Below are 70,275 nucleotides of genomic sequence, written 5' to 3' on the forward strand. Positions count from 1 at the left end.
ATCGGCGATATTTCGCCGATAATATCGATATTTAAATCTATGACTGTGATTAATCATTTTATTGGCATGAAACGGTGGAAACACCCGAGATTGGCTGAGAAGGGTCTGAATTTGCGGCTGAGAAGGAGAAATTTTTCATTCTGAAGGGAACACAAGTGGTACATCATGTATTTTAATAGAAGTAGTGGAAAATTTTATTTTTTTAAGTTATTAAATTTTTAACACACATATCTCACTATTTTTACTGTGACACGTAGTATACCATCCCGTGTACCGTTACACTGAAAAATCTCCCATTGAAAAGGACCTAGTTTGAGTGAATGGGGGCCCCCTGGTAACTTTTATGTAATATTTCCCCAATAGTGCATTTTAAGGAAAACTAATGAAAAGAGTTTGAAATTTTTTAGTTTTAATCAAAATTCAAAGGGACAAAAAAATATTGTAAGTGAATAGTACTATAAGTGATTTTTTAGAGTAAAAATATTCTTAACGTTAAAAGTGAACAATACCAATAATGTTACATTAAGACTACCTACATTTTACTGGACCGTTTATGTTGCTTGTATGACACTTCTCAATTCTCACATCATCATAAAATATTCTGTCTTTTAATCTCACTTTTAACTTATCATGGATTCATGGTGATGGTTCCATAATGTGTAGGGTACCCTAATTATATGGCTTTACCGAAATTTCTCTGCAAATTCTAACTATGAACGCTTGTCGTTTTACTTTGACCTCATCCTATGCAAGTGGAAGGCAAAAAGGTCAAAAGGTTAAAGGTATGCCTTTGATTTGGGTCAAATATGGAATGGAGATGTGCGACCAACCCATTGTCTTGAACCCCTAACTTTAGGTCAGTGTAAATCTTGTTTAATTAAATCTCGAAACATCTAATATTAATCTAAGCTTGGCTTAATTATTACAAAGACTCCAAAAGAGGAATATTATGTGGTAATAATTTCCATGGACACTTGCAATGTTTGTTGCCACCATTCCAATTGGGTATAATTTAAGTGAGTTTACTACACCAACGCTAAATATGCATGTTTGTTTGGTATTGCGCTAAAAAACAATAAACATAGCGAATTATAAGCTTTATATTAAATAAAGCATACGTGAAAATTAAGAAAGAGTTATAGCATATGACAATTAGTAACGAGACTAAAAGAGGTTTTGCGTGTAATATCGGTCTGAAGTATGATTTTAATCTCATGATTAGCGCTAGTATTTTTAGTGATAATTTTGTAATTTTCGAGTAGTTCATTAATATTTTTTTTTCTAGTATATTTTTAATAGGCTAAATTGGATTGTTCATCCCTATGGTCATAGGACACTTGCATGATGATCCCCGTGGTGAAAAAAGTAGGAATTAAACCCCTGTGGTCTAGAATGTTAGCAAATTTAGTCCAAAAGTAAGATTTCTGTTAAATGACTATTAAAAGTTGGGGTAAAACTGTATTTTCAGTTCCAATTGACATTGAATTAGCGCTTTTTTTTATTTAAAAAATTAAGCATAATTTTTTTTTGTTAATTGTTATAAAAAAATTATTTATTTTAAATGTCAATTGGAACTGAAAATACAGTTTTACCTATACTTTTAACAGTCATTTAACAGAAATCTTACTTTTGGACTAAATTTGCTAACATTCTTGACCACAGAGGTTTAATTCCTAGTTTTTTCACCACGGGGGTCATCATGCAAGTTTCTTATGACCAAAGGGATGAATAATCCAATTTGGCCTTTTTAATAAGTGCATTTTCGGGATGTAAATTTGAGATCTCATTTATTTTTTGTCTCTTTACGACCAACGGAGTCCACCTCCGAAATAGTAGAAATGTATATATACATTTCTATTTACATGTTCTACGATGATGTTTCTCTTGTTCTTCTTGACTCTACATGGTCCATCGTCTTTCTCATGATGGTAATCTATCGAAATAATATCAGTTCGATGAAATTTGATTAGGGTATTTTTGAAAAGAAAAGGGAGGAGTAAGAGAGGGTAATTAGTAATTCAAGGGTATTTTTGAAACTTCAAAGAGACATTTGGTTAGATATGCAAGAATTGTAAAAGGTAGACTAAATTTCTTGTGGTAAAAAAGTGGCAGTTATCAATATTTCTCATTGAAATTTCTGTTGTTCTTTCATCAGCCAATAACAGATTACATAAGAGAAAATTAAGATTAGGTACGAGAAAATTAAGTTTTGAGTCTCTGAGAACGGCATTTCAAATGTTGTTTGATGCTATAAAATCACTCTCTACAGGCACTCATCAAAGATATCGAAAAATATAACTCGAAAGAGGGACTGGAATATTTTGCAATACAAATGGAGGAGGGAGCAAATCTTGTTCGATAGTGCAGCGAAGTTGGCGTTTGGAGAAAATACAAATACGCCAAGAAGCTTCATCAACTGGACCTTAAAAAAACAAAGAACACGACATTAGTTTTTTTCAGTTTTAACAAATACAAATTAAAAGTTGAGACAATTAATTACGCACTTATACCCTGCACTTTGAGCCTCGCATCCCTTATGCCCTGCACTTTGAGCGCATCAAAAACTCTTCGAAGTGATTTGAAGCTCCAGTTGACGAAGCTTGTTGGTGTATTTGTATTTTCTCCACACGCCAACTTTGCTGCACTATTGAACAAGATTTGCTCCCTCCTCTATTTGTATTGCAAAATATTCCAGTCCCTCTTTCGAGTTATATTTTTCGATGTCTTTGATGGGTGGCTGTAGAGAGTCCAGTGCAGATTTAATGTCTCCGAGGAGGTGCTTGAACATTGTAGTCTCCTCCTGCACTGATTTTACAGCATCAAATAGCATTTCAAATGCCGTTTCCAATGAATTTAGGGAGAGAATGTAAAATAACAGTTTGATGAAAAACTGAGAATGTTATGCTTGTAACTCTGAGTTTCAGCACACGCATATATAGCTGAAGTTAGGAAGAGACACGGAATTTTCAGGCCACTTGCTTGTGGGGGTGGGGTGGGTTTGGTGAGGGGCTTAAAGCTAGCAGGAGGGGGTGTGTATTAGGGCGTACAATATGCCCCCACTTCTCCAATCCAATTAAAAAGTCATTATAAGCAAAGTAATTATTTGCAAAATTAGCTCCCATATCTTAACGCGAATAGTAGTTAGCGTGATAGAGCTTGGCACGATGAATGTGCATGGGCATAGTGTGAGTTGTACAAACGTCTGGTTCATTTATTATAGCGTGACATCATTGTGAATATTTCTCAATTATGCACATTTGCACGTATTTAAGTTTGACTAATGGCTTGTATGACGATCAGACCTTGGGATGAGGGGTGGGTTCAAAAAACCGAAAATCGAAAAAAACCGAAAACCAAACCGAACCGAAACCGAAAAAACCGAACCGAACGAAAAAACCGAACCGAATTGAAAAAACCGAACCGAACCAAACCGAACCGAACCGAAATAATTAAATTAATATTTTTTTAATTTTATTTATTTAATTATTTGATTTTATTATATTAGAATATGATACTTCGGACTGCTGCTTTGGTAACACTTGTTTGCTTTCCAATTCAAATTGTCTTCTTAGCTTCTCCATCTAAAACAAAAATTAGAACTTATACCATTACATGCAATATTTCTAGTTTATATCATTAAGTGCAACACATATATAAGAACACATATCTTAACTGCACTGCAGTTGATTAGGGAAAGCAAACAGCGTATAAAAGTCTCATAGGTTTATTAAACACTACGAGATCAAAAACAAAATTCAAACTTTCTCACCTATGGCCAAGTATAGTAGCTTCCTTGGCTTAACAATTTTGAAAAGTATATCAATATATTCAAAAATATTGATGAACACCTCTTCAAAATTTGCTGGTGGTAGAAGCTGAACACAGAATGTAGAAATTATATTATGTAACCACATATATGGATAAAAAAAATTCGGACCATAAAGATAAAGAAAATATAAAAAATTGTTACCTAGACAATAACCAAAATAAATAGTATATTATAGAATGTTTATCTTATTGCTAGTGAAGAATACATGTATATAGAGAGAGAGAGAGATTGAGAGAAAGAGAGAAATGAATAAGGTCGTACTCCATCATCATCGTCTAAAAAGAAATCTATTTACAGTTAAACTTTAAACCCAAAATATTTAAAAAAATCTTTATGTTTTAATTCTAGTTGAACTTTAAATGTTTATTTTCATTATCTTTAAGTCTAGTCGGAATATTTATGTTATGATTGTGTTGGATATGTTAAAATTTAAGATTTCAAAAATTTTCATTTTTTGAAAAAAAACCGAAACAGAACCGAAAAAAACCGAGAAAAATATTGATTGAACCGAACTCACCCCTATGACCTTTTATTCTAAAAAATTTAGACTTCAACAAAAAACACTTCCAAACGAACCAGTAATTATCATACTAAAATTTGAGTTGACTTCGCAAGATTCAAGTACGCGGATGGTAGAAACCACGTGCCAGTTAAGCGCGCGGGTGAACACGCGATGCGTGCTTGCAAAGAAAGAAAGTCGACGTAGACCGAAATAGTTAACGGGAGGGGACACAGCAATTCCTGCGTTTCCGATTTCCTCCTTTGGTAACACGCACCGACGCGGCAGACTGCAGTGAGCTTTCCGCCTTCCCTCTTTTCGCCGTCGCTGTTTCCTCGTTTTCGTCAAAACCCCAGGAAACCTAGGAATTTCTTGGTACGAGATTGCTTGTTTATCTACTCTGGTCTCTCGAAGTTTTCCGTTCGGCTGCGAGATTTCGAATCGTGGTTTTCGGGTTAGCGTTTTTGCTCTTTCAAATTTTCGATTTTTTTTTAATTTGCATTGTTTCTGAATGCTGTTTTTCCTGTAAAGGTACACTCTTTACTGTGATTTAATCACTTTATTGGCATGAAAATCTTCAATTTTTACTGCTTTGTTTTTGGGTGAAACAGTAAATTGAAATTATAACTGGGTTTAGGTTTGTATTTTTGTTCTTCTTTTGAAAACTAATTGTAATTAATTTTCAAAATTTTGTAGTTTATTATTGTTAGGTGAAGAATGATTAAGTAAAATTTCACCTTGCTGTTATTTTATAGGTTAATTAATTTTTGAGATTCAGATGCTTAAAAACAATGTCGGTTCATCCGTGTCGTGTCGTGTTACGAGTTTAATTGATTGTGGCTGGGGAGAGACTTGTTCTGGCAACAATTGGTTTTGATCTTGAAATATTCTCCCCGACCTTGCTCAGGTGGCATTGAATTTTGTTAATGACTGGTGAGCATTGTTTAATTTCTCATAGGGGCTTTGTATACGTAATTTAGCGCTGAAGCGTAATTAGATGTTACGTTTGTCGTTTACATAACTGCGCTTGCAGTACAAGCCCCATTTTACTGCAGCTGGTTCAGTGGCTCTTGCTGCCAAAATTCAAAAAGTGAAACTACTGTTAGACGAAGTCAACACTTAGCTAATCTCTGGGGAACTTGAGGAGTTTGGATGTACTTCAAACTCTTATCCCGTTGGTTTTTTCATGTTTGTAGGATCTGTTTTTCAAATGTATTTTATTTGTAATTTGTTTGTAATCTTTTCATCTTTCTGTTTGTATTTTTCAAATTCAAAGTTCCTTGTAATTTGGGTTTTCAAACCCACGATGTAATCTTCAAAGTATTATATAAATACATGCAATCCACAGTTATTTGGGTATGCAACTAAAGTGAAACACCTGAGTTCCTAAGTTTTACAACTACCTACACAACAGGGAAAAGTACGGTGGCTGGAGAGTTCGATGTTTCGCCAAAGCAGTTGAATGGTGCGTTGCAAGTCCTTTGATGTTTGTACTAAAGTCATTTGCTGATATCTTCACATAGTATGCTTTGCGTATGGTTCGTATTTTGATTAATGAGTTTATTGTATTTCCTCAACAAATATACATGGTTGTTGGATATAGTGTTAGTTTCCCTCTCAGTGCCTCCATTCGATTTATACATCGTTACTTGAAATCTTATATGGTTTCCTTTTTGGGGAAATGTCTGTAACTTATATTCAATTTCTCAGAGGTCATTCTGCGGATGATGGGGCCAGACAAAAAAATCTACCGCCAGAGAATGGAAGAGTCATTGCAGCTGAAACACTGCCTAGAAAGCCAAGCAGTATTGACGAGGGAGGTGGGAACGACATTGTTCTGCGCAAACTAACGGAAGTAAGATTGATATTGACCGGATTAGAGATGCTATGAAGAGGAGAAGGCGCGATAAAGATGTAAATAAGAATGTGCATGCCATAGATGATGAGAAAGATCCTGAAGCCTGGATAGAAAATGAGCTTGAAAATGGAGTGGAGCTAAAAGGTACGTCCGCAAGGAAGAAACAAAGGTGGTGAGTTTTTTTCATGCAATTACAGGCATCTTCCTTTGTGCATGGTGCTAATATTTGAGAGTGTACTTCTTTGGTTAGAAATTCGATTTTTCTTATTTTGTAAGTAATTTTTTGTCAAAATTTTGTATCTACATTTACCGTAGTGGCGGAAAGCAATGGTGCATATGCACCTTTTACTCCACTGACTCTCGTACTCCCTCACAACTAACTATTTAACCCGTTAATGCTGTCGTTTGTAAAAAAAGATAATTATTCTAGTACTTAATTTTAAATTCGATAATTATTATCTTCTATCTGATGCTATAATCGTACAGCGGGATCGGATCCTCTCTCTCTTGTAATTAACAAAAATAAGTAAATAACACGGTTTTATCGAGAAATTAGGCTTCGAAGATGTGGTAATTATTGGGCCTTCCGAGAGAGGAAATAAAAGCCCGATATCTCCTTTTGAAGTTCGGCCCGTTTTAGTTTTGGAACAATGACTGCTCATTTCTCTTCGAATTATACTTTTTCTTGTTTTTTCATTTTCGAATTAGACTTTCTACTTCTTTTTTCAGCTACTTTAAAGGCAAATGCCCAAAGTAAGTACGTGGCAATCAAATGGGACCAATGAGGTTATTCTGTGGTCACAAATAATTGAAAGACATATCCTTTTACTTGATGGATAAGATTTTTGCACATGTATTTTTTTTATGTACACTTCTGTTTATTTATATTTTCGTAGATAAGTACAGGTGTGATCACTGATCACTTCATGGTCACAGTCTCTTTTGCAGATGTTGAGGTTCATTCATATACACGTGCAACTTTGGAAAAAGCATGGGCACTGATCAACTTGGTATGTTCTTATGTGGCAATTGAATCTAGTAATTGAAAGAACATGTTAAGTACCAAATTAAGTTAAAACCATTTCGAACGTGGTTGATTAGGTATAGTGGATGCAAAAGGGGCCAAAGTCAAAGGACATTTGTGAGGAATAGTTTGGCTGTATGGAGTTTAAGTTAAGTGAGTGAGAGATTCATTATCACTTTCTATTGACGTTAAACCAAGTACGTTCTAACCTTTCAGATTGATAGAGAAAACCGTCTAATCGTCGGTAGCAAAAATAACCTTTAGTGACAGATAGAGATTTGTGGCAAAAAACAAAACCCTTATTAATGATTTATTAATTGATGAGGAAATATTATTTAGGGTTCAGTGGGGATAGAAAGCAAATGACAGAGAAATTAAAATAAAAGTGATGGCCCCTGAGTGTTGGATTTAAGTTTGACAAGCATATATTCTTCTGTTCCAGTTATTTGTCATCTTTCAAGACACGCCTTTAAAATCCTGCAACTTTAGACCCACTTTTAGGGTTTTTGCCATATATTTGACTTGAAAAGTTCATTTTATAATCGAGTGGAAATAGCATCACCAAATAATGATCATGTTAAAGAATTGGAGCAAATTAAAGAGAGCGAAAATTATCTTAATTATTACGACTTGTTAATTAATCCCTAGTTTGCTGTAAAGTGTGTCTAAACATGCAAGTGTTGTATATTATATATGTGGCAAAATATCAACACGTAAGACTCGTCAATTGTTACAATTTCCTCATAGCGAGATACAATGAGTTTTCCGGGCATGTAATATTCATGGTGTTATACTGGCGGTTAATGTTTTGGGTTAATTTAGAGCGTGGATATTGTGAATTGTATATCAGCTTGGTTTTGAGTTATGATTAAATTTGTTAATACCCTTCATGTCTCGTAGCAGGATACAGTGAGTTTTATGCATGTAACTTTGATTCGTGATGACAGACTGGCAGTTATATATATATGTTTAAGGTTAATTTATGGTTTGGATATTGTGGATTGTATAAGCTTAATTTTGAGTTATGCTTAAATTTGTTAGTATCCTTCATGTCTCGTAGACGTCTCTAATGTACGATTAAAATTTATCTAATGCATCGTTTCCTACATATAAAAATAAAAAGAAAGTTTCATCATGTATCTTCTTCTTTTGTGAAGGGCAAAGAGAAAAAATATACTTGTTCTTCAACTTTATTCACACGTATATATATTTGATGTTTACCTTCACGTCAAGAGAGACTTTATTTCCCAATCAAATGTGTTCTTGTTTGGAACTTTGGAGCTACGAAGAGTTCTTTTACCATCTTCACAGCCAGTAAACCAGACCAAGAAAATTCTTCAAAAGATTGCAGATCGAACCCTTTATGGTTTGGCAGTAATTTCAACAATTATATATAGGTCTAATTTAATGAAATGTAAAGCTGAAGACTTCGATATTAATTAGTGATTAGGATTGAATTAAGAAGGTTCTAATATTCGTCCCATAAAACATTAAACAATACAGTGAAACTAATTGAACACAATTAAAAATAGTGTTATGTGTACGTTCCAATTATACTAAAGTAATTAGACAAAAATTATTGATATTTGGAAAAGCTTACGATAACTTAGCTAGGGTTGTAATATATAAGGCAACTGGATAAGGTCTGTGGTGTGTGACTCCGTTGACTGGCAAGGACTCCAAAAAGACCTGTTATTTCTGCTTAATTAGTTTAATTAATGATGGTGATGGTCCTGATAGACCCTAACCCTAAAGTTATTAATTATATAACAACTTGTTTTTTAGCGGGCTATGGACATTTTTTTTGTTTATATGATAATTTGGTTTAAATATCAGTACTGCGTAGAGAGAGCATCCAGTTATTGGTATAGTTACTTAGAATTATATTTGCGGATAAAATAACAAGAAAGTTCGAACTCAGTATTTCAATTACAAGGGATAATACTCTTAATCAACTAATATACAAACCTTTTACGCTGCGAATTATATCTGTGGATGGAACACAATGGATTTTGGATGAGTGTAACAAGGAGATACTTGTTATCATTTTTAAATTGTAGTCCACATCCTTACCCACTGAGGAAGTCTATTTCCTTCAATTCTTCTTTTTCAGATGAGGTTATAATTTCCTTCAGTTCTTTTTCAGATGTGGTTATAATTAACTTCACTCCTTTGCACATGCATTAAAGAAAGTAGAGAAGAGACCTTTCAACCGAAGCTAACTTCAATAGTTTGGTTAATTTATTTTACTAGCTCTTGGCGGTGGCTTTTCTTCTCCCACATGTGCATTATCTTCCTCAAGCTGGAGAATGATTACTAGGGTTGATGAGAAAATGATTACTAAGATTATTGAATTTCTAAATATTTGTAAAACAATATGTATGGGTATTCATTCTAGAGAGAAACTTTCATGAAAGGACACGATTATAGTAGTATTTTAAACCAATCATATACTGTTATGTGTTTTAACTTTTACAAATAAATCATAATTAGTTTGAGATACTACTATATCAACACACTGACATTTCCATGCATGGAAATCCTCTATGTTATATATATATATATATTCATACCAAATTGCATTACATGTTATATATCCTCTTTCCCAAAAAATTAAATAAATTGTTGTTTAGTTGGATTCTTATTTGAATGCATGGTTGAAAGATTAACAAGTACTATTCCTAATAAGAGCAGAACAAGTTTGAATCACCTTTTTAGGAATTGTGTTTATTATAGTTCTTTGAATGAAAATCCTAATCATAATTAAGATGCACGAATCTTTGAAGAATCAAGAAAGTGAAAATAATAATTGAAATTTATATTTTAAACCAGATGCAGACGCAGCTTTAGCGAAATGAATCTTGGAAGATAGTGAGAGTAGGAAATTGGGGAAGAAAAAAAAGGTGACAAGCAAGTGAAAGAAAGAGGGAAAGAAAAAGCTCTTGATAAAGAAGAAAAGCTTTAAAGAACAAAAAAATAGTTTGAACTTTGGAGAAATAAATAAATTGAATTAATGTAGTTTGTAAGATGGGTGGGCATGCTTGCTGGAAGGCTAAAAGAAAAGTTAAGCTTGCCCATGCTCTCTGATCTCACATTCGCCTTTTTCGTCTGATGTGAACTTTTGTTGGGCTGATCAAAATTGTTAATATTTATAACTCTTTTTTCAAATACCACTTAAATTATTAATTAATATATAGCCACTTCTTTGATGGAGGAGAATGACAGCTTAATCATACTTTAATTGTTCTTTAATTCTTCAGATATATGTCTCTGTCAGCTGCTCAAACAAATATTGAATATTGTTGGAGAATATAATCCATGTTCACATATATATAGTTAACATTTCCCACCTTTTTCTGGGTTAATTAGTGAGGCTAATCTAGTGCCAACCTAGCTCCCATTGCAGTACTTGAATAATTAGCTCGGCCCAGATACAAGAAGTAGCAGCTAGCTTTCTTTCTTCCCATTGCACATACATGCACTTGCGGATAGTACACACACACACACATCTAATATTGCATCTGTTCACACTTACATGTACAGAGATATAACCTCAAATTTATTGTTATTTTGAAAAGTAGCAGACAATTAGTCATGTACATCAAATATTTATATTTTGTCTGGCAAGAGTTTTTGGGTTAGAGAAATTGTTTGCCACTAGCAGCTAGGAGATATGATTGAACAATTAATTAGATTACACTTTTTTTATATGCTGATCTAGATCAACCATCATAAACAAGTATTTTGAATATATAACATACACATGTATATATTTTGAAGTTTGATAATGTTCTGCTCTTGAATAATGAATGAATTGCCTGCCCCTGCCTACCTCACATTTGCTTCGTCTACCTAAGATTTGGGCCGGAGAATGGCGAAAATAATATTTATTCAATTTAGCATCTACCAGTTAAATGTGGCATTTAACCTGTATCCAATTTTGGCTCATTACATTGACAAGCTTCTGTCGTTCTATGTATATACACACTGAAGTTATATACATATAAATATCCTAATTAATATCAATCTGTAGAGAACTGCACAAATCTTTGAATTGTAACTGATGTGATCGATCGTCAATGTTCGTCTAACCTACTCAGCTTCCAATACATATGCAACACAAAGTTGCTTTAAAAAATCTAAGAACAAAAGCTAAAAAGTAGAGACCAATCGTATTGACCACAACTTAGAAGCAACTGTACTGTCGTTGAACTTGCACATAAATGAAATTCTCTTTTTGGGACAAGCATCAGTACACATTTCACTAACCATAAACTATATACGGTATATGCTACTGATATATTATTATTCTTATTTTTCCATGCTACACGATAATTTAAACTGCTATTTTCTATTTGACCTTTTATTAAACATCACTTTTGCAAAAAATTAATCAGAATTTTTTTTACCATTTTGTCAAAATTTTAAAGTTTAACTGAATAACATGGTTCGTTTATTATTGCATAACCGCTAGATGATTAGAGAATTTCACATTTGATTTAATTAGCAGAGTTGATCTTTACAGATTGGCCTTGAAACTATATGGTTCATATCATTGTGCAACATTATAGAATTATAAGAAGATCCGAGAAGGTAGAACAAGAATGTTGAACTGAGAAAGTAACTAAATTCGCATAGTTATTCTGAAGAAGGGATTCTCGGGGGCAGAACTCCCTCTTTACTTGATCTAACGCTAATTCCAAGGGGATAATCTAAGGATTATAATTGTAATTAATTTGATTCGTATAAACACAAAAGGGCCACATGCAACGTGCGTTTCTATCAGTGTTGTCAAGATAAAAAGAAATCTTAGCTATTTCATTCAAAAGTGTGGAAAGCCATCACTAGCTATGTCTTTGGCTTTGCTAGGACTACTTGTGATAGAAATCTGCGTTCAACGTAGCTAAAGGCTAGCTAGTTGATCACACAATGTTTCTAATCAAATTACTAGATTTGTGTCTGCGTGTGCGTCTCAAACACCAAAAAGAAAGAGGGAAGGTTGCAATCATCGACCTCTCTTGTCCCTCTTGAAGATTACCATCCGCCAAGATATGCACGTTAATTAATGGAAGTGATGTTTACCACCAAAATTTCAAGGGTAATGTTAGGGAGACTAAATTAGTTGATAAAATTTTAGAAACTAAAGGACATGGGAAGTTGATGATTGATTTAGTACTTAAGAGTTAATAAACGCGTTCATTCCTATTGGTGACATATCATTTAGTTTGCAAATTGTGTTTACAAATTTAATCTCCCTAGCATTACTCAAAACCCAAAAGACATAGTTTTACCAAAGGGCAAAATTATTATTAAGCAACATTGATTGCCTCGACAATCATGAGCTATTTTAATTGTTCCTATAACATACAAACTCATAATCCATATGAACATTCAGTAATTGGTACCTTCTTCTTACTATTGTTGGTTCATGAAATTCCCAATTAATTATATTTGATTCTTGCATCTTCACTTCTTTGTTCACAACATGAACACACAAAATATGAGAATGACTCTAAATAATTAATCCTCAATCCGCCATCACCATATGCATAAAATTTCTAGAGGAATTATCTTAAGAAAGTTGAGGTTCCATCATAAAACTAATTGACAATACATGGAGTAGCCCAACCTCTTATAATCCTTTGCAAGGTTTCTCATTTCACCAATGTGGGACTCTTATACCTTCACATCCTCACATGCCCCCTCATGTGTGGCAAATTTCAAGTCAAACACGTGGATAACACAAACAGGGTGATGTGGAGCACGTGTGACCATTAGGCTTTACATGTGGGTCATCCTGCTCTAATACCATAAAGGTTGAGGTCCCACTATAAAACCAATTGAAAATACGCGGAGACTAGTCCTCTTATAAGCCCTTACAAGGTTTCTCTTTTCACCAACATGTGACTTTCTTTTGCCTTCACAGCCTCACATTACATTATAATCGCTTTCCGATTTTACATCTTGTGATGATTTTCGCAATGTATAAGTTACATACAATTAATAATTTTCATATGTTTAAGCAATTGATATCGCAAGATACACAATAATATGCTAATATTGACTTACATTGCTTAGACACATACTCATAATTGAAGATGTATGGACTATATGTTGTCAAACTGTGATAAGAGTAGCTTTCTATTGTCAAATTCAATATTTTTTTTTATAGAATTGATACATATGGTCCTTAAACTTATTTTTTTTTATAACTAATGATGGGAAATTTGAGCCTAAATAGCATTCATTGGACATTGAAGAGTGGTTCACTGCAGAGAACTCCTATTTGCTGATTATGCCGACCGTGCCAAATGGGGTATATGTGAGTGTATGTGTGTGTGTGTGTGTATAAATATCCATCATCCATGGACATGTGGGGTTGAGAGAGAGAAAGAGAGCGTGGTTAATATGATTTCTCTTCTCAGAACTGGTTGACAGCCTTGGGATCGAAGGCAGAGATTTTCATCATGGCATAGAAGAAGTATACAAATATACAATCATCCGCCTGTAATTGCAGAGAGAGTGCAAAATAACATATAGCCTAGCTACACAGAGAGAGAGAGAGAGAGAGAGAGAGAGAGAGAGAGAGAGAGAGAGAGAGGATTGAATTTAAAAAAATAAAAAAATAAAAAAAAAAGTGAGAGAGAGAGGTAAGGAGATGATATAACTACACGCTCTTTCTTTCTTTTCAAGGCTACTTTAATCAACACATGAGGATGTAAACTTGAAAGAGTAAAGAGGAAAACTCAGAAAAGTGGCTTGGCTTAGCTAAAAGCAAACCGAGCAAGGTATGTGGGTGTCACACCTGAATAACTGGGTTTTCTTTCTTCGAATTGAGTGATAGATTCTTGGAGCTAATTAGCTATAATTAGGTTTAATTTATTACTGCTTATCTTGGGATTTTCAAGCTTTTTCAAAAAAAAAACAAAAAAACAATTATATCATTAACTATGGAGTCTGCAAATTTCCATCACCAACAACATCATCAGCTCCAAGAGAATCTTGTTAGGTCTTCTTCTTTAGCAGCTACTACCCCATCTTGCTATGCAGTTGGAACCAAGCCTGCTTGGACCCCTACTACCACTTTGTAAGTCTCTCTTTCCTCTCTCTCTCTCTCTCTCTCTCTCAGAAATTTAAATATTTAGTTAGTGAACATCTGTTTGTTCATATATACCTCATACATAGTACCATATTAGTAAAGGAAATTTTTTGAGAAGCTGGAATCTTTCTTTTCATCCTTTTCCTTTTTTGGTATTTGATGTTCATATCAGTGAGGAAGTACATGGTTAGAACTCGAATTTGCTTGCTTAGTTTATAGGTTCTTTATGAAGCTTTTTCTATCATGGAATATTTGATTTTAATTCTCAAAAAACCTATTTACTATAGATGAAATGTACACATTAATTGATCTCATCGCTCTTGCACCAATATATTTTATGGAAAACTTTATGTTCGGCCTCTATAATTATAAATTCATCGTACTACATCAGTTAACAAATGCAGAAGAAACTTAATTTCGGGATTTTTCCTTTTCGTTTTACTTAAGTTTCTCATGATAACGTTAATTAAATGTTGCAGGAGCAGTAGTGGTAACTCATTACCAAATTCAAGCTTGGACACCCTCAACAGTTCCCTGGTTCCGGACTTGGGTTTTCACTGGCTTACTAATATTACTAGTGATCATCAATCTGCCCATGACCTTGTTAAAATTAAGGAAGAGCTCTCATCATCATCCTCATTAGATCATCACAGTTCCTTCCCAAAATTAACAGAAATGCTAACCGCGGCCACGTCGAGCAGTAGCATTGATCATGACCAATATTTCCAATTCATGAAAAATGAGCAAAAAGATCAAATGATCATGAATGATCTCAGTGAGAAGCTCTTGCTCAAGACATTGTCTTCTAGATGCCAAATGAATAGTACTATTAATTCTCATCATCATCAAATTCCACCATCAGCTAGAGATCACCATCAATTTTACTCAAATGATCATCATCATCTACTCCACAACTCTAATCTAATGGGAGGTGTGCCGTTGGCGATGCCTAGCAGATCAGCCGGGCACTTCAGCCAAATCTATCCGAGCATCAACGTTTCCAACTTGAACCGGTCGTTATCTTCGTCTACACTCTCGAGCTCTAGCTTGGACATGAAATTGCAGGCCATGGATCTCTTAGGTGCTTCTGCAGGATTTAGTACTGGGGATGGTAGTAGTTTTAGTACTACGCCTACTAATTCACATGATACTCTTGGCTTATACAATGGAAGGCATAACTCGTTTGGTACTCTTGAACAGATGCACCAAGGAAAGGTATTCTTCTTCTAATTCTTTTTAGCAGCGACTAACTATTACCCTACTTAAACCTTCCCAGCTAATTCGATAATTAAAGATATTTTTTATTGTTAATCTACAGTACTATTAAAAACAAAGGTACTAATAGTACCCTTTAATCAAATGTTGTTTTTGTAATGTAATAACGTTCACACATAACATTCTATCTTGTCTTTTCTTATATTATTAAAATAGTTGTTATTATGCTAGTGAGACATTAACTGTTACCCTAAGTTAAAACCTTAAAACTGATATGTTAGTCTTATGGGATTGTTATACATGTAGTGAAGCAACCTTGTAATAATTTGCTAAACAAATAAAGCAGAATCCAAAAGTTAAAACACTTTTTTTCTAAACATCTTTATTTTCTTATGGCACCAAAAGAACATTTAAGCACCTCTCCTTTTTGTAACATTGGGGGGTAGCTTCAACTTTATACAATGTGTGCATCTTCTTTATCAGAAGGCTTTTCTTTCTTTCTTTCAGAGACTGGTTTTGGTGATCAACTAACATCTGATTATAACAGTCTTTACTCTTAATTAATTTAAAATTTTCAAATTAGGTATCGTCTTTCGACAATGAAATGACAGAAGTGAAGAGACCCGGCAGTTTGATTGAGACAAAAGCAACTCAAGCAGCTGCACCAAAGAAATCGCGATTAGAGTCGCGCAATTCATGCCCACCCTTTAAGGTAATATTATTCATCGTTATGGTAGCCAACTTCTAAAGCTGAGATTTTTTTTTTTTGCGAAAAACAAACAAAACCTGGAAATTATTTGCTTTATAATACAGGTTAGGAAGGAAAAATTAGGAGATAGAATCGCAGCTCTTCAGCAATTGGTAGCACCTTTCGGCAAGGTAATTTATTCTGTAAATACAATGAAAAAGAAAAACCTTTGTTTTCTCTGTTTATATAAGTACAGGACTTAATTAGCAAATCTATACCATTTTACTGCAGACAGACACAGCATCTGTACTAATGGAGGCTATCGGATACATCAAATTCCTTCAAAACCAGGTCGAGGTACGTACTTGTGTGTTTTATTTAATCTTAATTAAGGTTTGATTAATATGCTTTAATTATCCCAACTGTACTAAGTATATACGTTTAAGTTCTTCGTACGTATGGTACATGCATATATAACCCTAGCCGCTAGGGTTTCTTAATTTTTGGCATTCTTTTAAAAGTTGAAGCTTTATGATCTCTCTTCTTTAAGTGAACTTTTCCGAGACGTATCTTATATAATACTAGATGGAGCTCATATATATATTATGTGTGTGTAACATAAAAATTTTAAAAAGAAAAAAAAACTATAATATTTACCACTATACTACAATGACATGTTTTATTGACATGTGAGTGTGGAAAGAGAAAAAACATCAAAAAAAAATTGGGCGAAATTACTTTAATACCTAAGATTTTTCTTTTTTAATGTTTTCATTCAATTATGCATGAAAAGTATAATAACATTTTCCTTGATTTTTGAGTGACATAGTGTTCTATTAATAGGTAGTATATATAGATCGATACATATAAACATATCAAGAAGAATATACATAGGTAGTATATGTAAAATTGGCTCTTCTTCTTGGAAGTTTTCTACATACATACATACATATACATACATATATAGATATATATATATACACACACACACGTAGAGAGAGAGAGAGAGAGAGAAAGAGCCTTTAAGGGAAGGGATCCCTCTTTTTTTTTTTATAAAAATGAGGATTAGTTGTGGGGTCCAGATCATATCAAACTTTAACGATCCAGACCCTCTATTTTTTAAGTTGTACATCATAGATCATCCTTACAAAATATTAGCCAAATTGGAAATATTTAAGACATCTAATTGGATTCAAATAAAGGAACGAATACTTTGTTAAATAACAAATAATGAAATTTGATCTTGATGATTAAATAGGCAAATGGTCTCGGATTGAATTGAATTTTTGCAAGGATGATTTATGGATCGAGACTACAAAATAGATGGTTCAGATCGTTGAAATTCGATGTGAAGTAAACCCTACACCTAATCCCAGTTTTTTTCAAAAAATAGAAATATTTTTGCATAAAGGACCTGTATATGTGTGTGTGTGTGTGTAAGTATGTATATGTATATGTATGTATGTATGAGCGATCCATATTGTCTTGCAAATTAATCATGCAGTAGCAGTACACAAATGGTCTTGTCTCTGGTCTGGTCTTTTTCATGCCCATGTGGCTACTTGGATTGAACTAAACATGATATCAAGAAGAAAATAAATGGGTCTCATCAATCTTCTAAAAGAACAAAAAATGAAACAACTTTTAGTCACTCGAAATATATTCCTCCTTTCGTGTCTGACTTAATCTTATCTTAATTTGGATTTAGGATCTAATTAAAGATCATGTTTTGTCATTCACTAATCACGACATTCACAGTATTACTCTGCATGCCTGATTGGTATATGTCACGGATTGAATCATGATAAAGAAAGGGAAAGGAAAGGAAAGGAAAGAAAGTGCGATTATTGAAACAAATTAATTCCTATTTGTAATGTTTCTTTCTTTTAATTTTACACGTTTTGTGCAGACATTAAGCGTCCCATACATGAAGTCATCACGCAATAAGACCTCTAAAACAATATTACAAGGGGTAAGTAGTTAGGGTTTTCTTTAAAGCAATGCTATTCTTACCATAATTTTATACTATATTTATTTATCATGCTACATCATTTAATTTCAATTTTTTTATTAATTAAAACACTTAAATAATCTTAGGTGGAAGAAGGAGACTCCTCGTATACCACAATCATCATTTAATTAACAATTTTTTTATTGATTAACATTTTGAAATTAAATGCAAATTAATTTAGATGATGTGGCTGTCCATATCAGATACCACATAAGGTGGTATACAATTGTGGTACAAAAATATAGTAAGAATAGCATTATTGTTTTCTTTATAATTTGGAGTTCATGTGAGTCTAATCTCATGATTAATCCCATACACCAACCCTGATTAAAATGCCTAAAAATGGTTGGAAACTAGTTTTAATTTTTGTTTTAGAAGATTTTTTTGTTTTTCTTTAGACTTTTAGTCTTTTGCCGTACACGCATTTTTTTTGTGAAAAATTGTTATACAATATATTTCAGTGCTAGATAATTGTATATTTGTGTTCATAATTTAGTTTAGATATTATATGACATCCTACTAATTAGTAATGATGATTAGGGCATGGCGGAGATCAATGGAAATGGAGAGACAAAGCGAGATCTCATAAGTAGAGGGCTCTGCCTCGTGCCACTGTCATGCATGTCTTATGTGACTGGTGACGTCGGCGGTGGTGGCGGCAATGGCGGTGGTAGCCTTTGGCCAACTCCTAACTTTGGTGGAGGGACTTAAATTAATGAGTATGATTACATATGGTCAATATCATATAATCAAGTTAAAAGTCTTGGTCAACTAAATACTTGGCTATTCTTTTCGATAAGTGATTTACGCGCATTTTTTTCCTTACACAGTACCTTCGTTTATTTGTGGCAACGGATTCCATAAACCAAAAAAGAATTAAGGAATAAAACAAAGGCATGCAGAAGAGAAGAAAAGGTGTGCGGAAGTCATTTTCCTCCTTGAAGCCGGATAAAAATAAAATCTTCGATCCCTTCTTAGTTTTATGGAGCAAATTTGGTCCTCGCCTTAAGCTTTCATGGATGGACCAAGTTTGATCCATTGACAATTTATGTGTACCATTTATAGATCATGCCTCCTCGGCCTTAGGGGACCTTGTTTCACATAATTTATGTATGCAATTTATTGATGCTCAAAATAATATTTTATTTCAGTTTCATTAATAAAATAATAAAAGTTAATATTCTACTTCAATCCTTGGTACTTGGTAGCATCAATTAGGCCCCAAAGCTTCGTTCAGGTTTCGGGCTCCAGGTTTGTCCATCAAAGCCGCCCAACCCATTTTATATGTTTCCACCTCTTTACCCAATTTTAATATTCTTGATATATGTGATGCATAAATCATTTACTATTTTTTTTTAGTAAACGATATTATGGTCTATAATGATTCAAGTAGATTATCTTTATAGTATTTTTTTAATACTTCGGTTGGCAAATTGGGTTATACTTCATAAAAGGCTATTCATCATAATTTGGCTTAAATTCGCATTTGGTAAGAATCAAACCTAAGAGCTTTTATTTACAAGTGGAGATAAATATTACTATTATCATAATAGTAAGTGATGATCACTATAGCATTTTCTCTTAATATTTGGTTTTTCTCTCAAAATTCTTATTAGCACTATAATAATTAATATCAAACTTATTATCTACGGACTCGTAACACTAGTAAGATTGTGGTAGGAGTATATATTGGTTGTCATATTTGAATTCTAAGAAGAAAACAAATCTACTTTCAAATGAGAGGCCGATAGTTTGTCAGTTTGCGAGCAGCCTCTTCAATCAATTCCAGCTAGCCTTCTATTATTTTACGATATCCAAATTCCAACGGACGTTGGACATTTTAACATTTCATACAAATATTTATCTGTTAGTTTTCAGATATTGAAAAAAGCCACACAATTTAGGTCCAATACTTTTTGAGCAAACGCTTCATCTATGAGAGAGATTTTTCAATGTGACCATAACACAAAGTGGTACATAACGTGTTATTATATAAATGGTGGGATATATGTGTTAAAAAGTTAATAACTTAAAAAATACATGATATACCATCCGTGTTCCGGTCATAATAAAAAGTTTCTCCATCTGCGAACGTCTTATGGTTGCTGATATAGTTGGAGTTCCTAATTCTTGTGATTAGAGTGACAAATTAATTTATTGAGTTGTTAATATGAACTTCTTAGAATTTGTTTAATTTAATATTACTATAATATAGATTTGAGATTCATAGAAGTGATAATAGTGTAATATGAAATCAAATTAATCTATTAACAATCTCATGGGTTGATTCGCCATCTCTACTTGTCATATTATGACGTAATTTTTTTTTTTAAGGTTTTCTGTCTTGTCGTGAACAAAAAGAAAACACAATTCATACGTTTTAGCGGATCAATTATTTAATGGCGTAAGTTGCCTCTTAATTAATCGTTATTATTAAACTAATACTTGTGTACAACAATATTTTCCTGGTAAGTTGTCTCTTTTATTCCCTATTAATTTAAGGGAAATGTTATTGGTACTTCAAAAATTTTATTATACACTCCTCACAAGTGTATTTTTCTTTCTAAATATAGAAAGTTAGAAGGGTATAATGAAAATTTTGAAGTTCTAATAACAATTCCCTAATTTAATAACATTTTCATATTTAAAATATGCGACTCCTGAAATTCTGCCAATATTAAAATGGGTTTTTGTTATTATTTATTTCTTTATTTATTATAATAGCTTTGTTTTGAAACTAGAAGGTGAAGCCCACCCGATTCCATTGACACGGACAAAGATTTTAATATAATTATATGATAAAAACCATGAGCACACCAGCAGCACACTGTAATTAATTAAAGGGTTTTTGCCATGACGCCACGTCAAAACGAACTGCCAGCTTTTATTGACTATGCCAATTTTTTTTTCTTCTTGTTATTTATATACCATCAATTTAAAAAAAAAAACATTATTTACACTAAAAAATATAAGTGAATTTGGTTTCACAATAAGCTACCGAAACTTTTAAACGTTAATCAATTCCAACAATTTTAACATGCCTTTATTCATATTTGATCCCCTTGTCGGCGACGAAAATATTCTCATAATATTAAAAAAAAAATCTTAAACCATTCAAACAAACTCAATAAAATAAACCACATGAAATTCTTTGCTCACCATTGTATTCATTATTATTAGATAAATTTAAATTTTAAATTAGTGTTGTAGATAGATACAAATATTAAAATTTAATTCATTCCATAATAATAAGTAGGATAGTCAATATTATCATCACTTGGAGATATTTTTCAAAGTGTAGAGAGCACAGCTTGGTAAACCAGCGTCATAGTTAAGTGGTTAAATACTTGAAAAAAAAATTTAACCACATAGAGCATCTCCAAAGGAGATGTCAAATATAGTATGTCAAAATTTTATTTGATGGCTGATGTGGCAAATTAAATACAAGTGCTGAATTCTCTTCTTTTCCAATGGATGTGACAAATATTTATTTTATTATTTTATTGGACCTAGAGTTACATTAATTATTAAAAAATAATCAAAATTAGTTTTAGTTTTTATTCTATTGGTTGTTAATGGGACCCATGCATTAAAAATTAAATTAAATATATTTGAACCCATGCATTAAAAATTAAATTAAATATATTTGACTCTTTCTTTGTTCATTGTAAAAAAATGCAGCTAGAAAGTAAGGAATCAAATGTCTCACGTGCCACATCATATATGGCATATTCATTGAAGAACACTTAAATATCTTTTAATCCTATTTGACATCTCATTTGAAGATGATCTTATATTTTAATATTTAGTATACCAAACCTTGTCTCAACACATTGAAAAAATTTCTCCACTGCTTGATGGTGATGAAAGAATTTGAGATGGTCGAATCATTTATGATAACACATTATAATTTTGCTATTACTTTTGCCATTTGTTGCAACTCTAGGATGACAAAACCACCGTTTATATGGAATAATTAATTAGGAACATCATATTTTCTATTTATGTTAGTGGTCTCATCAAATATTTGGTATGTGACATTTGTTGCCATTTTTATATCCAAAAAAGGAAAATCGTATCAGTATTACGTAAAAAGGGAAAAAGAAAAAGGAAATATAACTGATATTTTCGGGGGAAAAAGAAAACAGAATTTGATATTTTTGAGGGAGAAATAGCGTATGATAAAGAGGAGATTTTTCAGTTTGATCAATACATAGAGTGATATATCAGGTATTATTATACAAATAAGGAGATATGTGTTAAAAAATTAATAACCTAAAAAATAAAATTTCTCGCTATTTTTATAAAAACACGTGATATACCACACGTGTTCTGATCACATTGAAAAAAATTTCAAAACAAAGAGCCTTATCCAGATCACCCCTGAAAAATGAACACACGTGGCAGTCATGCAGGAATCTTGATCTCGTCGACCGCCGGCAGTGTTGCACCTCAGACCATGCATTTATGTCATTCTACGCGCGCAGCCGCTACTTTCAGTCAGACAGGTATTATCCACTCCGCTCGAAAGTCGTAAATACCCTTTCCTCATTTAGTAAACTGCTACCAACTTATTAATTAAAATTGAAGCCACAACAATTAATTAAATTGTCAAACATCACCGATATTTTGCAAAATTAACCTCTAGAGATGACCTACAAAAGTGACAATTTGGATCATCACTCGACAAAACCAAAATTATAAAAACGATCATAAGAAAGTAGGAGGAAAAAGTTCAAGAAGAAGTTTTTAAAATGCATCAGTGTGTTAAATATACTTGATGATGAATCTTTTGTCGTTAAATTTTTATTTTATTTTATTTTATTTAAGAATTTCTTGAGATGCTTTAACTCGTTAGATTTGGTTTCTTGTTGTAAATTAACTATTTTTTCGGTACACTGAAGCATAATAAAAATTTCTCTTTAGATGAAAATGTTGCCAACATTGCGTTAGAGTTGACAAACCAGCTCAAACCCACAAGGACAGAACCGTAATTTAAAAAAAACATACTTGATTCATGTTGTCCTCAAGCACTACAAGTACTTTTCTTCTTCATAAAGACAATTATTATACGGAGGAAGAAAAATCTCTTATCTTTCTCGCCCTTCCTTTTTCTGCGATCCTCCTTCTCCCTATTTTTTCTCCAATTATTCCTCCTATTTTCTGCAACCCTAATAATCTCCAGTTTCTTCATCCACAAGCCTTCCTCTCACTCCACTGATCATTTCTCTGTTTTTCTCCGGATCATTCGATCGCAATTTTTTTTTCTGGATTCAGATCTTTGTTAATTTCAGGAGTTTAATTTCTGGATTTCGGAATCCTTGAAACTCCGTGGAGAATCGGTGAAGACGAGTTCCGGAAAACGGACGGCTAAGAAAGCTTTGATCGGTGATTAAAAAGGTCTGATCTTTTTTATTTACAAAAAAAAAAGGTCTGATTTTTTTGTTCTGGTCTGGTTATTTGTGATTGATAATTATCTCTAACACTTCGAGCTGACTACGAGGTGTTAGAAATTTAAAATAGAGTTAGTGAGAGACTGGATTTTTAATTTAGTTTTTACCATTTTACTTTACTAAATCATGATTTAATTACGAAAACATGATCTAATTATGAAATCATACACTAATCAAACGTAAAATTTCCAATATTTTTATATATTTTCTCAGCAACCAAACAGCATATCTTTAATTTGTTTGTTGTGTTGGATTTTGGAGAAGGTATATGATGGCGACTTTGCAAGGGCCGGTAATTTGCCCCACCGTTCGCGCAAAACAATCGGGGTTTGACACTCTGCCTGTGGTAGGCCCTTTGGTGAAGGCTAGGCTTGGATTCAGAGGGATCAGCGGCAGCATCACGAAGGCGGGTTTTTCTTCTCGCTCTCGAAATGCTAGAAAATGCTCAAGAGTGCATTGCATTTTCAGTTCGTCGTCGGATGGCAACGGAAGCATGGCGGAGAATTTCAATGAAAATGATGAAGATTATGTTAACTCTAGCGTACTCGAAGCCGGTACGCTATTGATCAGTTTCCTCATTTATGTAAACCGTTAACTCCGTCTTACAATTGAATTATGAATCTTTATAAGTGAAATGCCAATGATCTGAAGCACCTGACTGAATGATTACAGTTTTGTAAAACTACTTGTATATTTGATGTATGCTGTGAACGGTTGAGTAATAAGTTTCTGCGTTTGGTTTTTGGTGTAGTCGAGGTGAAGAGCGGAATTGATGGATTCATGATCAAAATGCGGGATGGTAGGCACATGAGGTGTGTCCATAACAATCCTCAGGGGGGCCATCTCCCCGATTATGCTCCGCATCCTGCAATTGTATTGAAGATGGAAGACGGGACCGGTCTTCTTCTCCCAATAATTGTTTGTATGTTATCCTGAACTAATAATTTCCAACATTACAAGTTTTCTATTTTGAAATTTACCTTAGAAAGTTATTTGAATTCGGGTTTGCCTTTGATTGCAGTGGAGATGCCTAGTGTGTTGCTCATGGCAGCGGTCCGCAATGTTCCTATTGTATGGTTTCTTTCTACATTGTCCTTCCATTTGAATTAAGATTTTGTTTTTCTGCGGTCGTCGAGTGGGCAAAATTAGGCCTTGCCAATATATTTGTTAATGTAGGAATATTCTAAAAATCTATAAATTTTTGGTATTTGGTTTGCAGGCTAGGCCAACTATGTATCAAGTGGTGAGGGAGATGATTGACAAGATGGGTTATGAGGTATGTCTGTGTCCTCCTCCTTGTACAATATGACAATGCTTGTTCATTAATGTACATTCTTCGTGATCCTTGATTGTTTTTGTTTGTTTTCGATCCCTGCAGGTCCGACTTGTCAGAGTCACCAAGAGAGTGCATGAGGCGTATTTTGCTCAGTTATACCTCAGAAAGGCATATACCTTCACACTTCATAAGGCTTAATTTTTGTTATTATAGTTAATTTTAGGGAATTTTTTATTTTAGGAAATTGTTATTGGCACTCTAAAAATCTCATTCTACACTCCAAACTTTCTATATTTGGAAAGAAAAATACACTTGTGAGGAGTGTAGAATGAGATTTTTGGAGTGCCAATAACACTTCCCTAATTTTATTGTTACCATTCTTTTATTGTCATTTGGGGTGGGGGAAAGCGGGAAGGGACTGAATTACTTCTGGAAAATCAAATTCTGAAGTTGCTTGGTTAGTGTATAGTGACACTGTGTTAGAAGTGATCACAGGTAGGTAGTGAGACAGAATGTGTCAGCTTCGACCTTCGGCCTTCAGATGCCATCAACATTGCTGTACGATGCAAGGTACATACTAGGCTCTTAAGATCTACTTTTTGAATCCGTAGAAGTAGATTGGTTAAAATTCCTGCTAAAACTCTTTGAACTTTTAGAAATGTGGGAATATATATAGTAATCTACAAGGGTAGACGGGCTTAAATGCTTAATACCTGTTTTGTGATCAACTGTATTCTTTCCACGTTCTGTGCAGGTTCCCATACAGGTCAACAAGTACCTGGCATACAGTGATGGAATGAGAGTTATCGAATCTGGAAAGTTCTCAACTCAGGGCCCTGCTTCAGATGGATTATTATTTACTGAACTGGATCGGTAAGTATTGAATCTCTTAGACATGGGTCTTATTTTCAATCTCGAAGAGATTGTTCCTGAGTTGAATGTAAGCCGACTGATCAGATAATGTAACGGTTGGTCTTGGAGCAGGTGAGTTGTTCAGGGAATGAAATCTGACTCTGATCAGATGATGTAATTGGTTGTCTAGGTTGAACTTAAATGCATGTTCAGTCTTTCAGAAATTCATGTAGATAGGTGTTTGAATTTATGCGTATTTCAATCTGAGCAAGGTAGAACCGACCTCTAAATTTGTCATTCAGTAAAATAGAGTTAATTGAAACTTATATGGTTTCAGGCCAAATGGTCAACCATGTGTTGAAACGAAGGAGTTTAATCTCGTGCGCAACATGCTTATTGCTGCAGTTGAGGAACGCTATAGAGATGCTGGTAAATATGTTTCGTCCGTATAGTATTTTTTTCGCCCATCAAAGTTCTGTGATTGTTGGTGCTCTTTCATTTGTTGTTGTTTGTGTTTGTATCAAAGCTGTTGGAGCTTTTGAATCTTACATATACATTTTCATGCTCACTTCCAGCTCAGTGGAGGGACAAGCTCCTCCAACTTCGTGCTAGAAAGAACTTGGCATGACAGGTAAGAAGCCTGCCATTGTCCCCAAACTAGTCGAAATTTTGAGTGCAACTGTAACTGCAAGCCGAATTGACGTCTTCAGTTTTGTTTCAGAATCGCCCGTAGGGATTTAAAATTGTACAGACAGCATTCTTGGAAGTTTGATAAGCTCATCGGCTGCACCCGCAATCCGCCATGCATCTCTGCTCTTCTTATATATATATATATGATGTAAAAAGCTTGTGAATATAGTAAATAATTATATGTATTATATGTAGACTATAGATAAACTTACTCGCAATGTAATGGGTCTTGTTGGTTTCTGCAAATTATTCCGCCACTTAATTTAGAATCCTTATTGATGATGGCATGTGTGATTCCATGCCAACTTAAACCATTTTGGTCCAAGCGCTTGTAATGTTTCTCACTTAAAAGTTCAAGACCATCCAACGTATGGCTTGATTTCTGCAATGCAGATGCATGCAAGGAGTTGCATTGAACGATTTCACTAATACACGGTTATTCATGTTGCTTTATAGTGCATCGAGACGCTATACGGTAGTGAACTTGTCAATATTTCATGCTATGGTAACGGGTTTTGCTACAATATGGGTTTCAGGCTAATAATGCGGAGATAAACTCAGATATGATATTGTATTATTGAATTAGAATGTCGTTTGGTGGTAAATCCGTTCATGTCAAGTTATCAAAAATCATGTAATCACGTCATGCATCCATATAACAGTGTCGGCAGGCTAGTTCGGCCGAGTGGTGGGTTCAATTACTGTCATCGATCGTAAATTAAAGTTGCTCCGAATATCACTTTACCAAAAAGGAAACGTAAAACGCAAGAAATTTAATTGGGGATGATTTTGGCCTAAAAATGGAAGACCATATTCTTTTATTCAGCAACACGCGTCATGATTTCTGCTGTTTTCTCTACCAAATTTACCAATCTCATGACTCATCATGACTATTTTCTCCACGGTAAAATTATTGCTGTTTCCCAAACAACACCGAAACCGCCAAAAGAAAGAGACGGTCGTAGCGCCGTTGTTAAATTCCCGCCAAGTCCGGCGCGCTTTATGCCGACGTGGCAGTCTCCTCCAGTTGGATTAAAGTGGCGCGTATTTAAGACTTCCGAAACGGCACACTCTACCAGATAGTTTATCCGTTACCGACGTTTTCCCGTGGCCGTGAGGCGTTCTCCAATCGCCGTCATTTAATCAAACCAGATTATAACCTGATTAAAATTAAATCCCACGTTAATCATGATTACGGAAATTCTATCTTAAATTCGCCTCCTCCAGTGGCTCCAGTCTCTGTCTCACTCCGAACCTTCGTCTAGCTCGGAGACGCCTTCTCACTTCAAGAATCGGAAATTTGGAAGAGGAAGTCTCTCGTCTGCATCGGCCGCCGGTTTCGGCAGCTCTCGGAACGCCGCCATGTCCGGACCTCTCGATCGATTCGCCAGGCCTTGTGAGTTCCCGCCTTCTTTGACGGACTCCTATCTCTTCTTCTGTTCGTTAATTGCTTCCTATTTTCTTTAATTTTATGAAATTTAGATTGTGCTAATTGTGCTGGTTCTAGAGTTTTGGATTGGGGCGTTTGAAATTCTATCTTTGATGATAGCATTAGGGCTTGACGATGGTAGTTTTGTTGACGTTTGATTAGGTTTTGAGGGGTTCTCTGGCCACGACGAAAGGAGGGAAAGGAAGTCGGATTTTGAGAACTCGGAGGAGGAGAGGAGGTCTGGAATTGGTAGGAATTTGAAGAAGAAAGCACTTAATGCGTCTACCAAATTCAGACGTTCCCTCAAGAAGAAGAGGAGGAAGAGTGGTGGTGGTAGTAGTTGTAGGCTGTCCACTTCTGTTTCGATTGAGGATGTAAGGGACGCCGAGGAGCTACGAGCTGTTGACGCATTTCGGCAGGCCCTTATCTCGGAAGACTTGCTGCCTCCAAGACATGATGACTATCATATGTTGTTGAGGTTGCTAATTTTCCCAGAAATCTTTTTTATTTTCTTGCGAACAAGATTCGATATGGCAAGTTTGATTTTGCTGTTTCCTTTTGAGATTTAATGAGAAGTTATTTGTTGCAGATTTTTGACAGCAAGGAAGTTCGATATCGAGAAATCAAAGCACATGTGGGCCAATATGATTCAGTGGAGGAAAGATTTTGGTACTGATACAATTTTGGAGGTAAATTTACCGAACAATTCTGCTTACATTTTCTTGCCCTGCAATGCATATTTAGAAAAATGATTAATGTTGTTGATATGCCACCCATCGGCTGAAATAAAACTCACATCCTTGTTTCTTCTAGGATTTTGAGTTCAGTGAGTTGAATGAAGTTCGAAAGCACTACCCTCAGTTTTATCATGGTGTTGACAAGGATGGAAGACCTGTTTACTTTGAAAGGTTGGGGAAAGTTGATCCCAACAGGCTTATGCAAGTGACTTCTTTGGAACGGTATGTGAGATACCATGTGCAGGAGTATGAAAGGAGTTTTGCCATTAAGTTTCCTGCCTGCTCTATTGCTGCAAAGAGACATATAGATTCAAGTACAACAATTTTAGATGTTCAAGGCGTGGTATGCTTTCACTTGACATGATACTCCTTCTCAAGTGTTCGTTGAATTTTTATTGTTTTGCAAAAAATATAAAAATGCTACTTTAACATTTCCATGTCGCTTCTTTCAGGGTCTTAAAAACTTTACCAAGTCTGCACGAGATCTCACAGAGCGGCTGCAGAAGATTGATAGTGACAACTATCCTGAGGCATGAGGACTCTTTATATATCCTTTCAATAATTGATCACTTTCAGTGTGTGTGGCGATTCTATTTAAATCCATATGAAGCATATCTTCTAATATTAAATTTCATCTGTGCAGACGCTTTGCCGAATGTTAATAATCAATGCTAGTTATGCTTTTAGGAAGGTGCTCTGGCCTACAGTTAAAGCATTCCTTGATGCCAGAACAACCAGCAAAATTCATGTATGGTTAATGATACACCCAAGGTTTGATGTTACCATTGACTGAAGATATCAATGGGGTCAACTGATATTGTTATATTTTTGCAGGTTCTGGGTAACAAGTACCAGAGCAAATTGCTTGAAATAATCGATGCAAGGTGATTGATGCTCTCTATTTTTTGGTGGGTCCATGAGTTGGTTATCATTCTGTTTTCATAACTATTAACTGTGGAAACATTTTGGTTTATTCAGTGAGTTGCCAGAATTTATGGGCGGTAGCTGTAACTGTTCCGATCAGGGAGGTTGTATTTCCTCTGATAAAGGGCCATGGAATGACCCAAACATACTGAAGGTTGTGTTAGATGGGTTGTTATTTTTGCACAACTTCCTCTTCTTTGTTCTGCTTGCAACCGTACTATTGTATGGCTTGAAAATTATGTTCTTTGCTTGCAGATGGTACTTAATGGTGAAACACAATGTTTCAGACAAATAGTTACAGTTTCAAACAGTGAAGGGGGGATAATTGCTTTTGATAAGCCACACAATCCTATGGTATGGACTGTTAGACCATCATGCTGTGTCTACATAAGAAGCCCTTTTTTTGTGTATAGTATTTTTGGAATTAAATCAAAGTTTTTCTCAGATCAGAAGTAGTGATACTTCTACCGCAGAGTCTGGATCTGAAGTGGAAGAAATGGGTTCACCTAAAGCAACTAGGAACTACTTACAACCTAAGTTGACTCCTGTTTGTGAAGAAGTAAGTGTTGTGTTTGACAAACTTCTGTTATTTGAGAATGATTAGCAACATATGCAACTGAAGAACCAATCTTTCTATTTTTGTATGGCATTGGCCTTACTGAACACACATATATTCTGCTATAAAGTGTCATCTCAGTTCATTGACATTTTGAACTCATACTTGATATGCTTCAATGCTGTTATAGGCTAGGGTAGTTGGTAAAGCAAGCAGTGCTACTGCCTTGTTGGAGTACGATGAACAGGTTCCCATGGTTGACAAGGCTGTCGATATGGGATGGAAGAAACCAGCATTACAACAGGCACTGCTTGCTTCTGGAGGTTGGAAAGTCTAGTTACACTTCTACCTTACCGTGTAATTACAACTTGTTTTATAGTTAGCAGAGATAATGTTTACAAACCCCATGCTACTACTAGAGTTAAAGTTAATATTATTTTGTTACAAAATCATAGTTGATTTAATTGATCAATTGGAATACATCGCAGGGGCATCTTCTCCACAATCTGTGGGGAAAACAACAGATGCAATGCTTGCTAATATCTGGACTATGCTTGTGGCATTCTTTGTAACCCTCGTTTCGCTAATCCAATCTTTTTCACTGCGGGCAACTAAGAAACTCCAAAACTCTGTTTCTGATTCTGCCCACAACATTCCTGACCTAACCGATGAGTCAACTGCCGTGGAGGAATTCCGGCCCCCATCACCCGCACCGGGGTTATCCAGGGAAAACCTTCTCTCATCTGCTTTGAAGAAGCTTGGTGAGCTTGAGGAGAAGGTAGATATGCTGCAAGCAAAGCCTCTGGAGATGCCTTACGAGAAAGTGGAGCTACTGAATGCTGCTGTTTATCGTGTAGATGCGTTAGAATCAGAGTTAATTGCAACAAAAAAGGTAATTTTTCCCTGATTTGATAGTCACGTCGTTGTGCCAATTTTGCAACAGTAGGGATATGCTGCTTGGCTTTTACCCTTGAAAATGTAGATATACATTACTCGATAAGCAAAAGAAAAATTCATCTATGTTTGTCCTTGCATTTTCGATCATTTGATGATTCGACTGTGATTGTATGTTTCTTCCTGATTAGGCTCTGCACGAGGCATTAATGAGGCAGGAAGAACTTCTTGAATATATAGACAGGCAAGAACAGGCCAAGCTTCAGGTTAGCGAACGATTTGCTCGTAAATTGAATCATCTGAAATTGAAACATTTAATCAATGCCGGCTTTTCTATTTTTATTTTCTTTTGCGCTTGAAACTGAATTGTGCTTGTTCCCTGAAACAGAAAAACCGGTCATGCTGCTGGTGAAGACAATCACTGCTTCAAGAGTAGTCGCGCGTGGTATATTTCGTCATGCTTTCCTTGTTTATTTGAGATACATTCGACATGCCAAGTTCGTCGTCCAGAGTTGCTGCTGTTTCTGTTTGTATAAAGTATTGTCTATCAGAGTTCGACATGCCAAGTTCGTCCTCTAAGGTCTTCTGTATCGAACTTTTTGTTTGTGCATTATTATTTTAATATGCCATTTGTTTTGTCTATCAGAGTGTTAATTACGCCACGTGACCGTATTTCCGCACTACAAGGGAATACTCCACGTAGATTGGTATACCACGTAGCCGTATTTCGCAACCTTAGGTATTGCTTTGAATTATTGGGCCTTGAGATCCAAATAATTCAAAAATATCACCGGTGGTTTAAGGCCCAAGTTTTATAGCCTATTGTATTGAGATGCTAGAGGATGGATGTGTAATTTAAAAATATGAAGAAGGAAGGTTCATTTATTTCATTGAAAACGTGACGATGTATTTATTTATTTCAGTCTTTTTCCTCCAAAACCTAGGAAATAAGGAGCTTTCGTTTCATATACATATGGGATTGATTTTGTGGACAAGACGGATGCTTACCTTTGATTTGATTTTTATATACTTCCATTATGTATGTATGTATGTATGTAGGTAGGTAGGTAGGTAGGTAGGTTCAAAGACACGCTTTTGACACCAATTTCGTAGAGTTAATTTCGTAACGTATTTTAACGATTTGAATAGTCAATATTTTAAGTTATCATTCATAGATTATCCGTGCAAAAAATTAGACAATCCAAACCATTAAGATATTCATTTGTAGCGAAGAAAATTGACAAATACTGTTCTGCAAAGAATACCAAATTTAATCTAAACGATCATATGATTTTGGATTTGGGTGATTTTTGGTAGACATGATCTTTGAGTAAAGACCTAAAAGATAGACGGCTCGTATCGTTGAAATACATTATAGAGTGAACCCCACAAAAACATAGGTCAAAGTGTGTCAAAAACGTGTCTCCAAATTTGATGAGAAATGTATTATACATAGTCGTTAAAATACATGTTTTTATACAATTAAGTACATACAAAAAATAGAAGTATCCTTCAAAGCACGTATTGAAATAAAACTTGGTTGTTATTGTATTGTATATCCGCATCCATAATTGTTTCTAAGAATCTCGGGCATAAGGCACTACGATGAATATGTTAGGTGGACTTTTTATGGTAACTATCGTTTTGTCAAATGCAGCAAAACACAATTGGGTTTTCATATGGCCGAGTGAATTCTGACCGACATCCATCAACACCTACTACATACCCTAAAGTCAAGCCGACAATCAATCCCCCTCTGCCAGGGGAATAATAATAGCCTAGTGATTTTTGTGGAAAAAAAATATGTGAAATCTATGTCAGAAAAACACCTAGTTCCACTTCCACCGAGACATTTTGTTCTAAAATCTTCAAATTAAAAGACGGTGTCAGTGTGATGGTACGCTACTAGCCCGACCCTGTAACCTTGAAATTTTCACCCGCTGAACTTGTAATCAAGATTTGTTCACGTAAACAGCTTAGTTAAGCAACAATCTTCCGCATAAACTATTCCGAATACCAAATTAACATTTGTATTAACATGAAATTAATACAAATATTATTAGTAATATTTAATGGCACAACACGGAACAGTAATTACATTACGGAACAGTAACCGTAACCATGTTCAGGAATCACGTACCAAACATCACATCTTTGACATGGCGTTGGGTTGTATGGAACAATGTCCTTCTTCTCGTCCTTCTTCCCATCCTTCTTCTCATCCTTCTTCTCAGCCTGCGGAGGACCGATACTCACAACCGCAGCATTTTTTCTTAATTTCCTCACCTTCTTGATAATCTTTACCGGATCGGCTTCCCCAGTTACCGTCACCGTATTTTTTGACGGGTCGAGGACAATGGAAGCTACCCCTTCTACGGTTGCAATTAACTTCATCACCTTTTTCCTGCACTTTGGACACATCAGTTCCACTGACACCACAGTTTTCTGCAGCAAGAAACAAAAAGTAACGGTCACATTTGATTCCTACTTCTGTGCTCAGAAATGATAAGTTCTGAACTACTGCAGGGTGTCAGTGAAGGACTCCACCAAAATGGTAGGTCAACAACTAACTAATAGCAGACGATAAAACAAAAACAGATGATGCAAATAAGATAATCGACTGGATATATGGAGGATGAGAGATAAAAAAACCTTCGACATGATCTTGATTAAGAATCTACAAGCAATAATGATCGAGATCAAAACTAGAAAAAGCTAATAACGAAAGAATGACTGAACAGAAAGATGCTATATATAAAATGTTCTCTTAAGCCCTCTATATATTTAGTATGAGTATGCCTTCAGCACTGAGGGCCTCGGGTACAAAATGACTGTCAGTAGTTGGCTAGAAGTAAATGCCGATCAGAGAGGTGTTTAATTGGGTCGCATCCGCCCTCCAAAATGCAATCAGTGCAGAATTTACATGTGCGGGGCCACAAGCACATCCCTTGCTAGGCAAAAACACCATCTCCAGCCAGGTTATCTCCAAAGAAATCAAAGTTAAATGATGCAAATGTACCACAATTTCGGATAAAATCTAACAAGCTTTGCCCATTCAACTAACCCCATTGAAGGTGAATTGAGAAACTGATTGCCATTTCTATATCCCAAGAAATTATGTAATGTCAGGTCTGATGAAATTGAGGTTCCACCATAAAACCAATTGGCAATATGAGGAGTAGCCCAAGATCCTATAAGCACATAGTAAACCTTGTCCCTCACCAATGTGGGACAACTCTCAACACGCCCCCGCACGTGTGGCGGATTTTCAAGCCTACACGTGGACAACAACTGGGTGACATAGAGCGCGTGTGGCCGTTGGGCTTCACACGTGAACAACCTTGCTCTGATACCATGATGAAATTGGGGTTCCACCATAAAACCAATTGGCAATATGGGGAGTAGCCCAAGATCATATAAGCACATAGCAAACCTTGTCCCTCACCAATGTGGGACAACTCTCAACACGTCCCCGCACGTGTGGCGGATTTTCAAGCCTACACGTGGACAACAACTGGGTGACGTGGAGCGCGTGTGGCCGTTGGGCTTCACACGTGGACAACCTTGCTCTGATACCATGATGAAATTGAGGGTCCACCATAAAACCAATTGGCAATATGGGGAGTAACCCAAGATCATATAAGCACATAGTAAACCTTGTCCCTCACCAATGTGAGAGTTGTCCCACATCGGTGAGGGACAAAGTTTGCTATGTGCTTATATGGTCTTGAGCTACTCCCTATATTACCAATTGGTTTTATGGTGGACTCTCAATTTCATCAAGGTCTTCATCAATTTTCTGGAGACATCCTTAGCTAAAACCTCATTAGTAGGTATTCCGGCAATCAGTTTCTCAATTCACCTTTAGTGGGGTCAGTTAAATGGGTAAACTTTACCCACTTCTCAAACCCTACTTATTCCTGCTTGTTCGTACTCGAATCATCAACTTTAACAGGTTTAGATCCACACACGCAAGCAGACAGACACACACAAGTGAGAGAGAGAGAGAGAGAGAGAGACCTATAGGCTGCCGAGGAGCTCATTGTTCAGCTCATGATTTAGCAAACCCACGGTTTATATTCGAGATAAATTAGTTTGGTTCCATTGTTCACAACTGTAGGATATCAAAGAATATATCTGCACAAATAATGAAAATTTTGATAAATATATAAAATAAAAACTATCAGGAAGCAAGAGTCGTAAAAAACTCTGATACGTAAAACATAAGGAAATTAGATTACAGCTTATGCGAAAAAATTGCATAATTGAACTTAGACCATTGGTTTGAAAATTCAGAGAAACAGCATGGTTTCCTGTTTCAGTACCACAATATGAAAATCTAGCTGGGGTAGTTAATATGCCATGTGGGCTTTGATGAAACACTGAAGGTAGTTGATACATCACTTTCCCTGCAGGGCCCAGAAATTATTTCATCAGTTTTTCCTAATATCCAATTAAACTTCCATCCATCTTACAACAAGGTGTTTTATCACGTCTCTTCTTCCCTCATTAATCTCTATTAACTTTATCAGTGCAGTGTGACAATATGTAAGTACAAAACCCACATGCCATGTTTATGTTTAAACAATTACAAAGTTGCATTATATATGCATAACTCAATCTAAAGTAACTGCGTACAAAGGAAATACAGAAATAATGGCCATAATTTACAGAAAAAAGACTTGGTACTTACTCATAATCTTTAAGTAAAGTATCCTCCATGGCATTGTAACTAATCTCAATTGGCGGTTTTAAGAGCCACTGTGCTTGTAGTTTTCTTTTGTCTCTCCTCAGTTTCTACCATTTGATTGTAGCAGCTTACAATCTTTTTGTCCAACTCATAATATTCTTCCATCTTCCCCAAATGTTTCAAATCCAGGTCAATGAAATTCACCTAGAAAAATGCAGCTCAATAAGATATTAGTGTCATAATGAATGATTTTTCGCATGGAATTTCACTTTTCAACTTGGAGAAAGTAGTGATTACAATTTTTATGTGCTCTAGCCGTTAAGAAATGGATAGATTACTAGAGGAAACCTTTCAAGAATGAAAACTAAAAACTAAAACCAATTAAGCTTCCAAATGAGGACAGAACGTGTTATGGTAATAGACAGAACAAAGTAGTAAAGGGATATTTACCTTGTAATCAAAAGATTGGTTGGTTGATTCTAGATGCAAGTTATTATAAGGAGATTCTGGATTCCCATCTTTCCTTGGTCTAAAACTAATCATCAAACTGCAGTCCTTTGCACTAGTAGCAATCAAGAAGTCCTTCACAATCTTCAAGCTTTCATCCAAAGACATGGAATGCAATGACAAATATTTCTGTGACACTTCTTCTTTACCCAATTCTCTGCATACCATGCAAGGCTCAGAAATTATGTCATAATACGCATGGATAGCTCCATCGATGTCAAGATTATCAAGTTTCTGGACCTCAAGGAGCCGATCCAACACTCCAGATTTATGAACTGTTTCAGCAATAAGCTGTAAAAAACTCTTTGTGCGCAAGCCATCACCTCCCTGAATGACACCCTTAAGTGCATCTTCAAATGCTCCCCCAATTGCCAAATTGGTGCTGTGTGCACCACCGCCTAAGCCCCCAAATATTAGAGAACCATTCAAGAATACACGGAAGTTATTCTGTGGGGTTGAGAAGAGATCCTTGATTGCCTTATGTATCCTGTCCTTGGATCCAGAGAATAGATCGAGTGGATCATATTCACTATATTCTGATATCTGCAACATACATTTAGAAGCATCCAAGTCAGAATTGAACATTACTATAACCGGACTCGCTTTGCGGAAATTTGTGCACAGAAGTTCTAAGAATCAGATAAGATGGCATTCCCATTGGGCATATGAATACGTTCCGGTTTAGTAAAGAAGTTAACCAAGAGAATAACATATTAAAAGAGTACCTCTCCATCATGAAATTTCAGGGCTTGGTGCATCCTAAAACGAGTAATGCTTCGTTTAATGGAATTTCCTTCATCAATGAACCTTGAAGATGGGAGAAATCCACATTTTGGCTATTTTTGGAAACAATTGAAATGAAAAGGGAATTGTCAATTATAATTCAAGGGTATTCCTCCAGTGAATAAAAGAGACAAAAATTTACACAAGTACCTTTATCTCTACAGATATAGAGGGTTCAACTTCTTGAGTAACTGAAAAGAACAAAGCAGAATAAGCTATCACTTAAAACAAACAATAAAAAAACGCAAATTTCTTATCATATATGCCACAAGACAATATTTAAATAGATGTGTCTACATTGAATAAGATACAAATTTCCTATGATGCTAAGCAGAAGGCTATCTCCAGGTTTCTCTTCCTGCTTTTCTGAGTTGTAGTGTAGGTGCCAGGTGTTATATTAACCCATACTTTATCCGCGAAATGTAAAAGTAAAGTGATAATTTCAAGTGGAAGCAAGGAAAACCGGCATGCAAAAGAAAACCTGGATAATAGGCTAAATAAGCCATCCGACTTTGGAGCTAAATTAAACCATCACACAGAATACCCTGTTAACTCGAATTGCTAAGATTGACAGACAAGTGCAGAACAGTGAGTTCTAAATGTAAAAGTTGTAAATCACAGAGAGATGCTAATTACCACGAGAAAAAAGAGAATGATCAGACATGAGAAGCACAGTATCACTTTGTGTGCCAACTTTAGTGGCATCAACTCGAGAAGCAGGACGCTGACTAATAACGTTCTTCTCAACTGACTCCAAGAATTCCCTGGAAACAGGGACACGCATCTGCCAAAATTCAACTTGAAGGTTATAGAACAATACAATATGTAACTCTTAAACCATTCATGCACAAGTTCAAAGAAAAACTAAACATACAAACTATATTGACACAGTTTTAAAACCTTTATGCATAATTATCCAGGAAAGAAAGACAAAACATTGACATAGCTTCCGTTCAACAAACATTATTCATTTGTACATGTATAAACTCAGATTTTCACATACCCCAGCATCAACGTACGCAGAACCCAATAAAGGGCTCATGATGTGCTTCACATAGAGTTGGCTGGCAAGTTCTTTGTTAGAGGTAGCTACAATGTCGTCCATGTCTTTCCACAAAAGAAGTTCGTGTGCGGTTAATGCCGTGGGACTGTTCGAGGCCTTTGACCCATTAATTCGAGCTTTCTGCAACCGCATTACTTTACCAATCTACAGACAGAAAAACACAAAATTTCCCAAGCATGACAATAAGAACAATCATTACCCAATTCCAACTCCCTTCACGAACTACTACAAATTTTCAACTTTTTCCTTAAAAAATAAAATAAAATATTAAAATGCAGGATTGAAGCTCAGGGTAGAGTGAAACATACAAAAGTGGGGGAGGATCCGGTGTAAGCGAGAACAAGATTAGCAGCCCCTTCGCCTCTGTAAGCCCAATCACCAGCGTCTTTCTTCTCCAAAACGACCTCCATATCTCGCCGGTGGCCGCGTTTCAGCTGCTCTCCGTCACTACACATTCCAAAAATCCCATCTTTCCCATTTCTTCAAATACCCAAAACCAAAATTCTGAAGAAAAAAAATCGAAATTTTGCATGTACCTGATCGATGAGATAAGATTTGGGTTTTTGCGTTTCTGGGTTTTCTTCCACCTTGCAGGAATCAGCTGACACGAACTACACCCACCCAGCTCGCAAAGAGACGATTTTATAGAGATAAGGCGACGACGAAGTCGCAGTGGGGGAATCTCTGATCACTTGGTCACTCGCTTCCTTCCACCTTTACTGAAAGCTTAGGAAGCAACCAAAACCCAAAACCCACTAAATTAAATATATATCATACTTTTCACCATATCAAGTAACGTCTTTGTTCTTCTCTGCCTTACAATCTTTCTTGCCTTTCCAATTGGTTTTCAAAAACTTCAAGTGCCATGGATTTTTCCAAAATTATGTATACATAACAAAACCTATAAAAATCATCTATGAATATGATAAAATACTTGTTTCCTTCAATGGTTTTCTTAGGAAAAGGACTACAAATATCCATATGAATAATTTCCAAAAGTTGGTTATTAACTTTTCTTTGACACACGCCACGCAAAATTCAAAATCATCAAGGTTTAATAAAGGCAAAATCTCATTTTTAACCAAAAGTTCCATTCTTCATTTTGAAATATGGCCAAAGACTTAAAGATTGCCGTGACTTATTATTTGGATTTTCCACGTTAAAATCATTTGGTCATAACTCAACTTAAACTTAAACATTCCATCGATAAGTAAACCAGTGACATGAGAAGAATTATAAAAGAAAAACGTTGAAGTCAATGTTATTCATAGTAAAATAAAATCCCAACATAACTAGCTTTGAAATTGAAATCAACTTCCTTCTCATAGAATGTACATAAATGACATTTTCCAATTCTAAACAAAAACCAAAAACAAATTTGAGCCTAATGTTGCCTATAGCCTTGACTTTAGCTCTTCTTCATTGCCAACGGACACTTTCACTTCATCTTTATTTGGAATTGTCCTTGTTGTGAAGTTCTGCAATGAGTTCGTAACACGAATAGAAGAGTTAGAGTCAAGCCACCAAGCATCACTAGGCATATCAAGCAAATTAGACTCAAAACAAGCAAACAAGTTTTTACCTTTCTTCTTCATGTGGCAAGCCAAGCCTTATACAAAAACAACACTTGAAAATCGATGGCTTGTTAAATTTGGAGTTTCTTTTAGGGGAGGGAACCCTTTTGGTAGAATTCTTTCTTGTAGCATCGGTGTTTGAAGGCATATGTGCCTTGGTGACACTTTGTACATAGTTCACAGACTCAATTTTCTCAAACTCCTCATTTTGATACTTTTTCATACTTTCTTCTTCACTCATACATTTTGAAATTAACTCATTCATATCCCACTTATCACGCAATGCATTGTAGGTCATTTTGAGATGTGTATAACTATCAGGCAGAGAATTCAATATCACATGTACCAAGAAAGTTTCAGGGATTAGTACCTCGAGAGCTTTGAGTTTTCCAGCGATGTCCACCATTTTTAAAATGTACTCACGCATACTCTCTATGCCATCATGTCTTATGGTTGTCAGTGAATTCATGAGATTACCTGTTTCAATTTTTGGTGACTCATGGTACTTTTCTTCAATGGACTTAATGATATAGTTTGTCTCAGTTTTTGGTGACTCTCAGTACTTCTGATCAATGCGCTTGAGAAAATCCTTTGCGTTTGTAGCATCTGTGAAGGCTCCTCGAACCACATCAGTCATGGACCTTTTGATTATCATGAGGCATAAATTTTGAGATCAAAAGGGACATGAGGAGAGGTTTATTGGGACTATCGCAGAGAGGCTACATAGAGAAGGTTATAAGAAGATTCAATATGTCGATGTATGGAACTACAGAAATACCGACATCCAAGGGAGACAAGTTGAGTAAACAACAGTGTCCTACAAATAACTTAGAGAAAGAAGGCATGCAAGACAAGTTATATGCATCACTGGTTGGGAGCTTAATGTAAGAGAATATTGAGGTATCTTCAGAGGACTAAATCTCACATGTTAGTCTACAAAAGAATTGATGATCAATTGGTCCTAGAAGGATATAGTGATGCAGATTTTGTTAGGAATGTCGGTACTACAAGATAGAGAATGCACAAAGTAAAGTAGAAAATGGACACCAAAAATTTATGTGGTTCGGCAATTTATGCCTACGTCCACCAAACAAGGAACAATCTTCACTATATGAAAAGATGAGTACAACAAGAGTAGTCTTACCAAGCCAAAGACAAGGCTTGATGGATACAAGAAAGTAGGACACACACTTTTTATCACACTAAACTTCACTCACACAATGTGTAGTGGAACACTCTCACTCTCACTCTTGGAGTGGAACTCTAGCTTTGGACTTGATCCTTTGCTACTCACTACTCTCTTAATTTTGTTACATCACACCCATATTTATAGGTGAGGGCTTGGCATTCTACTAGTTTCTAGTTCCTTCTTCAAACCTCTAGTATAGAAAAATCTAGACTAGCCACATACTTGTAGCTTCTAGATCTTTCCATTTGCAACCAAGGAAGCTAGTACTCTCTAGCTTCTTCCATCAACTTAATAACATGCTAGAATTGTCTAGCAAGCTCCAGCCTCATCTCTTGCTTACTAGAATAATCTAGAACATTGATCATGGGCTGGACCATATACCAACAATCTCCCCCTCCAGTCCATGAGGGAGGAATTCCGATCATGACTCCAAGTTACCTGGAGTTCATCCCAGCAGCCTTAATGCAAAATTCCAACTTTGATTTTGTGACTACCTTTGTCAACATGTCTGAAGAATTATTATCGGTATGAATCTTCTTCAGCTGTAGCAACTTGTTCTCGATAGCGTCTCTAATCCAGTGATAACGAATATCAATGTGCTTAGTGCGTGAATGATATGTAGTGTTCTTGCTCAAATCCAGAGCACTCTGACTATCACAATAAACGCCATAATCACTTTGCTTCAAACCCAACTCTTGGAGAAACCGCTTCAGCCACAACAACTCCTTGCATGCTTCTGTAGCGGCTATGTATTCAGCCTCGGTTGTGGACAAAGCAATGCACTTTTGTAACTTGGATTGCCAAGACACGGCTCCCCCTGCAAAAGTAAACAAGTACCCAGACGTAGATTTTCTACCATCCAGGTCACCTCCCATGTCAGCATCTGTAAATCCTTCCAAGATTGGTTTGGAACCGCCAAAGCACAAGCACATCTTAGAAGTCCCCTTCAAATATCTGAGAATCCACTTAACGGCTTCCCAGTGGTCCTTCCCTGGATTAGAGAGAAACCTGCTCACCACACCTACTGCATAAGCAATATCTGGTCGTGTGCACACCATTGCATACATGATACTTCCTACTGCTGAAGAGTAGGGAACAACTGCCATTTTCTCCTTTTCTTCATATGTTTTTTGACACGACTCTTTGCTCAACTTGATATGATTGGCTAAAGGTGAGCTTACCGGTTTGGCTGCTTTCATGTTGAACCTTTCAAGCACCCGTTCAACATACTTTTCTTGTGACAGCCACAACTTCTTGGATTTTCTGTCACGAATTATCTCCATGCCCAAAATCTGCTTGGCTGGCCCTAAGTCCTTCATGTCAAAGGACTTAGATAACTCTTCTTTGAGCTTTTTAATCATAGAAGCATCTTGTCCGACAATCAACATGTCATCAACATAAAGCAATAAGATGATGAATGTACCTCCAGAAAATTGTTTGATATAGACACAAGAGTCAGCATGAGTTCTCTTGTACCCATTACTCACCATGAATGAGTTGAACTTCTTATTCCACTGTCTCGGAGCCTGCTTAAGACCATATAAACTTTTCTTAAGCTTGCACACCAAATTTTCTTTACCTTTGACTTCAAAGCCTTTGGGTTGCTCCATGTATATCTCCTCTTCTAAATTGCCGTGGAGAAATGCAGTTTTAACATCTAACTGCTCGAGCTCAAGATCCATGCTTGCTGCCATACCAAGGATAACTCGAATAGAAGTCATCTTCACCACCGGTGAGAAAATCTCATCAAAGTCAACTCCTTTCTTTTGACCAAAACCTTTGACAACCAAACGAGCCTTGTACCTTGTCATGTTGTCGTCTCTTTTCAATTTGAACACCCACTTGTTTTTCAATGCTTTCCTGCCCTTTGGAAGCTCCACCAGCTCATAGGTATCATTCTTTGATAAGGAATCCATCTCCGACTCCATTGCCTTCATCCATTTGTCACTGTCGTTATGAGCTCTGGCCTCCTCATATGTTTCGGGCTCTCCATAATTAGTCAACATGATATACTCTGATGAAGAATACTTGGTAGACGGTCTTCGACTTCTGATGGATCTTCTGACCTGATCTTCATTCTCTTGTAGGGCTGGAGGCTCCCCCTGATTGGGTTCTCCTTGAATATGCTCTTCTTGACTAGGCTCCCCCTGATCAGCAATCTCATGGTTTGGCACATCTTGATCAGGCTCCTCTTGATTAGCATTATCTGATTCTGCAGGCACTTCATTGGCAGTTGCTTCAGGGATGTCATCGTGACTTTCTTCATCTGAAGCTAATGGATCAACTCCTCTGACTGCGCCATCTGGTTGTGCCTCTTTATCCGAATCCCCAATTGTTTGTTCTTCATAAAAGACCACGTCTCTACTTCGGATAAACTTCTTCTGGTATGGGTCCCATAATCTGTAACCAAAATCTTCACCGCCATAACCAAGAAAGATGCACGGTGTAGCTTTGTAGTCTAACTTCGATCTCTGCTCTTTGGGCACATGCACAAAAGCTTTGCAACCAAACACCTTCAGATGAGAGTAAGACACATCATTACCAGTCCATACTCTTTCTGGAACATCAAGACCTAATGGTACTGATGGAGATCGGTTGATCAAATAGCAGGCTGTCCTTACAGCTTCACCCCAGAACTGCTTAGATAACTTTGCAGTCCTCAACATACACCTGACTTTCTCCATGATGGTTCGGTTCATTCTTTCAGCAACACCGTTATGTTGTGGAGTTCCAGGAACTGTCTTCTCATGACGTATGCCATGTTTTACACAATACTCTCTAAACTGGTGAGATGTGTACTCGCCGCCGTTGTCGCTACGAAGGCACTTGAGAGGTTTCCCAGTTTCCCTCTCCACCATGGCATGGAACTCCTGGAATGTCTGAAACACCTGGTCTTTGGATTTCAACAAATACACCCACACCCTTCGTGAAGCATCATCAATATAAGTAACAAAATATTTATTTCTTCCAAGTGACTCGACTTCCATGGGACCACACACATCTGAATAAACAATATCTAACAAGTTTCCTTTCTTTGTAGATGGAATCGAAAAACTAATTCTTCTTTGTTTTCCTAATAAACAGTGCTCACAAGAGTTTAACGACGTACCTTTGGCAAAGGGAATGTGAGACTTCTTTGCCAAAACCTGTAGGCCTTTCTCGCTCATGTGACCTAGCCTCTTATGCCACAAGTCTAGAGATGAGTCCTCCACAGCATTCAACTCACCTTTCAAAACCTTGGCATTTGACCGGTACAACGTACAACAAAGTCGTGCTCTTGCTACCACCATTAAGCCTTTAGTAAGCTTCAATTTTCCTTCGCCAATATGGTGATAATATCCTTGTCGATCAAGGGTACCAATGGATATCAGATTGAGACGTATATCAGGAATATGTCTCACATCTTTCAACATCAATTGGCAGCCGAGATTAGTTCTTAGACATATATCACCAATTCCAAGAATTTTGGAATAGCTTTCATTCCCCATCTTCACTATGCCAAAGTCACCTTCTTTGTATGTACTGAAGAACTCCCGTTTGGACGTAGCATGGAAGGAAGCTCCATTGTCAAAGATCCATTCAATGTCTCTGTCAGAGTTGCCCATATGCAGACATTCACCAACAGACAATATTTCTGGTACATCACCACATATGACAGCAGTGGTATTGCCAGTATCATCTTTCTTCTGATTGTTTCCTTCCCTTTGCTCTCTCTTCCAAACTCGACAATTTTTCTTCATATGGCCTTCTTTGCCACAATGGTGGCATGCACCCCTGAACCTTGACTTGGATCGGCTAGGACTCCTGCCATGACCTCTAGGTCCTCTACTCTTGCTTCTTCCGCGGTTCTCTGTGACAAATACTTGGCTGCTATCTGTGCCAGAAGTCACAAAGGTCTCCCAACTGTCTGGCAAGGATCCAAGTAACAAGAGCGCTTGTAGCTCGTCCTCGATCGTCATTTTCATAGTAGCCAACTGGTTGATGATATTCTGGAAATTGTTCAAGTGTTCTGCTACACTTAAACCATCCTTGTACTTCACATTGATGAGCTCTTTGATCAAGAAGGCTTTCTTGGCTGGGGTCTTCTTCTCGAACAAGGACTCAAGCTTCGTCCAAAACTCGCGAGCATTGGTTTCATTAGACACATGGTGAAAAACACTATCATCCACCCATTGTCTAATTGTGCCAATAGCCTTGCGATTCATCTTCTTCCACTCGGCATCGGACATGCTCTCGGGCTTAGCGGCATCTCCTTCAATTGGCTCATGCAAATCCTTGCAATATAGAATGTCCTCCATCCTTGGCTTCCATGTTACCCAATTGGAGTTGGTGAGTTTGATCATAGTGCCACTTCCTTCCATCTCGTAGTACGAGCCAACCGGGCTCTGATACCACTTGTTAGGAATGTCGGTACTACAAGATAGAGAATGCACAAAGTAAAGTAGAAAATGGACACCAAAAATTTATGTGGTTCGGCAATTTATGCCTACGTCCACCAAACAAGGAACAATCTTCACTATATGAAAATATGAGTACAACAAGAGTAGTCTTACCAAGCCAAAGACAAGGCTTGATGGATACAAGAAAGTAGGACACACACTTTTTATCACACTAAACTTCACTCACACAATGTGTAGTGGAACACTCTCACTCTCACTCTTGGAGTGGAACTCTAGCTTTGGACTTGATCATTTGCTACTCACTACTCTCTTAATTTTGTTACATCACACCCATATTTATAGGTGAGGGCTTGGCATTCTACTAGTTTCTAGTTCCTTCTTCAAACCTCTAGTATAGAAAAATCTAGACTAGCCACATACTTGTAGCTTCTAGATCTTTCCATTTGCAACCAAGGAAGCTAGTACTCTCTAGCTTCTTCCATCAACTTAATAACATGCTAGAATTGTCTAGCAAGCTCCAGCCTCATCTCTTGCTTACTAGAATAATCTAGAACATTGATCATGGGCTGGACCATATACCAACAGATTTTGCAGGTTTTCTCGATGATTTAAAGTCAACTTCTAGTTATGTGTTCATGATAGCTAATGGAGCTGTCTCTTAGAGGAGTGCCAAGCAAGACATGCAAGACATCATTGCATTCTTTGACAATGGTGGTTGATTACTTGTCTTGCTGTGAAATTGTGAATTAGGTAGTTTGGTTTAAGAATTTATCACTGGTATTCATATTGTTGACTCAAAGAACAATAAGAGATACAATACTACAAGGAACCCGGAGATTAAGTTTCTTGTTGCTCGTGAAAAGGTGATGATTGATTTGGTTAAAATTTATTATTTGGAGACAGGTTCTATGATAGCAGATCCGTTGAACTAGGCCATTACAATGGCAATATTCAAGAAACATGTGAAGAAGATGGGCGTATTGGCTGATTTTGATATTGAAGAATAGTGGGAGTGAAGGTGAATGTTTTCACATTATGTTCTCTGATTGCAGTATTTTGTTTTTTTTCATATTACATGCATAATGTTTTCGCATTATGTTCTCTGATTGCAGTATTTTGTTTTTTTCATATTACATGCATAAAGACTTTGTATTTCAATTATCTTAGCTAATAAAGTATTGTGCTGCTTAGTTGCAAAGGTTTTCCCAGAAAAGTGCAATTTTTTGATGTAGTACATTAAATTGTTATGAAAGAAAGCAACTTAAAGGCTTCAATTCGAAGCAATAAAGGATGACTAGTATACTAGTCTTAAAGAGGACCTTAATGGAGGATGTACTGCAGAAACATTACATTTTATATATCTTTCATTATTTTCATATCTTGTTGGAGTTTCTTGTGATTGCTGATTTCATGATTGTAATTCTGGGGATAATATTTGTGTATTAAGATATGATTCCCTTTAGTTCTTCATGGATATTAGTTTTTGACTGAAACTTGTAATCGTGGATTTTGTTAATACTAAACTCATGGCCATTCAAGTATGTTCTCATATCAATAAGTATTTGTATTAAACAAGTGTTGGCTCTAGTGGGAGAATGTAAGTCTAATAAGAGTTGCACACTTGTTTAGCACGTGCATGAGGGATTGAGATCATAAGAGTTTATGTATGACAATACTTGTTGGTTATTAAGGAATGTATAAAGATTGAAATATAATCTAAAGGAGTCCCGGTGCAATTGGTATTAACCAATCTGATATGGATGCTTTAGATATTAGTGATAAGGGTTATCAAATTGATGACTTTGATAAGGATTACATGATGGGAAGTATCCTTATCAAAGACCATTGTTTAAGTTATAAGTAAAGGGTCCCTACTCTCACACAATACACGCAAACAGAAAATATCAAGCCCCATTGATTGACAGTGCATACATACAGTGTTGAGAGGAGAGGAACCTTTATTTTCTGCTGCAATGTCTTCTCAAGGTTAGTGATTAATTGGATATGTTGAGTTATTTAGTTTCCGCTATATTTATTCTAACACTGAGCGTATTCCATTTGATGTTTTTATAGAGATTACAAGAAGTATTTGGATGAAGAACAAACTCTTCAAATCAAAGATAATTCACAGATAATACAAAAGATAAATAACCTATTCACAGATAATACAAAAGATAACACTTGCAACAGATAAGGTTTATCTCAGCCTTCCTTTTGACTGATTTGGTTGCGATCTTCAGTGAATGTTGTGGCGGGAACCTTTGAATTTGAACTTGGTTTATCACTCTGGGGTTCGGTTGGGCCACCGATTGCAACTGTCAAGTTCTCTTGGTGACAGCTAGCCAATCATGACTATTCGATGGTCCCAACCAATTAGGTTGGATTTTGCTTATAGTTCCTTTTTTTCCCATCATGACTATTCGATGGTCCCAACCAAAAATCCCATCTTTCCCATTTCTTCAAATACCCAAAACCAAAATTCTGAAGAAAAAAAATCGAAAATTTGCATGTACCTGATCGATGAGATAAGATTTGGGTTTTTGTGTTTCTAAGTTTTCTTCCACCTTGCAGGAATCAGCTGACACGAACTACACCCATTCAGCTCACAAAGAGACGATTTTATAGAGATAAGGCGACGACGAAGTCGCAATGGGGGAATCTCTGATCACTTGGTCACTTGCTTCCTTCCACCTTTACTGAAAGCTTAGGAAGCAACCTAAACCCAAAACCCACTAAATTAAATATATATAAAATAAAAAAAACATAGATAAGGAATTCGTAAGATCAACTCTACCCTTCAAAAATGAGCTGCCCCAAAGTCTATTTAATCCACTCAAGTAAATAGTAATTTACTCAAATAAAGTGATTGGCTAAGTACATCTCCATCCTTATAAAATGAGCTGGCTAGTCAATTCGTATTAACATATTATTAATTTTTTTTATATAAAATAATAAAATAAATTTATTTTTAATTTCGGATATGATTTTTAACGTATCATTATCTGAAAGTACTATTTTTGTTGATAGATTTCTGATAAGATTTTAAACTAATCCCGTCACGTCATGTGTCACTATCTGTTTAGAATCCTTTATAATGGATTTCGATAAGATTTTCAACCAATCACGTAGTGCCAGGTGGCATTATCCACAACCTCATCTATTCTTTTTTGTCCATATAAACTCTACTTCCATCCTAATTCATACACAAAACTCAAACTAACTCAAAATCATTCATCATTTTTAAATAGACTTTTCCAACTCTCTGAAATCTGTCATCCTTTTCTCATCAAATAATTCAAGGTCGAAACTTCTGCACGCATCGCTAGATGGCAATTGCATGGAATCATAGTTAGGCTCTGGGGTTCAGTTGGGCCACCGATTGCGTCTGTCAAGTTCTCTTGGTGACAACTCGCCAATCATGACTATTCGATGGTCCCAACCAATTAGGTTGGATATATTTATTGATATACTTTTTAATACGTTGAGACTTGAGAGTCAATATATATACTTTTTAATATGCTGAGACTTGAGATAAATAATGTGTCTAAAATGAATAATCGTTTAACTATTTGCCAGAGCCTTGAAATCCCCTATAGCCAACAAGGTTGTCTCAATTGATAACGTCCTTGTATTGTGTGTCACCCGACCAAAGTTTGAGCCTCGTTGCCTGTCACATCCCGACTCACGAATAAAGACTATTCACGAGTTAGGGTGTGAATCATATCTTAGCTATAGAAATAAATTCTACAACCAAGATATAGTGAAAAATTAAATTAAATTACAACGATTACACTGTATAACAAATCTTTTAGACTAAAAGCTTGAGTTTAATACATATAATTTATTGAGTACGCAACTAAAATAAAATATTAGTATACAAAATTAATTCATAACAAAAGTACCAACTAAATTGAAATGGGTAACACTTGCAAATACATAAAATGTATGCAATGAGATGCATGAATGTACTCACTTCCTTCTAATACCGTCAACACATACCTAAGGCACCCAAGCCTGCACGTTCCATACCATGCTTATACCACTTGGCTCCGAATACCTTAGAGTTAACTCCCGTTCATCCCTTAACCCAATTTTTGTAATTAAACTCTCAGTTTCCACTTTATTAAACAGTCACTTCCCCCGACGCTCAATTGTATATTCAAGCCCTTCTCCCGACGCCTGACATATACACGATTTCATTATTTTATAATCAACCAATTTGTATACTCAAGCCTTTCATCCTACGTCTAACATATACAAGGTTCATTATTTTATATTCAAGGCAAACTTCAACCCTTGAATATCCTCGCATGGGTTGCATATGCATTTACGTTTTCACTATGTAAGAGAGCTTTACAAAAAAATACAATGAAGATGGCCTAGAGCCTTTACATAAGGTAAAAGAAAAGGATGGTGGGAAGAGTGGTCTATGAAGAAGATAAGGTTTTTGTTTCTTTTTCCCCGTGTGTTCCTGTTGGTGGTGTGGTGGTGTTCTCTCGCCGTTTCTCTCCTCCCTCTGCTTTTATGGATGAAGAAATGGAATCATCCATTAAGCCTCAAGGACAAGTTTCACTTTGTTTTGCAACACTTGGACATCTTGTAATTGGAAGCAATCATTCCCATGCATGTGGACAAATACTCAAAAGCCACATTCAAAGTCTAAGGATTATGAATCCCACCTCTCCAATTTTGGAGGGGATGAGTCATCACCAAACATTTAACTCTTAGATTCCTAATGATTACAAACTTGCCAACTCACTCTTATTTGGTAAAAATATCAAGCCAAACTCATCATAATTCCCTTATCCAATTCAAACTAAAAATATCTCTAATTACATATGAACATGAAATAATACTAGCTAGTTTTTGAAATAGTTTGTATCACAAAGGATTTTACATTGAAACTATTTTACATATCGAAAGTAGGTTCTTGCATAAAATAAATCTAATAAAATCATTATGTAAAAATAATTACCCACATACACACACACATATAACCATTTTTTTTAAATACGGGTTATTACACTGCCTGCAATTCTCTTTGGGGGACGATCTGTAAATTCCTACGTAAATCTGCTGGCAGCAGGCATTTAAGTATCATGCATAAGTCATTCCGGCTCGAGGTTGTGGGTATGTATAAGGATTATGAATCCCACCTTTCCAATTTTGGAAGGGATGAATCATCACCAAACATTTAACTCTTAGATTCCTAATGATTACAAACTTGCCAACTCACTCTTATTTAGTAAAAATATCAAGCCAAACTCATCATAATTCCCTTATCCAATTCAAACTAAAAATATCTCTAATTACATATGAACATGAAATAATACTAGCTAGTTTTTGAAATAGTTTGTAGCACAAAGGATTTTACATTGAAACTAGTTTACATATCGAAAGTAGGTTCTTGCATAAAATAAATATAATAAAATCATTATGTAAAAATAATTACCCACATACACACACACATATAACCATTTTTTTTTAAATACGGGTTATTACACTGCCTGCAATTCTCTTTGGGGGACGATCTGTAAATTCCTACGTAAATCTGCTAGCAGTAGGCATTTAAGTATCATGCATAAGTCATTCCGGCTCGAGGCTGTGGGTATGTCCTGACGCTGATGGTGAAAGTAACTAATCTCCCCCTAAACTTTTTGTTAAAAAAAAAAAAGAATCCCTATACTTCAATAACATATCCTAAATTATAATTATGATCAGTTGTTTCTCATTACCTTTTTTGTGTTGGATTATGCTATTAACTTATTGAACTACAGCGTCATGCTGATAAATATAGGGGTGAATCAAATAGTTAGTTAAAGATTTGGGGCTTGAAAGTTTATATATGTACATATATGTACGATGTTAGGGTTTTGTCTGGCTGTTGTATTTTGGCCTTAGGATTTTCCAACGTTAGGTTATAAACTTATAGTGCGTGTAGTGGCGAAGCCACGTGAGGGCGAGGAGTGGCGGCCGCCACTCCCCTCGCCGGAAAACTGGACTGGATATCTGGGTCAGCCCCTCCTCTTGCCGGAACTAAAGCCCAGGAGGAACAATTCGCCCCTCTGTTCTCGTTCAAAAACCTACCCCCTCCTAATCAGTCACAAAATCGAAAAGCACAATAGGAGGACGCCTAGGTGGGACTAGAAGGGATTAGGCAGAGCTAAGCGGAATCTGAATTTTTTTTTTTTGCAGAGCCAGCTGCGAGGAAGCAGATGACTTTGGTCTCATTTTGCACGGTTCATTTGAGATGGTCCCACCATCTTTTTAATTGCTACACGTTTTCCTTTAAATAGTCCACCATCTTCTTTCTACTTCTTTTTATTTCCTTTTATTTTGTATTAACCCCAATATCACTTTTTATTCTTTTTCATTTTTGTTGTAATGTTTTATTATACTATATATAAAAGAGAACACCTCAAAATGGTAGAACATTCAAAATGCTATAAATTGTAGTTCAAGAATTTTAAAAATTACATTGAACCAAAAGGAATTAAGGTAATTCACCACATTGTAATTTTGAATGAATTGAATTATTGTTTCTTGGTTATTGGAATTGTTATTACTGATAATTTAATTGTTGATCATCAACATAATTATTGTTGATTAGTGATAACTTATATGATTATTGATCATTGATTAATTCAATTGTTAGTTTAATTAGTTATTAGTCATAGTAGAATTTAGAATTAATAGTCTAAGTCATTTTTTCTTTCTTATTATACAGTTATGTAATGGAGCGATATTATAAGAAACAGTGCTTTAATTCTCATACAAAATTTTCGCGTAGTAGGTTTGATATTTATGAGTGGTTGGAGTGTAGTATAGTAAAAAATGTTGCATTTTGATGTTATTGTTATATTTTCTAATGTGATTTTTATAAAGCAAGAAATATTGGCAGCGATGTCTCCACTTAGAAAGGGTTTTTAAATGTAGAGGATTGAATTATGGACGCCATTACTATACAATAGGATTTGGTTGCTGCCATTTTTTTACATTCGCCCCTCCCCTCTACAATTCCTGGCTTCGCCACTGAGTGCGTGCATGGATATATGTGGTCTTGCACGTGACACATGGCACACAATGTAGTACGTACTAGTTCAGGTTTTTTTTTTTTGAACGTTAGGTTATAAACTTCTCATAATCACGACGTGTGGTTGCAGTTTCTGCATGGTTCGACATAGGAAAAAAATTTCAATGTACTCGAAACACAAGAAAAATATTATATGTCATTATATATATAAGTAAAGTAAAATTTGAAAAAAAAATATTTCTATTTGTATAACAACATATGACATATCGTTTTATATTCCAGACATATTAAAAAACCTCTCCCGAGGTCTATATATCACACCAGCATCACTTCAAGGTTTCATAAGTTTTATGTGGGTCGATCTGTGCGGAAGACAAGGGCCTGACTAGGGAAGAGAGAGAGAGAGAGAGAGAGAGAGAGAGAGATGGAGGTGCTGCAAATACTTCACATGAACAAAGGGAACGGCGAGACTAGTTATGCTCAAAACTCTAAATTTCAGGTACAATTTAATTTCTAATTTTAACAACAGCGCGCAAGGATAACGAAGGATATTAGTCGAGTAGTTCTTAATTATTATTGCATGGATCTCGTTTGATTAATCTAATAATTTTTTGTAGGAAAAAATATTATCCATCGCAAAGCCAATCGTTGATGAAGCTGTACAAAAATTGTTGTGCTCAAATATAGCACCAATTGGGAGCATGGGAATAGCCGATTTGGGTTGCTCATCTGGGCCAAACACCTTCCTTCTCATCTCCGAAATAATTGATGCCATACGTGCCACACGTAGGAGCTCGTCATCATTCACAGAATTTAGAGTGTTTCTAAACGACCTCTTTAGCAACGACTTCAACACCGTTTTTATGTCACTCCCGGCATTCTACAACCAACTAAAGGAAGAACATGGTGCTGGACTCGGGTCTTTCTTTGTCTCCGCCACGCCGGGCTCGTTTTACGGCAGGTTGTTTCCAGCCAAGAGTTTGCACTTCGTGCACTCTTGTTCTAGTCTTCATTGGCTTTCTCAGGTCCCTTATGGCCTGGATCTCCAGGCAGCTGCCAAAGCGTTGAAAAAAGGAAAGATTTGGATTTCTAAGACCAGCCCTCAATGCGTTTTGGATGCATATTCATTTCAATTTCACAAGGATTTTTCGTTATTTCTCAAGTCCCGGGCTGAAGAAATAATTGGTGGGGGACGGATGGTGTTGTCACTCCCAGGCAGGTCATCCTCTGACCCATCAACTCCAGAGTGCTGCTACCAGTGGGATCTCCTAGCTCATGCATTAATGACCATGGTTTCAGAGGTACCTACATAGAAAATATCCAATATTTAGTTTTAAGTTCCTAGCAATTCTCTTCATCTCCTAAGAAGAATTTTCTTAATAATTTAACTTCTTTTTATGAATTTTTTTTTTTTGTTATTGAGGAACAATAATTCAAGAATCAAACCATAGAAGAAAACCTCTGACCTATCAACTGTTAACGTTGAGCGAAATAATAGTTGAGTGGGTAATAAGATTTGAGTTTACCTTTTTTTCTTCTTTTTTAAAATGATATTCAAGTTTTTTATTTTTTATTTTTATTTTTTTTACTAAGAATGGAGTTTTATAGACTGCTTTATGAAGAACCCATTTTTCTCTATTTTTCACAAGTAATGTTATTTGGACATACACAAGACACATTACTTAATACAGGCGAGACTCACACATTATGCCCACATTTATTAAATAGTATATGAGTAAATTTGTCAGCCTTATCATATGTGTCCAAATTATTTTCTTATCTTTCATAAGCATATATATTTTAGCGTGTACAAATACAAACTTAATTTATTGCCTAGTAACATTTAGTATATGCAATGGTATAGGGTCTTATCGAAGAGGAAAAGGTTGATTCCTTCAACCTTCCGTACTATGTCCCAAGTGAAGAGGAACTGAAGATGGAGTTAGAAAAGGAAGGATCATTTATAATAGACCGCCTTGAAGCCTTTGAAATTGATTGGGATGGTGGTGCAGAGATATCCGTTGTAGCCAGTGGACAGCGAGTGGCCAAGACCATAAGAGCTGTGGTTGAGTCGATGATCGAATCTCATTTCGGAAATGATATCATGGATGATCTATTTCGTCGGTACGCCGAGCTCGTCGCGGATCACTTTTCAAAATCTAGAACCAAGTTGCTCAATTTGGTTTTGTCGGTCATTAGAAAGGACTGAGTTTTCTTAAACTTCCCAATCAAATTTTTCGTCAACAGATTAAAGATCTGGTCTCATTGTCATTTTCTCAGTTATGTTGTTGGATTTTGTTTTAGAAAATGTTAAGGGGAGATCGTATTTAATAAATTATGTTTGTACCACTTCTCTAATAAATGTAAAACCTACTTGAAGAACCTTACTTGTATCGGCGGTTCTACTTCTATTAAAAATTAGACATGATATCTACTTGGAAGGACCCTACTTGATTCGTTTTAGGATGTAATATAATTACGGGCTTGGCCCCATTATTCATCCAGATCACGTTGAGCACTCAGAAACTGAATGGATTGTTTTTTCTTTTTGGTGAAAGAAGCCCAATCGACTTGTTTGCTGTGCGGACCTAAATGGTTAAGTTACACAACCGTACTTTTTCGAAAAAACTACATAAGCAAAAAGCGGATTCGCACATTTTTTATTAATTTATCATTTGATTATTTTCAATGTATTCCACTCAAAGGCTGAAAATTAAAAAAAACATGAAAAATAAAAAGAAATGTGTAGATAGCACTATTCAATTTTATATGGTATTCTAAAGTATTTTTTATTTTTTATTTTTTAACCGTTAGATCTCTGGTCAAATCACACAAAAACTAAAATCTATTGGTTATTAATTATTCTATGCTTTGAAGCACCACAGAATTTTTCTAAGGCTAATAGCATAATAGTTCGGGTCATGCAAACGAGGACCGAAACCATGAATGTGGGATAATACGGAGTTGACTTGTGGCTAGTGCATTGAATGAGAGAAATATCAAAATTGGCTTTCACCCACATTGCTAGTTATACCAGGTGGTTGTGTTTTGGTATTCCACACACTAATTTTGTATAAAAAAAGTTATATATACATCACAATCATTCGAAAATATTACACCCCACAAATACAATATCATTATTTCGTAACAATCTGAGAATAGATTGTCCTAATTTTGTTAGCTAGCCTATCAACAATTGTATTTCGTCTCATGTGCACACAACACATGGAAATTAGGGACCTTGATTCTTCATCTCCCATTTTCTCTCCCTTTCAGTCTCCTCTTATTTGAACGTTTACGATTAAGTCACATCAATATCTTGTTTTGATTTCTTTATGAAAAGAGAAAGACAGAGAAAAATGAGAGAGAAGCAAGCGAGATTTAGATGGAAAAGAATCCTAATCAATCCACCAACAACAGAAATTTGGTTCCTTTTTCTTTCTAAGATTAGACCCATACAAAGACTAATAAAGAACCCATATTCTCCATTTATATACACAGTAAAGGATTCCCGATTCTCAAATTTGAAGACTTGAAGTTGACACATTAAGGATATTCTTTGGAGCGTTGTATTTGGCTGAGATTAATAAATTATATGCGCTTTGCACTTGCCTATCTTTTCCAATTCTCTGAAATCTGTCATCCTTTTTTCATCAAATAATTTAAGGCCGAAACTTTTGCATGCGTCATTAGGTGGCAATTGCACGGTGGTGAAAAATTTAAAACATGATATTTAGAATATTGTTCGTACTCCCAACAACCTGCACGGACCTGGTCCCCTGCTCGGAATCGTGGATTACACAAATCTCTACTAAAATGAACAATAGCTAGGCCCTGGGTTTCCGTTCGGCCACCTATTGCGATTGTTAAGTTCTCTTGGTGAAAGCTTGCAGATCACGACTTTTTTTCTCTCAAGAAAATATATACATGTAGAGAAAACTCGAGTACAACCGAGTTCAGTACAATCAAAGAGGAAAATATTCTAAACTTTCGATGGTAAGGAATGATCCTAAATATGACAATTTTAAAAACATCAACAAAACTTGTAATAGCATCCGCAAGAAAGTTTGTCTATCTGAAAACAAGATTTCAAATAATAGTGTTAAAAGATTGAATAGTTTTATTGGTGATTTTTTGCGTCCAAATAGTTTTATTGTTGAATTTTGTTTTACAAAATGTTAAGAGAATATTACATTTAGAGACTATATTTGTATCACCGCTCTAATAAATGTAAAGCCTGCTTGAAGGTATCAATCGGTAGGTATACTTCTGTTAAACAAGTAGTATAAATATCGTCTAACAAATATGATATCTTAATAACATCACCTTTATTTCTTCAAATTATTGTTGCATTATAAGTCTATGTAATCAATTGGTGGAGTCGCGTTTCCAAATTGGTGGGAACATTTGACTGTTGTCAGATAAATGTGGATAGACCAACACGATTAAATTAGGTGATTAACATGCAAATTGCAAAGGATTTAAGCACATGTTTCGAATATTTGGCATTTGTCAGATATATGTGGAAGACCAACACGTTTAAATTAAGTGATTAACATGCAAATTGCAAAGAATTTAAGCACATATTTCGAATGTGTATATGCTCCCTGGTGCTGCGAGAATACATGCGTGCAGGGATAAAAAAAATGTGGTCACCGACATCAGTTGATTTTTGAGAACTTTAACGAAAAAATTCCGATATTATTCACTTTAACGAAAAATTACATTTTTACACTAAAAAGTTAATCATGGTAATATTCACTTTACCCTTTATTTTGTCTTTATCGTTACACTTTACCCTTTATTTTGTCTTTATCGTTAAAACTCAAAGTTTTCAAACTCTTTTCATTAGTTTTCCTTTGATTTTTTTGGATTCCTGTTTCCACTCATTTAAAAATCAGCATTGACTTTTTTCTTGTAACTTTTAATTAAGCATGTTGAATATTATGTGGAGCAATAACTGAGTTTATTTTTTTATTTATACATTGTATTGATTGGCCCTTGACAGCGATTCTCGTATTTACAATTAGGGATTGGAAGTCTAACGTTGAAGAAAAATAAAATTCAAAACCCAAGCTTCATTGTTCTTTGTTTAATTAGTTAAATTGCTGCTTCTCTATGTTGATTGTTGAGTTTTTTTTTTTATTATTTAAGAAAATAGTATATATTATTGAAAAACTCATCCAATTCATAAGGATGGAGAAAAAACCGGAGCTAACATACATTTCGGGAAAAAAAAGAATTAGGCAAGCTCTGTACTAAATGCATAGCTTTACTCTCTTATCTGTACCATAGGAACATAAAGAATTATAGAGTGCGTTTATTATCTATTAAAATCTTTTAAAACCTATCATTTAAAAAAATCTATTAAAATCTTTTGAAATCTAAATTAACTACACCTATAAAAAAACACTTTAATATCTCTCTCATCGAAGAACTTATAACAAATGGTTGGACCGCGTGCAAAACGAGTACAAGCAATTCTGCTCAGAATTAATTGGATTTAACTTTTCACGTATTAGAACTAATCTTCAAAAAAGTAATTTAAATAGGCGTCATGCTAATAATAGAGGCAAATCAGGCATACAGAAATAGATAATTAAAAACTTCCACTATTTTTGGGACTTGAAAGAGGTATATGTAGAAAACATAATGCTAGGGAGACCAAAATTTTAAACTAAATTTACAAATCAAATAAGGGATGTTTTATTGGCATCCCACAATCTTATAAATACACCCCACACTTAAAATTGTTCTTTTAAATTTCAATTTTAAGCCTACTTCTACTGAAGCCACCCCACATGTTCAAAACAACAATAACATTTCACCTAATTGACATCTCGCTCACCCTCCGCCACTTCGTCGATCCATGCTAAGCACTCCATTCCCTCACCTTCCCTTCCCCCTTCCCTCCCCGTCGTTCTGCGAGGCCTTTAGCAGTTTGTAGAAACTGCAATTTCAGACGCCATACTCAAGGATGTCTACTTGATGACTATGGGCAAGAAAACATATGGAAAGTGCTTCTGTAATATAAGGTCGGCATATGTTTGGGTAAATGAAGTTGTCAGGACCATCTTCTTATAACAATTGAATTATTGAGATCAGTGGAATTCGTTAATGGTGGTGCATGTTATTTGGATGTTGCGAAGGGAATACGTGGTGCATTTGTGGTTGCTGAGTTTGTTTTTTTTTTCTTTCTCAAATTTAAATAAGGGTAAAAGAGGTAGTTCAACAAGAATTCAAAAAATGGGGTGTATTCATAAGATTGTGAGGTGTTAGTAAAAAAACCCATCAAATAATGTGGTACCAATAAAAAATAAAAACATTAATCAACACATTTAATAATCTAATCATCAATATCCACTTAATTTGATTTACAAAATTTAATTTAGAAGTTTGGTCCCTCAAGCATTAGCCATGTAGAAAAGTGGGATTTTGTCTGGATGTTGTATTTTGGCCTTAGGTCATGTTAGGGTTACATTGTAAACTTACAAGGCCAAATTTTTTTTGTGGTTCCTGTGGTGACACACTACTTTCAATGTCACCCTTGTGATGAAAAAGTTGTTAATTAAATTATCGTGGTGAACCCTATTAGCAATTGAGATCCAAATCCAAACTTCCGTTAGTCTTTCATTATATAAACTCATGTGACTATCATATGGATCGGTCAAATACATCATTTCAATCCAAATTACATCATATTCCATGGACATCTAGTATGACTTAGGTATACGCTTGTTCTTTTTGCGTGAGTTATGACAAACACCTGTTTTTCTTGTGAGTTAAAAAGTTGCAATATGATTCCAATGCACAAGCAAATTGAAACAAGTGAAAATGAGAGATAATTTACAAGAATAGCTTAAAGAATAAAAGACAACAAGTGAACGACGTTGCAGTTTCTGCATTCAGACGAGTGAAAGGCATTACAGAATTAAAGAATTGAAGACAATGGGTGAAAGGCAGTGCAGAAAATTCAATTTTCACGTCTGCCCTCTTCATATGAACTTCAAGAGAGAAAGAAACGTAAATAATTTAAATTCAAAGAAGATTAAGAAAAAAATTGAAAGGTTGTGTACTGGCCAACTACGGCGTGCATCAAACCACACTACCAATTGAAGACAAAATTGAAAGACATATATGCATTCGGATTGGTACAAATTGATACAAGAATGAAAATTCAACTAAGACTAAGATTCTAACTCATGATCAAAGGCATGTTGGCATTGAAAAAAAAAACAATAGTTTATTAGAAGTATTATGATTTCCAAACGAAATTAAATCATACCTAAGAAATTATACGCGGCTTCACTTTCACCTTTTCTCCTAGCCATTGACGTGGTTTTACAGGTTTAGTTTCACTCTTTACATTCAAGCTTTTTTCTATGAAATATAATTCCGTTAAACCCTAACTCATACTAGATGTCCATGAAATGGGATGTAATTTGAATTAAAATGACGAATTTGACCCTCCATGTGATAGTCATTTGAGTTTATTTAACGGAAGACTAACGAAAGTTTTGATTTGAATCTCAATTGTTAATAAAGCTTATCACGAGAGTTTAATTAAAAGTCTTTTCATCACAAGGATCACGAAAAAAAAATGGCCAACTTAACTTGATGTATGTGGTCCTGCACGTGACATAATTGGCCAACTTAACTTAATGTATGTCGTCCTGCACGTGACACATTGCACACAGCATAGTACGCAGTAAGAGTTGCGTTATAAACTTTTGCATGTATGTGGTCCTGCACGTGACACATGGCACACAACATGGTACGCAGTGATCAATGACGACTTGTGTGGTTGCAGTACTCCCGCATGGGAGATGGAACATAGCACACGCAGTAATAAGTTGGGACGTTTGTGGTTGCAGTGCTCCCGCATGGTCCGACATGGGGTCTATATATTCACACCAGCATCATTTTAAGGTTTCATAGGGTTTTGTGTGACTCCATCTGTGGAGAAGACGGGGCTGACTTGACTAGGGGAGACTGAGATGGAGGTGCTGCAAGTACTTCACATGAACCAAGGGAACGGCGAGACTAGTTATGCTCAAAACTCTACAGTTCAGGTACAAATTAATTTTTTATTTTAACGACAAGAATGCGTTAGGATAATGTACGAAGGATATTAATCGTGTCCAACTACAAATCAGGGCCAAAATTAACTCATTAATATTGTCTTTCGTTAACTATATGTCTTTTATTATTTTATTATTATTGCATAGATCTCCTTTAGTTAATCTAATTATTTGTCTTTTGTAGGGAAAAATATTATCTATAGCAAAGCCAATCATTGATGAAGCTGTACAAAAATTGTTGTGCTCAAATATAGCAGCAATTGGGAGCTTGGGAATAGCCGATTTGGGTTGCTCATCTGGACCAAACGCCTTCCTAATTATCTCTGAGATAATTGATGCCATACATGCCACACATAGCAGCTCATCATCATCCACAGAGTTTAGAGTGTTTCTAAACGACCTCTTTAGCAACGACTTCAACACCATTTTTATGTCACTCCCGGCATTCTACAACCAACTGAAGAAAGAAAAAGGTGACAGATTCGAGTCTTTCTTTATCTCCGCTGTGCCGGGCTCGTTTTACGGCAGATTGTTTCCGGCCAAGAGTCTGCATTTCGTGCACTCCTCTTCTAGTCTTCATTGGCTCTCTCAGGTCCCTCCTGGCCTGGATTGCCAGGCAGGTGGCAAAGCGTTGAACAAAGGAAAGATCTACATATCTAAGACCAGCCCCCAATGCGTTTTGGATGCATATTCACTTCAATTTCACAAGGACTTTTCGTTATTTCTCAAGTCCCGAGCCGAAGAAATAGTTGGTGGAGGACGAATGGTACTGTCACTCATGGGCAGGTCGTCCTCTGACCCATCAACTCAAGAGAGCTGCTACCAGTGGGAACTCCTAGCTCATGCATTAATGAGCATGGTTTTAGAGGTACCAACAGAGATAAATATGCAATATTTAGTTTTGAGTTTCCGGTAGTTCTCTTCATCTCTCATAAGAATAATTTTCTTAGTACCTAATTCAACCGTTTTTCCTAACAATTTTTACCGTTATTGAGAAACAATACTTCAAGATCCCGTAGAAGAAAAACTTCAGACCTATCAACTGTTAACGTTGGGCACAATACTAGTTGATTGTATAATGTACAATTGAGTTTACGCTCTTTCTTCTTCTTTAAAATGATATTCAAGTGTTTGATTTTATTATGAATGGAGTTTTACACATTAATTTATGAAGAAACCTTTTTTTCTTTATTTTTCCATAAGTAATGCTATTTGGACATAACAAGTCACATTTTTTTAATATAGATGAGACTCGCACACAATAAGCCAACACATATTAAATAGTATATAAATAAATTGTCATCAGTTCTATGTATCCAAATAATTTTCTTATTTTTCATAAGCATATGAGTTTTTAGCGGGTGCAAACATGAGCTTAATTTATTGCCTAGTAACATTTTGTATATGCAATGGTATAGGGCCTCATTGAAGAGGAAAAGGTTGATTCCTTCAACGCTCCATACTATGCCCCAAGTGAAGAGCAACTGAAATTGGAGTTAGAAAATGAAGGATCATTTACGGTGGACCGCCTTGAAGCCTTTGAAATTGATTGGGATGGTGGTGCAGAGATATCCGTTGTAACCAGTGGACAGCGAGTGGCCAAGACCATAAGAGCTGTGGTTGAGTCGATGATCGAATCTCATTTCGGAAAAGATATCATGGATGATCTATTTCGTCGGTACGCCGAGCTCGTCGCGGATCACTTATCAAAATCTAGAACCAAGTACATCAATTTGGTTTTGTCGGTCATTAGAAAGAACTGAGTTTTCTTTCTTTTTTCGTTCACAAATTAAAAATCGAGTCTCATTGTCACTTTCTTAGGTTATTGGTTTGCCGATACTTCGCCATCTATTATTGCTTTTAATTAGTTGTATGAATGTGGTCAATTATTAAAGAGGGTTTTAGTGACAATATATATTTGATAACCGTATGAAGGAAACATGAGTCTGTTTATTATGATAAGTTAAATAATACATAAGTAGTTAGTTATTTAATCAACTAATTAATCACACAACTAATTATAACATACTCATGTGGCCCTTATATGGTTGTCAACATAACCTTGTATTTTTATCCTTCTAAATTAAAAGGGGTGTGTTATCCACACACCCCTTGATAATTTATGTCCGTTGATCTTCTTCAATTCATCCGATCCGACGGTCGAAAATTAAAAAGGTTTGTGAGAAGTAAAATGGGGTGTGTGAATATTACACCCCAAATTAAAACAATACAACAACAACAAAATTGATTGCCAAATTTAAATACTAGATGAAATTAATTTTTAAATCTCATACAAATCAAATATTCACAATCATTAGAGCATCCCCAATGAGAACTTTATCCTCCATGAGGCTACTATATTTCCAACCTTAGCGGGATATTTTATCCCCAATGAGCCGAAAAATGAGGCTACATCCATCACTGGGGCTAGCATCTTTCTTTCTTGGGTAGCATAAAAGCGGGCTACATCTAGCTTTAAAAAACAGTGGGTTCCACAAAAAAAGTAGCAACCCATGTGAGCAAAAATTCTATCACTCTCCCTCCAATTGCAAATACACTTATACTCTCCTTTTATTATAATTTTTAGTTATTTTTTCTTACTTATTTTTCTTGCAATTTGGCTAATTAATGATTGTTTTAAATTTCATAAGAATTAAAATTTCAAATTGATTTAACGTTCATGGGCATTGATGGGTGAAATTTTCAAATAAATTTTTTTTTTTCAAAATTGTATGAAGTAAATTTACCAATTGGTGTTAAGTAAATTGTTGTGTAATACGTGAAAATCAAATTATTTCAGAAGGTGAAGTGAGAATTTGTTTCTTTAAACGAATGAGATTGCGATAAGAGAATCTAATCCAACGAACAATTTATAAGTGATGAAATATAACTTTGTCACAATTTGAACTTTTTAGGTTGAAGGGTTCATAAAAAAAAAATTAAGATAGCACGTCCAAAAATCAACTTAAGAAAAGCTAACACAAAAAAAAAAGATCATTGTTTTATCAAATTACTATATAAATAAATATATATAGCCTCATATAGAGCTCAAAATATATAACCCCTCATTAAGAAAAATTCTTTTATAAAGTTCCAAAGATTATTTGGAGCTCTAAAATAAATTATATCCATCGCTTTTTCAACCTCGTATGCGCCCTTCGCTAAAAATGGTCTTACGCAAAGTTTTTCCTTGGCAAAGATTCTAGGTACATCAAGTCTGTGCCTTTCCGTACAAGGTATGGTGGGGCTATGAATAGATATTTTGTTGCAAAGTTTTTCCTTGGCAAAGACTCTAGATATATCAAGTATGTGCCTTTCCGTACAAGGTATGGTGGGGCTATGAATAGATATTTTGTTGCTATTTAAATAAGAAATTATTATTGACATTTTAAAAATTTTATTCTACATTTCTCAGTATTTTTGTTTTTAAATATAGAAAATTAGAAGTGTAGAATTATAATTTTAAAGTGCTAATAATAATTCCTTTTAAATAAGCAGCTTTTGATGGCAGGACAATGTTGGCGTTTTAGTGCCAGCATCAAGATGGCGTTTTAGTGCAAAAGTCCTCCTCTTAGGGTGGTCCTCCTCCCAAGCTGGACGCTTTTCTGTGACAGATGATTGGACCTTGTGTGTGGCGGGGAAGCTGGACTCCAAAGCTATTTAAAAAAGATGATTGGACCTTTTCTGTGGCAGATGATTGGTCCTCCTCCAAAGCTCAAAAGTTTTGGGTTCAAAAGTCATGGACGGTGAAAGAAACATCTTATTCGTCATCTTCTTAGCTATCTAATTGTGAAGGAGAATGATTATCTCCCCTTTTATTTTTCTCTCCCTCTCCCTCTTTCTCTTCATTTCTATTTGAATGGTTATGATTAAGTCACGTCAACATCTTATATTAATTTTTTTATAGAAAGAGAAAGACAAAATAAAAACTGTAAGAGGAGAAGATGAAATGAGATGTAAAGAGGAAGGAAGAGAATCTTAATCCTATACTTCCTTTGAGGCCATTATGAGGAGGAATTCATTGGTAAAAACGAATAGACCACGTGTTTGTCTAATCAAACGCATTGGATGGGACTGAAATTTAAGAGGGGTATTAGGCCATCTCCAATCGAAGGAGGCTCAAAGGGCTTGTTTTAGCCTTTTGATCCTCCAAGAAATTAATATTTTAATGAATAGTGCAAGACCACATTTCTTACCATCTCCAATTGAGGGCCAAATGACCATATGGCCAAATATAGTCATGTGACAAAAAATCATCTCCAACTGAAGGCCACAGGGCCAAACATAATTTATTGTTTAAATTTAAAAACTACAACAACTTAAATTTAAAAACTACTACAACATCTTTGGGTCAAAAGAAGCATGAAGTAAACGTTTAAGTTTTATGTTGTTAAATGTTTTTAAAACTGTTGTTTAAGTTTCATGTTGTTAAATGTTTTTTTATATTGTATAATTTTTATGTTGTTTAATGTTATTTAATGTTGCTTAACATTGTTTAATATTGTTTCATGTAACTTAATGTTATTTAATGGCTTAGGAAGTTATAAAAAAAATAGAATTTTTATTTTTATGTTTTAATTTTGTAAAAAAAACTGTAAAAAAAAAATTCAAATATAACGGCTAGCTAACGTCAACTAACCTTTGCATTCAAATTTTCTAGCCCGGTGCGAGGTTGGCTGGGTTGGGCCAGTCAATTGACCCTTTGGCCTTTTTTGTTCCGTGGGGCCCACGAGCCCTTTGGCCTAGCCCTCGGTTGGAGACGATTTTCAAGCTATTTTGGCCATCTGGCCCTCTGGACCTTTTGGTTGGAGATGACCTTAATAGGTGCACAAACATCCACGTGGTCCGATCGTCCAATCATAAGAATTTCTCTCTATTGATAGTGGAAGAGAAATTGATCTCTTATGACAATACGTAATTGGTTTTAAATACCGTCATATTAATTTGAGATATCGCCGCAATATCATTTTTATCTGAGAAAAGTTTATCCTAAAAGCAAGGGACTAGTCAAACAAGGGATCCATAACATTATCACAACTTTCCCACAACTGGACTTAATATATTAAAAATTCAAAGAATCAAAGACATTTAGTGGATTTTTTAAACAAAGATTTCAAGCACATTGACCTGAATATATATGTTATCTCCTTGCTCCTCCATTGCTGCAGCATCTCCAAGGGCAAGAATCCCAGCAAGCAACTTGTCTGAACGGAACAAACCGCATCGGACATTCGCTCATTAAAAACATGTTGCACAATGTAAATTATTCAAACACAAAACACATAAGCGACCATCAACGTTAGCAGAAAAAACATGTAAGTCCTAGGATTGACTATTTGCATCAAATGACTGTGTGTCTGTGCCTGCCATTAGGGTCCACCGTGTTGGTGCGGCTAAGGAAACAAAATCTTTAGGTCATGCATCAAACGATTGTGTCTGTACCTACCAAAGATCACTCAAATTTATGTCAGTGGTATGTGGATCTACCTCTTCCCACTAACACAATCTTTAGGTCATGTTTTTTACCAAAACAAAATCTTTAGGTCATGCTAAATCCAAAAGGAAGTGTAGAAAAACAACATATTCTTAAGAAAAAGTTATACTAGATTTGGTTTCTATGCAAGGACTAAGGAGTTAGGAGAAGGTAGGTAAAAAGTGTTGAAGAAATGAAAACAAGTAATGTCAAAGGAATCACTAATTGTAACTGATTAAAATTTGAATTGTTAGACAATATAATTGACCAATATGGTTCAATCTCTAGCAATAATACTGCAACACATGTCCTTTTCAATTTAGTAACTACCACGTCTATTACTGTTCATAATGGTTGGAGACATTGATTTTTGTTAAAGCAGTTCATTGTTCAAGAAGTCAAGTGATATAGTAACTCCTTCAAGACCGTCTAAGACCCAAATCCACCAAATAGTTGAAAATGCTATTAAATAAGTCCGAAGTTCAAATTTCCAATCCCACATTTTGCCATCTTGGCCCATTGTTGATGCTCTGAGAGGGTAGACTTCCAATAACAGTCAGTGCATTCAAGTATTCATTAGAAATCAATTTTCCTCATCCGTTAATGTCTAACTAATATAAATTCAGGATTTCAATTCTTTATAAATTTTTCTGATCGTTCCACCCACCAAGTTACTCAAAATCTGCAGAGAACAACTCAGTAGCATAAGAATAACATGCCTTCCGTTTGCCACACGAAGCTTATTATTCTTTTGGTTGTTAGGCAATGGTAGTAGTATTAGGTGCCTTTTCATGTCTGATTTATCAAATAACCAAGTCAGTGAACTACTCAAACCAAGATATATCAACGGATGATATTCCTCTAGGAAGGATCACCATTCATTGGAGAAACCCTGAACTTCATGGCTGCCATTAACCGTGGAAAGGGGTTTTACGAGTTTGTTCATCTTCCTCCGGTAGTAACTCTCTTTGGTTTCATGATCTACCTTTATAATTTTTCTGTCAAACAGACGGGCCAACAGTCCACCACCAACTGCCCTAATAGTGTTATCCAATTTATAACTTGTCACTTGTACTGTAGATGTGAGGTTTTATCACAAAATGTCTTAGTGTAAATATAAATATAAGTGAAACCACTTAATATTTTATTTTCAATTTTGTTAAATTGTCAGCATCAGATTCTTATATTCTTCTGCAGCACCGTAACTTCTGTGAGTGCAGGCAGGAAATTGCTTTAGGACCAACATATTTGGGGAGACGAGGGTTTTCGTTTCGAGCACGGAGTCAGGCTTCAGCAAAGGCGGTCTTAAACAATGACTTTGGGAGATTCAGCAAGAGATGCTTGAAATCTATCGTTGAGCTACGCAACTGCTCATCATAAAAATATAAAACTTTGACGGGAACAAGTTGAATGGCTTGTGAATGTCTTTTAATTGGAATCACTCAAAAATTCGTTCGTTGGTTTACTTTTTGCTCATAAGTGTTTCGCATGTCATATGTTAGAAATATAAATTAAAGTATCAAAATTTCACCAAAATAATTATCAAAATATACGAAAAATATGATAAAATATATAATATTAAAATCAACTCATAAACTCCTTTGACATAACGAAGAACTGAATGTCACTACCGGTTCTTATTTAAAAATACTTCCTAGGAAATAACTAATGTTCACAAATCACGAGCGCCTTTCTTAAAAAGCATGCCAAATTTTATAATAAAAGTTTAAACTGTTTTTTGAAAAATCATTGAATTTTTGGATATCTAAAAGTGCTTTAATATATTCAGAGAGCATTTCAAACAGATCTTGGGTGGTTAGTTTTTGTGACCTATTTGTATGGTGTTTTGTATATTTCCTTTTTGGAGCAGATAACTTGCAAAGCTATGTGCAAGATGTTGATAAGCGCGGAAAGCGGATACGAACTAGTGTTTAAAAACCCGGGACTAGATTTTACAAAGGACTTCAGGTAAAATACTATTCCGCCTTCGGATCCTATATAAAGAGGCCCAAAATGTCTCATAAATGGGCTTTGTATGTCAAAATTATCAAGGAAACAGAACAAATGCCTATTTCTAAGAATACCGATATTGTTCTCAATTTGGTAATTACTATATGCACAATCCGTTAAGTGTGGGGTTAAAATATTTAAACTCTTCTTTTCTCAGAGATACAGTCGATGTGGAACCCTACAAGCGAGACCAAGAGACCCACCATCATAGCCCGAGGCCAAGGGGACCCACCCATCATGTGGCAGTACGGGCCCGCTTCCTGACTCTGCTACCATGTCGAAATTATCAAAAAGACGGGTCAAAGCCGCACTTCCAACAAAACCGGTATAGTTCCACTTGCACAATCCGTTAGGTGTGGGGTTTTCTCACAACAAGTCTTGATATTAGTTGGGATGAGATTATGATATTTATTTATTTTTATTTTATTTATTTTTATTTCAGATATATAATTGATGTGAGATATTTCAACATTGTATTCATCCTTATGGGCTTGCAGGCCTAAGTTTTCAAAACCTAACAGGCTCAAACTGTATGATTCAGGCCAGAATGAAAATCATGGGAATAATTGGGGATGAAAGGATATAAGGGTTAACAGGCGCGCACTACTGCGCGGTGTTAGCGGATGAAGAGATCAAAGATAATATATTAACCATGATCATTGCAGGTCTGATAGAACAGCCAGCGCAACGATATGGATCGATGGTCAAATTCTTAGACGAGTGATGAGGCGGTATTATACTATATACTTTATCTTACTTTTAGTGTTAATTTATTGGTTATTTTGGTAGAATTTTGATACTTTGTTATGTATTTCAATGTAGGATATTCGACTTCCTCTGAAGCAAAAAGTAATGAAACGGAAGAATTTTGAAGTGATTCAAATTGGAGGACGTTCATATGTCTCTCAACTTGTTTATGTCAAAATTTCAGCAATTTTTACTAAGCGGTTATTTTCTGGCGATTAAATAAATAAGCAGTGCGCGTTGCTGGAAAGTAACGTTTTTGGGCTTTAGTGCAGTTTTTGGAGCCCAAGATGATCTCAGATGAGTTCGTGGCTTTCTGGAGAAGTGTTCAGAATAGTCCAAACTTTAGATCCAGCTATTTTGGGCCGATTTTGGAGCTGATATAGGTCCAAACCGTGGCTGTGAAGGATTTTGGGTGAATTTTCAAGTTAATTTAGGAATATATTTCCTAATTTATTTCAATTTATTTGGTTTCCTAATCTTATTCTAAGACCTTTAGTAGTTAGGGTTTTATTTTGTAGTAGTATAAATAAGGCTTTTTAGCCATTAGGGTTTAAGAGGGAGATAAGGAGGAGGATGCACGCAATTTGGCTTTAGAGAGCTTTTGACGATTCAAGTTTATTTTCAAGGTGTTTTCTATCAATTTTCTTAATAATATTTTATTTTATGATTGTTAGTAACTAGTTTCGTTTGCTAGGACGAGGCCACAAGCCTTAGCAAGAACATGTAGTTTCTTTTCAATTTGCTTATGAAATTATGCATGCAAGTTTTGAATTATTAATCACTGTGTTGAAACTATCTAATTGTCTTGATGATTGACCACCATTACGATATTTAGAAAGGTAATTTGATGTAATTTTGACAGATGACTGTCCCTGGAATTGGCGCTGACTTCTTATGGTTAATATGTGTAACTTTTTAGGATAGACGACACGTCTTAAGGGTTATATGGTTTTTCAAAAGGATTTCACAAAACTTAATAAGTCTTGCATGTTCACATTCGATCTGGACACCACGGACGAGTTGCATGTTAGATATACATTCTATGTTGGAGGTTCCAAGTAGGGCATACTTTAGGAAAACCTAACCTTCAAAATATGCATGCGTAAGTGTTTGGACCCGATTTTACACTATTAGTCTGAGTAATCTAGACCGTTGAATGAGCATAGCTCTTAACCGTTGGATGAAAAATGAAGATAATTTTGTTACTATTAAAGGATAATATTATGGGTTTTATCATAATAATTATCTTTTAATTTGAATCATTTTAGCATTATATCTTCGAACAAGTACAATTCAAGTGGACTTGGAATTCCTGTTATCAGATTGGAGCAGCATGGTAGATTGGGTTTGAAAAGTCAGGATGCGTGGTTTGGGATAATGATGAAGTCATACAAATTGGAATGTCATTGGTGCATGGAAGTTGGACCATAGAGATTCACGGCTTGCGAGGCATTCAAACGTCATCAAAACCAATCTTTGGTTTAGAATGGTGCCATGCAAAAGATAAGGAAGGAGCACGTGGCATTGGGGGAGGGATCTGCAGGGTACGATACCATCAAATATCAGAATTGTTCCCTGGGGCCATTATCATAAATGCACGTGATCTACATCAGGGATTTTGGATATCGCATATTATGTGGAGAAGGTGGCTGAATCCCGATTGAACTCTACAAAGTTACCAGGTCGTGCCA

The 70,275-nt window shown here is 35.6% G+C and overlaps 7 protein-coding genes and 2 long non-coding RNA genes across 15 annotated transcripts; 6 read left to right on the forward strand and 3 right to left on the reverse strand.

Moving 5' to 3' along the window:
• Positions 1 to 2,088: 2,088 nt before the first annotated feature.
• LOC139192096 (uncharacterized) lies at positions 2,089 to 2,986 on the reverse strand. Its single transcript, XR_011575915.1, has 2 exons — positions 2,511 to 2,986; positions 2,089 to 2,422 (listed from the first exon to the last, which is right to left on the reverse strand). It is a non-coding gene; the product is annotated as an uncharacterized lncRNA (long non-coding RNA).
• A 1,608-nt stretch (positions 2,987 to 4,594) lies between these two features.
• On the forward strand, positions 4,595 to 6,179 carry LOC108174854 (uncharacterized). Its single transcript, XR_001791685.3, has 3 exons — positions 4,595 to 4,782; positions 5,743 to 5,793; positions 6,039 to 6,179. It is a non-coding gene; the product is annotated as an uncharacterized lncRNA (long non-coding RNA).
• A 7,417-nt stretch (positions 6,180 to 13,596) lies between these two features.
• Positions 13,597 to 19,414, forward strand: LOC103450453 (transcription factor bHLH110-like). 5 transcript variants are annotated; one of them, XM_029094893.2, is made up of 8 exons: positions 13,599 to 14,297; positions 14,789 to 15,524; positions 16,108 to 16,236; positions 16,338 to 16,403; positions 16,504 to 16,569; positions 18,122 to 18,184; positions 18,764 to 18,957; positions 19,054 to 19,414. In XM_029094893.2, the coding sequence occupies exons 1-7, from the start codon at positions 14,161 to 14,163 to the stop codon at positions 18,932 to 18,934; spliced, it is 1,368 nt and encodes a 455-aa protein (XP_028950726.1). In that variant the 5' UTR covers positions 13,599 to 14,160; the 3' UTR covers positions 18,935 to 18,957; positions 19,054 to 19,414. The 5 variants fall into 5 exon arrangements, with proteins under 5 accessions (XP_028950725.1, XP_028950726.1, XP_008388028.1 ...); XM_008389806.4 differs by having other exon boundaries at positions 18,764 to 18,942; XM_029094892.2 differs by having other exon boundaries at positions 13,597 to 14,297; positions 18,764 to 19,414.
• A 3,760-nt stretch (positions 19,415 to 23,174) lies between these two features.
• Positions 23,175 to 26,805, forward strand: LOC103423461 (bifunctional nuclease 1-like). Of its 2 annotated transcripts, none has more exons than XM_008361543.4 (11): positions 23,175 to 23,623; positions 23,941 to 24,230; positions 24,428 to 24,598; positions 24,698 to 24,747; positions 24,896 to 24,952; positions 25,055 to 25,120; positions 25,448 to 25,522; positions 25,707 to 25,825; positions 26,142 to 26,233; positions 26,380 to 26,435; positions 26,526 to 26,805. In XM_008361543.4, the coding sequence occupies exons 2-10, from the start codon at positions 23,945 to 23,947 to the stop codon at positions 26,430 to 26,432; spliced, it is 969 nt and encodes a 322-aa protein (XP_008359765.1). In that variant the 5' UTR covers positions 23,175 to 23,623; positions 23,941 to 23,944; the 3' UTR covers positions 26,433 to 26,435; positions 26,526 to 26,805. The 2 variants fall into 2 exon arrangements, with proteins under 2 accessions (XP_008359765.1, XP_008359766.1); XM_008361544.4 differs by having other exon boundaries at positions 23,278 to 23,623; positions 26,515 to 26,805.
• A 753-nt stretch (positions 26,806 to 27,558) lies between these two features.
• Positions 27,559 to 31,931, forward strand: LOC103423460 (phosphatidylinositol/phosphatidylcholine transfer protein SFH8-like). The gene is made up of 14 exons (XM_008361542.4): positions 27,559 to 27,890; positions 28,086 to 28,401; positions 28,513 to 28,612; positions 28,737 to 29,003; positions 29,113 to 29,190; positions 29,304 to 29,408; positions 29,495 to 29,544; positions 29,639 to 29,738; positions 29,840 to 29,938; positions 30,030 to 30,143; positions 30,331 to 30,463; positions 30,629 to 31,032; positions 31,226 to 31,300; positions 31,423 to 31,931. The coding sequence occupies exons 1-14, from the start codon at positions 27,857 to 27,859 to the stop codon at positions 31,444 to 31,446; spliced, it is 1,899 nt and encodes a 632-aa protein (XP_008359764.1). The 5' UTR covers positions 27,559 to 27,856; the 3' UTR covers positions 31,447 to 31,931.
• A 1,083-nt stretch (positions 31,932 to 33,014) lies between these two features.
• LOC103423459 (inositol-pentakisphosphate 2-kinase-like) lies at positions 33,015 to 39,106 on the reverse strand. 2 transcript variants are annotated; one of them, XM_070813652.1, is made up of 11 exons: positions 38,614 to 39,106; positions 38,386 to 38,524; positions 38,018 to 38,221; positions 37,651 to 37,798; positions 37,165 to 37,205; positions 36,957 to 37,067; positions 36,175 to 36,774; positions 35,728 to 35,928; positions 35,360 to 35,443; positions 35,055 to 35,171; positions 33,015 to 33,479 (listed from the first exon to the last, which is right to left on the reverse strand). In XM_070813652.1, the coding sequence occupies exons 2-8, from the start codon at positions 38,485 to 38,487 to the stop codon at positions 35,773 to 35,775; spliced, it is 1,362 nt and encodes a 453-aa protein (XP_070669753.1). In that variant the 5' UTR covers positions 38,488 to 38,524; positions 38,614 to 39,106; the 3' UTR covers positions 33,015 to 33,479; positions 35,055 to 35,171; positions 35,360 to 35,443; positions 35,728 to 35,772. The 2 variants fall into 2 exon arrangements, with proteins under 2 accessions (XP_070669753.1, XP_017184491.3); XM_017329002.3 differs by lacking the exon at positions 35,360 to 35,443 and having other exon boundaries at positions 38,614 to 38,817.
• On the reverse strand, positions 33,129 to 33,695 carry LOC108172035 (heavy metal-associated isoprenylated plant protein 2-like). The gene is made up of 2 exons (XM_017329005.1): positions 33,687 to 33,695; positions 33,129 to 33,479 (listed from the first exon to the last, which is right to left on the reverse strand). Exons 1-2 carry the CDS (start codon positions 33,693 to 33,695, stop codon positions 33,129 to 33,131), a joined length of 360 nt encoding a protein of 119 aa, XP_017184494.1.
• A 13,304-nt stretch (positions 39,107 to 52,410) lies between the features above and the next one.
• LOC103450454 (probable jasmonic acid carboxyl methyltransferase 2) lies at positions 52,411 to 54,655 on the forward strand. The gene is made up of 3 exons (XM_008389807.4): positions 52,411 to 52,772; positions 52,891 to 53,574; positions 54,138 to 54,655. Exons 1-3 carry the CDS (start codon positions 52,698 to 52,700, stop codon positions 54,480 to 54,482), a joined length of 1,104 nt encoding a protein of 367 aa, XP_008388029.3. The 5' UTR covers positions 52,411 to 52,697; the 3' UTR covers positions 54,483 to 54,655.
• A 5,498-nt stretch (positions 54,656 to 60,153) lies between these two features.
• On the forward strand, positions 60,154 to 62,293 carry LOC108169219 (probable jasmonic acid carboxyl methyltransferase 2). The gene is made up of 3 exons (XM_008389809.4): positions 60,154 to 60,345; positions 60,539 to 61,222; positions 61,773 to 62,293. The coding sequence occupies exons 1-3, from the start codon at positions 60,271 to 60,273 to the stop codon at positions 62,115 to 62,117; spliced, it is 1,104 nt and encodes a 367-aa protein (XP_008388031.1). The 5' UTR covers positions 60,154 to 60,270; the 3' UTR covers positions 62,118 to 62,293.
• Positions 62,294 to 70,275: the final 7,982 nt, after the last annotated feature.

The sequence above is a fragment of the Malus domestica genome, chromosome 15 (assembly GCF_042453785.1).
Source record: "Malus domestica chromosome 15, GDT2T_hap1".
NCBI classification, from domain to species: Eukaryota; Viridiplantae; Streptophyta; class Magnoliopsida; order Rosales; family Rosaceae; genus Malus; species Malus domestica.

Coding starts and splice junctions, on each gene's coding strand:
- LOC103450453 (XM_029094892.2), top strand. CDS start 14,161: ATGGAGTCTGCAAATTTCCATCACCAACAACATCATCAGCTCCAAGAG. Junction 14,298..14,788: donor TGGACCCCTACTACCACTTT/GTAAGTCTCTCT, acceptor TAAATGTTGCAG/GAGCAGTAGTGGTAACTCAT. Junction 16,237..16,337: donor ATTCATGCCCACCCTTTAAG/GTAATATTATTC, acceptor TTTATAATACAG/GTTAGGAAGGAAAAATTAGG.
- LOC103423461 (XM_008361543.4), top strand. CDS start 23,945: ATGATGGCGACTTTGCAAGGGCCGGTAATTTGCCCCACCGTTCGCGCA. Junction 24,748..24,895: donor CGGTCCGCAATGTTCCTATT/GTATGGTTTCTT, acceptor TTTGGTTTGCAG/GCTAGGCCAACTATGTATCA. Junction 25,826..26,141: donor TTATTTACTGAACTGGATCG/GTAAGTATTGAA, acceptor ATATGGTTTCAG/GCCAAATGGTCAACCATGTG.
- LOC103423460 (XM_008361542.4), top strand. CDS start 27,857: ATGTCCGGACCTCTCGATCGATTCGCCAGGCCTT. Junction 29,191..29,303: donor ATAGTGACAACTATCCTGAG/GCATGAGGACTC, acceptor TCATCTGTGCAG/ACGCTTTGCCGAATGTTAAT. Junction 29,739..29,839: donor ATGACCCAAACATACTGAAG/GTTGTGTTAGAT, acceptor CTTTGCTTGCAG/ATGGTACTTAATGGTGAAAC.
- LOC103423459 (XM_070813652.1), bottom strand. CDS start 38,487: ATGGAGGTCGTTTTGGAGAAGAAAGACGCTGGTGATTGGGCTTACAGA. Junction 38,222..38,385: donor CCGGATCCTCCCCCACTTTT/GTATGTTTCACT, acceptor TTCTGTCTGTAG/ATTGGTAAAGTAATGCGGTT. Junction 36,775..36,956: donor TGAAATTTCATGATGGAGAG/GTACTCTTTTAA, acceptor TGTATGTTGCAG/ATATCAGAATATAGTGAATA.
- LOC103450454 (XM_008389807.4), top strand. CDS start 52,698: ATGGAGGTGCTGCAAATACTTCACATGAACAAAGGGAACGGCGAGACT. Junction 52,773..52,890: donor CTCAAAACTCTAAATTTCAG/GTACAATTTAAT, acceptor AATTTTTTGTAG/GAAAAAATATTATCCATCGC. Junction 53,575..54,137: donor TAATGACCATGGTTTCAGAG/GTACCTACATAG, acceptor GCAATGGTATAG/GGTCTTATCGAAGAGGAAAA.
- LOC108169219 (XM_008389809.4), top strand. CDS start 60,271: ATGGAGGTGCTGCAAGTACTTCACATGAACCAAGGGAACGGCGAGACT. Junction 60,346..60,538: donor CTCAAAACTCTACAGTTCAG/GTACAAATTAAT, acceptor TGTCTTTTGTAG/GGAAAAATATTATCTATAGC. Junction 61,223..61,772: donor TAATGAGCATGGTTTTAGAG/GTACCAACAGAG, acceptor GCAATGGTATAG/GGCCTCATTGAAGAGGAAAA.